The sequence below is a fragment of the Ictidomys tridecemlineatus genome, chromosome 1 (genome assembly GCF_052094955.1).
Source record: "Ictidomys tridecemlineatus isolate mIctTri1 chromosome 1, mIctTri1.hap1, whole genome shotgun sequence".
Classification (NCBI taxonomy): Eukaryota; Metazoa; Chordata; class Mammalia; order Rodentia; family Sciuridae; genus Ictidomys; species Ictidomys tridecemlineatus.
The window spans coordinates 44,137,134-44,199,818 of record NC_135477.1 but is presented as its reverse complement, the minus strand read 5'-3'; the positions used below and the strand labels follow the sequence as shown (position 1 = coordinate 44,199,818).

The 62,685-nt window shown below is 51.6% G+C and overlaps 2 long non-coding RNA genes across 3 annotated transcripts; both read right to left on the bottom strand.

Moving 5' to 3' along the window:
* Positions 1 to 24,422: 24,422 nt before the first annotated feature.
* On the bottom strand, positions 24,423 to 28,222 carry LOC144366248 (uncharacterized). 2 transcript variants are annotated; one of them, XR_013425243.1, is made up of 3 exons: positions 28,071 to 28,222; positions 27,124 to 27,547; positions 24,423 to 26,212 (listed from the first exon to the last, which is right to left on the bottom strand). It is a non-coding gene; the product is annotated as an uncharacterized LOC144366248 (long non-coding RNA). The 2 variants fall into 2 exon arrangements; XR_013425242.1 differs by having other exon boundaries at positions 24,423 to 27,547.
* Positions 28,223 to 37,499: 9,277 nt separating this feature from the next.
* LOC144375248 (uncharacterized) lies at positions 37,500 to 52,710 on the bottom strand. Its single transcript, XR_013434836.1, has 2 exons — positions 52,516 to 52,710; positions 37,500 to 43,036 (listed from the first exon to the last, which is right to left on the bottom strand). It is a non-coding gene; the product is annotated as an uncharacterized LOC144375248 (long non-coding RNA).
* Between the last annotated feature and the right edge of the window lie 9,975 nt (positions 52,711 to 62,685).

The following is a 62,685-nucleotide window of genomic DNA, read 5'->3' as shown; positions in this document are numbered from 1 at the left end:
GAGTGGTAAACGGGAAAGAGTTGGGATGGAGCTGGGCTTTACAGCTGGCCAGCTGGGTGATGGTTAGCTAGTTACTCTCCCTCCCTGGATCTCACTCTATGCTCAGATTTTTGCTTTAGGATACTCTAGGAGTCCTCTCTGGAGAAAGGCAACCTGCAAATCTTTCACATGTAATCGTAGGACCTGCCTGTGACACACTCAGAATCATATCTGGCCTGTGTTGTCAAAAAAGTAATAATTCCTGATGTTATTTATTAATTCAGTCAACAAATACTGAGCTTCGACTGTGTTCCGGGCACTGTGTGTTCAATGCTGGTGACACAAGACAGACTCAGTCCTTTGCCTTCATAGGAAAAGATCAATGTTAAACAGACAAATGCAACTCCTTGTACTTGTTTGTTTCACTGCAGTATGGCCTGAGGAACAGGGAAAATGTTTCTATAATCATGCAAAGAGTCAGGGAGGGCTTCTCAGAGGAGGTGACCATTCTCCTGGAAACTGGAGTTGTGGCAGGACCTGCCAGGTTAAAAGAAAGACCAAGAGCACTTCCTAGTCTGGGTTCTACATGCCAGGGCTTGCTCGTCTCCCTGTGATAGATCTTTCTGGAAGTAAGTTAAGATGATTGATTTGACAGCTGCTCTTCACAGAATTCACATGAGCCCCATGGGTTTGCAAAGGGTGGGAAAATGGCTTGTGGCATCCCCGAGGCCTGCCTGTGGTCCCCACAGGGCACTTGGTGCCATTTATGTGTTATGTCATATACCAACAGGAGGTCTGCCTCTGAGTCCCTCATCATTCACATTTCACAGATGAAGGAAGCTAAGGCTCAAATGGGTCAGTAACTTGTCACCTAAGTGGGATACAGAGCCAGTTCATGGTCGACTCAGGACCCAAGCTTGGGCTATGTGAATACTCACGCCATAAGCTAAGGCCCTGCACCCTGACTCTGTCACTGTCCTTAGAGCCTACTCAGAGTCACCTTTTCTCTGCAGACAGGGATGAAAGAGAATGGAATGTCACCTACAAGACAATTGACTCTGATGACACAAAACTACCCCAAATCAGGGCTGGGTTGGAGGGTGTGATCACCAAGCGCTCTTCCTTCCATGTTGTCCCCTTTCTGAGTTATTCTACATCACAGCAGGAGCCAGGCATGGAGGAACCAGAGAGGCCTCTGCCCAGAGGGGTCCAGGACAGGGGAGGAAAGTGCCCAGGCCACTTCCCAGGGTAACCATTGCCATGGGCCTCTTCCCAGACAGGACAAGAGCTCAGGAAGAGACCAAGCTGGCATCTGAACCCTGGATTCGTGGCACACTGTGGCATCTGACCTACACCAGATAATCTGACTTGAAAATCAAGAAAATGGCCATTTTATAAAGTGAAAATATCTAAGTAGAGTCCCACAGGGTTGGAAGACCTGTAGGGACCAAGACACATCATATAGGAAGGCAGAAATCAGGTCGTCAGACCCAACAAGGCAGAAGATCAGGACAGAATCCACAGTTAAGCTAAACTGGAATCCTTAGAGCTATCAAGTAAGAGCTGCTGATGGTCATGGTCAAGAGGTCAAGGATCTGAAAGAGGCAGTTTCACCAGAACATTCTACTTATCTGCAATAGTAACCATACTGCCAGTAAAAATCACTAATGTTTATTGGGCACCACATTAGTCAGGAGAGTCCCAGCTCTGCTGCAGAAATAAGTAGTTCCCAAACCTCAGTGGCTTAACACAATGAAGATTTGTTTCTTGCTCATTCAATATCCATTGCAGATCCTCCCCCGTCTCTAGATGAGTGTTCAACCATACAGTGACTCAGCCTCTCCTCTGTCAGCCAAAGCTGTACCATATGCAAAGCTTCTCCATGGTTGCAGCAGGAAAGAGAGACGGGAGAATGATGCACAGGCTTTTCACTACCTGCGGTAGTCAGAGAAACAGAGCCATTAGGATTTAGCTAGAGAGGCATATAAAAGGAGATTTATTATGGGAATTGACTCATGCAATTATGGAGACTGAGAATATGTGTCCAAGATCTGCTGTCTGCGAGCTGGAGAACTAGAGAAGACAGTGCTATGATTCTGGGAACCAGGAACTCCATGTCTAAGGGCAGAAGACAATGATCCAGCTCAAGAAGACAGAAGAAATGTGCTGTTCTTCAGCTTTTCTGTTCTCTCTGGAACCTCAGTGGGTTTAATGATGCCCACCCTCATTCGTGAAGCCAACCGATTCAAATGCCAATCTCTTCTGGAAACACCCTCAGCGACACATCCAGGAGAGATGTTTTACAGCTATCCAGGCCTCCCTTCGGCCACTCAAATTAGTCATTACTTTTCACCTCAGAAGTGACACTTGTCCCTTCTGCTCAGATTTCACCAGCCTGAACTCAGGGAGGGGATGGGACTGGAAGTGCTGCTTCCCCTGTGGCTGGATGGCGAGAACATTGTCACATCTACCCGAGCACTGACCTTCTGCCAGGTATTGACTATGCACTTCATGTGTTTTATTTCACTGACTCTACAACAATCTGTGTTACAAATAAGGAAACTGAGGCATAGAGAGAACGAGCAGAAAGAAGCTACTCAAAGTCACACAGTCAGTGCTAGAAGAGCAACCGTTTCAACCCTGCAGGTCCGAGAGCTTAGCCTCCCTCCATCTCCTCCCGGACCCACAGAGGTCACTGGTGAAGCTGAACTTCATAGATGGACATCCCATTGCAATTGTGCTTGACCAACCCCAGAAAGGCATTCTCAGCCTCTTGGGTGGGGAGAGGAGCACCGTGCTTCCCAGGGGCCTGGGACCATCCCAGCGCTTTAGAATGAGAACTCAACAGACTGAAGTGTTTCCCCATGAGGAAGGGACATTGGTGCCAGGGGAGGGCAAGACCCATCCTGGGTGCTTTCTCAAGCCACAAGAGGGAAAGCGCTCCTCAGAGATGACGCCTGTCACCCAGGAACACATCCGTCACAAATGCCAAGTGCAGGGGGTGATAAACAGATCGTCACGGTGGTCCAAACCCACACCCTGGGGTCTGAGATTTCCAATTCAGGGCAGGAGAAATAATAAGTAACCATTGACTAGCATATCCAGGTTCATTGACTTGAAAGGTCATATATCGATGAACAAAAAGCCAAGGTCAATATTTGATTCGGAGGAACAATAAATCCTGATATCCATGGAAAGAAGCCATCGATGCAGGGGTTGTTAGGCAGGGCTGGGGGCGACTTCGTGACAAGGGAATGGTGCCTCCTCTGCGACCTATTAAAGGCGTTCTTGTGTGGAAAATGGAGAAGGGGGACCAAATGTGTCTGGCTATTTCTAGAAAGTTCTGGGAGGGTGAGGAAAAATTAAAAAGCCCGGGGGGGGGGGGGAAGAAGAAGAAAATCCTGTCTTCAGAGAAGTGCCAGAATGTGCCATTTCGGCTCTCCTCTTCACATAAATGCAAGGACACTTCCTGCCTTCCACCCTTCCCCTTGACCTGCTCCCCTCAATCTGCTGCTATTTGAGATGTGCCTTCACTCTGCCCGAGCTGGGATGTGGATGGAATTTCCCCTGATCTGCCTTCCAGCTCTCCACTCACCAAGCCTTCACGGTCTTATTCTCTCTCTCTCCTGGAGACGCCTGACACTGAAACCAGAGCTGAGGCAAACTCGCAGTTACCTGCCTTGGAGAGAGGCTGTTTGGTTCTTCTGCCTTTGCAATCCCACCTCATCACCCCCACATGCCCAGCCGCCCCGAGCCCTTGCCATCCCCGTGCACAGCGGAAGCCCAGGGCTCTTCTGCCTGTTCACGCTGCACCCTGCCCACATCCCTGGCCTCCCTTCAGTCTCCAGTGCACCTCCTGAGACACCCAGTCAACGTGTCTCCTTTGTAAAGCCCTCTCCACCCTCCTTCCACTCCACTCAGCCTCCGTCCTGCAGCTTCATTCCTTGGACAGTTTCTGCTGGCATGGCCCCTGGCTTTCATTTTCCTGGGACTGAGTTTGTCAAGGGCAGGAGCTGGCCTTACTTAGCCCTGTGGCCCCATTGCCTGGCCAACACTCACTCTATTTGTTCAATGGATGGCTGGACAGCGGGAAGAATACACACTCCAGGGAAAAGCAAAGAAGGGGTGCACAGGGCCCTACAGGGCCCAGGGAGCAAAGCACCCCCAAGTAGGGAGAGAGACCTGAGCTCAGGAGGTGGAGTGCTCCTGGCTCCCTGTCCTCGCAGCGGCTGCCCTGACGGCATTAATCAAGACCCGAGCATGTGGAAATATCAGTCCACTGTGTTCTATTCAAGTTCCCTGGAACTAAATTATGTTGTCAGGATTGGACAGAGCAGGAATGGAAAAGACCAGGCTGGATGACATGGGGCTGTTAAAAGGAGATGAATGAGCCCAGTGGTTTCCATTCAATTTTTCAAGGTTTCCCAAGGCAAGTCTGACAAATACCACCTTATAATTCCCCGGCACCCTGCACGTTCCCTCCACAATCTCATTTTTTTTTTTTATTTCTGCCCATCAGATTAGAAGGACAAGGGATTCTTCTTTCTGTCTCACCAATGTGGAAATGGAGAAACAGGCGTGGGAGAAACACTCAGACCAAGGTCAAGGTTGGGCCAAGGTCATGCTGCAAATCAGTGACACAGTCACAGGACAAACTCCAGGCTCACAGTACAAGGCTCTCCCATTATCCCACCTGTTCAGCTTTCTCTGCAGATCCGTCTCTCAGGGCTACTGTCAGGGAATAGGGAGACAGCCCACCAGGAAGTGCCTTTAACTGAAGGGTGCCGTTCATTCGTTCCGTGGTTGTTGAGGGCACGCTATGGGCTGAGACAAGTTAGGTCTTCCTATTTAAGGGTTGCTGAAAGGTACAGAAAGGCCAAGAACTGGAAACATCTCCAGCCTTGCTGCTTGATGGCTCTCTGACATTGGGTCAGGTGTGAAGCTTCTCTGAGTTAGTGACAGGCCAGCCCCTGGCACGGTCCCTTAAAGGGAGCACGTTGTACATCAGAACTTCCTGAGTCTGTATGTGTCCTCCCACAAAAGACAAGTGAGGCTCCCCTCTCGGTGGGAGGAGCATCCCTTTGGGTGGGAGGTGGAGCTGGCAGCACTGAGCCCCTGGCTTCCGGCTCTGCAGTGCGCTGCCTGCCGTGGAGCACATCTCCCAATCCAGTGGTGAGCGAGCCTCAGTTGTAAACAAAGGGCTAATTAAATTAGCATAAATGATTTCATGTAAATTAAAGATCCACACGATGGCTGTTTATTGGTAGCAGCATCAAATCTTGCCACAGCACCATGCTTGCTTAAAATTAATGTGCATAAATGCTCCAAATATCGTGTTATTAATAATGATAATAATGTTGATGAGGATGATAATAATAAACATATTCTCATAACAATGGCTCCCGGCCGGCTCTGAAATCTCAGCGGGGAGTGCACTGAGTGTCTCGGATCCTCTGGGAAACAGCACAGCCGCCCAGGCCCTCCTCGCCCGGCCAGCCCTCACCCCGGCTGCCGCGCTGATGTCTCTAGTGGGTCCCGCTAACGGATGGCCTCCTCAAATCCTGCTCATCTTTCCCGGCCTCCCTCAAGGCCATTTCTGCTATAAATCTGTCGGAACGACCTGCACTACAGAGATCTCTTCTTCCCGTTTCTGAAATGACTCTTCCCCATCACTCTTTTCCATCTATTATCTCCTCGGACTGGCCTCCAATCAGTAAGGTGGGTGACAGGTGTATTTATGGCTCCCACTTTATGGGTGGGTTAATGGAGATCAGAGAGTCGAAGCTCCCCAAAGTCACAGAGCTAGAAGATCACAGGGCCGGCTCTAAAGTGCTCTGGTCTTGGGGGCATCAGCGGAGTACCCGGCCAAAGGGTTGGCTTATAACAGGTAATTCCTGAACATGTGTTAAAGACAAAGACAAGAAGAAGGGAACATGTGGAGGAGTGAGTGACAAATTTGCAGAATGAGGCCTTCAAAAACCCTCCATAGGATGAAGACATTGCTTCTTCGTGACCATCCAGCCAAGGGCCCCTTCTTCAGTGGTCCTGGAATTGTTGACTTCTGAAAGAGCTGACCACACAGGGAGGAGAACCCACTGAATCTAAGCCCAGACACACGGCCATCTGGGCGACTCGGGGTTCCCAGAGGTCTCCAGCCCACGTAGCATCTTTGTGACAACTGGAGAAAGCTACTGAATCCTCTCAACATAAGCAGGCTCAGTGCCCTGTACGACTGCTCCTGGTGACCCCGGGCTTTTCAGAGTCCAGAAAGTCAAGCGACTGGGCACCACCCCCTCCTCTGGGTCACTCTTTCTCCTTGTGGTGGAACGAGGCAGGGACTGCTATGTGTGTGCACAGGTGTGCATGTCCCTGTGTGGTGTGCCGAACTGTGAGATTCTAAACAGCGGAGACCAAGGGGTCAGAACAAACACTGCAGACCCACCAGACCCACCTGGGTTCAAATTCCACGTCCACCAATGCCATGGATAGAACTCGAGGTGTTTACGCACTTGGATGGAACTTCATTCTTCAATCACACACCACAGCGGGTTGGCAATACTCAAGATATATGATACCCATAGAATCACAGTCATTTTCCTATCCCATCAACATTTTTGCAGATATCTCAAAATATTGACTACAACAGAGGTCAGCATACTTTTTCTACAAAGGTCCAGATAGTCTGGATTTGAGGCACCGGGTCTCTGGAACTTCTCGGCTCTACCACCAAATCTAGGTCTATGTACACGTGACCCAATAGAACTTCATTTACAAGAACAAGCAGCAATCCAGATCCTAGTTTGCTGATTCTTGACAGAGCCAGTCATTACTTCAGTATTCTAGTGGTTTTTAGAATGTTATTTAATGCCTTAATACAGAAGCACATATATTACTATGTCAGGCTTTTTTTTTTTTTGCATTTCCATATATTAGTTGCCTCTGTGACCCTGTGTATTTCATTCTGTGCATTTAAAGCCACTATTTTCTTAGATGGTGGCCATGGGTTTCACTGGTCTACCATGGGAGTCCTTGACCCACCCAAGGCAGAGTAGCCCTGGTGATCACATCTACCTGAGCATCACTTTCCTCGCTTCAGAAGAAAACAATAGCTAACAACACAGTCATCCATGTCAGAGGGCTCTTGCCAGAATTCAAAGGAGTCATGAACGTGGAGGTGTTTTGTTAACTAGACACAACTACAGAGATGGAAAGTATTAACACTTTCTGTGCCCAGTGGCCCTCACCAGACTGCTCCGTACCTGGTAGGTACTGAATAAATGTCTGTGACCACCAAGCCGGTGAAGCCCAGAGCCTGGCATCCCTCCAGCAAGAAGGATCCTGAGGCAGCAGTAAGTGGGGGAGGGGGAGGAGGAAGGGAGAAGGGGGGAGGAAAGGGTGGAGTGGGGAGGGAGGGAAGAAGAGAAGAAGAGGAGGAGGAAAACAGGAGGGGGGGGGAGATAGAGAACCCCGGTGGCTCTGAGCATTATTTCACCATCATCTCTGCAGAATTCCCAGCCATCGCATCTATTTAGAAATTGCGCTGGGGAATGAAAAGAGGAAGGGGGAGAGGTGGCCATGTTTGGAGCAGAGACTTCCTGCTGATGCGGCAGGTTTTAAGAGCACAACTTGCGCAGTTTGTGAAAGCACATGAACCTTGAAATAGAAATATGGACCTCTTAATTCATCTCTCCGTTATTTGATAAAGTATAAGGTAAGTGAATGCAGAACATTTTCCCTTTAATTACACAAGGAGACGTGGGGGAGCTGCGGGTGCGGGGAACAGAGGGACCAGGGGTGAGAGGCCACACTGAAGCCTGGAGTTCCCAAAGCAAAGGCACAGAGCAGAGGGGGCGCGGGAGGGTGTCCCTGAGGTGCCTGTTCTCCAAGGCTAAATCCATGGGTGTGATGAGAGCAAACCCAGCACCCAGGGGCTTCCAAGTGGGGACAGAGGGACAGGGGACCTCTGCCTTCCTCAGGCTAACAGTCAAGGTGAGGGACAAGTGTGGATGGTTGCAGTGGACATTGGGCATTGACCAGGGTTCCAGCCTCATCTCCACCGCTAAGGAGGGGCCTCTCTGAGTCCCGCTTCACAGTCCCCTCTGGTGTCCATCAAGTATCTCCGATTCTGCCCTCACGGAACTGACACCCTACCATGGAGGAGGACAATGGAAATGAACCCCTCCTACATAAAGTGAGCACGGGGCTCTGGGTGCCCACCCTCCCTGGCCCTCTCTGGACCCTTCTGCCACCATCCCTCTACACCACTGAGCACAGCTGGTGACACCAATCTGCACGGAGGTGTCTCAGAGTCACGGTGTCGCATTCTTCAATTTATTTAAAGCCCTATTAATTCCTTCTGGGCAGTTAAGAACCCCATCTTTTATTCCACGTGATTCTCATTTGTCCAATGAAAAGTTGTTCTGGAAAGAAGAGGATGATGTGTGAGTTCGGAGGCGGAGGTTGGTGGTGGGCTGAACTGTGCACCCCCCACCCCAAATTTATACACAGAAGTTCTAACTCCTGGCCCTAAAAATGTGACCTAATTTGGAGAAAGGGTCATTGTGCATGTGGCTGGTTATAGTGAGCGCCTGCTGGAGTAGGGTGGCGTCTAACGAATGGCTGGTGTCTTTATTGAAAGGAGACATTTGGACACAGAATGCAGAACATTTTCCATTTAACTACACAAGGAGACGTGGGGGAGCTTTGGGGGTGGGGAACAGAGGACCCCCGGAGAGAGGACACCATGAAAGTGAAAGGTGAAAGGGTGCCCGCCGTGTGAAGGTGAGGGCACAGACTACAAGCCAAGAAATGTCCCCAAAGGCCCGCAAGCCATCGGGGCCGGCAGAAAGGCCTGAAATGGATTCTTCTTCACAACCCTTGAATGGCACCACCCCTGCCAACACCTTGATTTGGACTTGTAGCCTCCAGAGCTAAATACCGATGTCACAGCCACAGGTTTGTGGCACTTTGCTGGGGCAGTCTCAGAAGAGCAATTCAGCACAACCCAGTCCCGGGAACCCTCTGCCGCCTCCTATGCGCGTGATCTTGGGGATCTCTGTACTTCCGCTTCCTCCCCATGCAAAGACGACTTGCCTCTAAGTGGCCTTCGGCCCACAGGTTCCTTTAAAAGGACTTGGAGCATTTAGCAGGAGGGGGTCATTTGCAAGGTACTAGGGCCCTCATAACCCGACGAGGAACATAAAGGGCTTCCGTGCAGAGCATACTAAATGAAGGGATGTGACAGCTGGAGCCGGGAGACCTGTGGCTGGTGACCCCCTGGGATCCCTGGGCCCTTCGTAAGATGGGAAGGAGCCAGGAGGAGCTCACCACCACAGTGGGTGCCATGGAGCCGGTGACTACTGCCTCTCCACGGGCCACCTAGGGAGAGACAAGGCCACCATCTCTGCACCTGGAGGCAGAGGAAAGCAAACGGAGGCGACAGGATGATTCAGAACATCTTCCGGCCAACTTCATCTTTGTTATGGAGGGAGAACTCAGAATCAGTATTTAGCTGTCTTCAGTATATTCCGCATCTGTCCTCAACAGAGAGGTGGCTCCGACAGCGAGCCCCGAGAGTCCACAGGCGAACCACCCTCTCCCTCTCCGTGGCCCAGGGAGGAGGTTTTGGGGGAGCCGGCCCCCTCCTGTCCCTCCCTGCAGGCTGAAGCCGTTCATGATTAAACCCGTGCTGGGTTTCTTGCAATATTTACTATTAATGCACAGAAGGACTTGTTAAGACAGATCCTTGGTGCTGTGTGAGGAGCGTCATGTTTCCTATTTTTATTCTGTGGGAATAAAAGAGGAGAAAAAAAGAAAATAAAAATCAATCTTAGTAATAATACGTCCTGCCCAGCAAAAGTGCCTGCTGTCCCTGGCACAGGGCTGCAGGGCCCCTCCTCAGTGGGCTGTCATCTGGGGCCTGGGCCGGGTGGGAGTGGAGGAGCTGGTGGTGAGCAAGACCTGCCCCAGAACAGCACGGACTCCCGTGCTCCTCCCTGAGCCTCACCGAGACCTCACTTCAGCAAAGAGCAGCTGAGAGCCGACGGCTGCCCAGGACCCGGTCAGTGCCCTCACCGTTGAGGGGACCCGGGCCACGCACTTGCCCTCGCCCACCCTGGGCGCGTGGGCACAACCAGTTCCACCGTGTCACATGGCTATTGGGTGCCTGGCCAATATTAAGAGATCACCGTCTTATTTTTTGATGAAGAAATAACACATCAAGCTCCCACCCACTCTCTGCCAGGCACTGTCAAAGGAGTTGGGGACACAACCTACCTCAGGAGACAGAAGGGCCAATTGCTCCTGCCTTCATGGGGCTTACTTTCTAAAAGTGTTGGTTGAACACAATCTGCAGAATCAATTGAATCGTTGTGAGGACTTGGCCACCAGCTTACCATGTGACTTGCAGGTGTCTTTGTCCCTCTTCTGGACTTCAATTGGCTCATGAGCAAACAGGCAAAGAGGCTAAAGCGCTCTCAAGAGGACACTGGTTTATACTCCAACCAGCTTTGTGACTCAGGGCAAGTGTCCTAACTTCTCTGTGCCACAGATCATTCTTAGGGTTGTTGGGGAGACAATTTGAGTTTGGAGAAATCGGTGGTTTTGCCCAGTGTTGTATTCTCTAAAGACAACGCACCAAAGGCACTGAACTCCTCCCTGACTCTCATTCTCCAGAGCCTTTCTTCTCCCCAAGGAGTGGAAGTACCACAGGTCTGTGCCTCTCCAGGGCCCACCTCTCTACCTTGTTTTCCGACCTGACCCAGGTTGCCCCTCCCTCTGCACACTGTTGACACTCTGCAGCAGGAAGGAGCCAGCCTCAGGAGTCACTTCCTGGAAGAGGTGTCCATCAGCTTGCTCTGCGGTCAACCAAGCCAGAGGTGGGTCCAGGGTCTGCTCCTTACTTGCTGTGTGGCCGGGGGTCAGTTATCAGCCACTCTGGGGTGCTGCACAGGGCTGTTGGGAGGACCAAGCAAAGGAATGAAGCTGAGTGCGCAGGATGTGGCTCACAGAAAAGGTGACGATCACAAGCTCCTAAGGAGACCACAGGAGAGGACAGGAGGTGAGTGTCTTTGCACACCATCAAGCCCTCTGTCCGGCTCCAGGAAGGGGACACTGCGTGCCGGGAAGGCCTGGAGCACTCCAATGAGCATCTTCACCAATGACCTGAGTAAGGACAGGCAGGGCGGGCTTCTCAAACCTGAGGCAGATATGAATTTGAAAGGAAAAGATAAATGAATGGAAAGTCTGATCCAAAAATCTTTCAACAAGGCGGGGCGACAAGTGGTAGCCAAGCAGATGACACTGAACAGAAGAATCTAAGTCCTGAGCTCGATCCCTCAACACTGACTGCAGCGAGCTTGATAAGGCACACATGGTTTAACAGCAAGCAAGACTTGGGAAGTTGTTTTTTTTTTTTATTAGATACACATGACAGTACAATGATCTTGACAAATCATACATTTGAATCAAAGGGGGTATAATTTCTCATTTTTCTGATTCTACAGGTTGCAGAATCACATTGGTCATACAGTCACATACAGCCATAATAATGTCTACTTTATTCTGCTGCCCTTCCTACCCACCCTGCTCCTCCCCCCCTCCCATCACTTCTCTCTACCCAATCTAACGTGACACACTTTTTTTTTTCTCCTCACAACATCATACCTGTATTCTGTTTAACGACGAGGGTCTCCTTCCATCTTCCATGCAATTCCCCTTCTCCTTCCTTTTCCCTCCCACCTCTCTTCAAGAGTGAGCTTCGAAAAGTCAGTTGTATAGCATGGGCTCAAAAGAATGACTGCTATCTGGGGTCACATTAATAAATTCATAGGGTCTACAAAAATGAAGGTGAAAAATCAGAGCTCTATTTCTATTTTTGGAAATCATTTGTCAAAAGAGATGTGATATCCTAGAACATGATCAGGAGACAGATGCCAGGGGAAACAGGGGATTCCAAGAGGGCCACGCAGAGATACTCAGTACTCATCTCTTCCTCCACAAAGAAGAAGGCGGGTAACAGGTGGAGAGCTGCATTTGGAGGTCAGTGGACATGAAAGGGTGCTGGAGTTCATCAAGGAAGACACCAGAGACTTGCAAGACTAGGAGGCCTGGGATGGCAGAATGGCCTCCATTCTGGTGTCCCAGCTGGGGGTGGGACACCTCTCCACTCCAGGGAGAGGATGGACCACACGCCAGTGAGTCTGACAACTGGGAGTTCCACGCGCATCACCGGTTTCAGCCCAGTGAGGGAAGAAGCCTGGAGTTGGCACAGTAGCTTGTCCCTGGAGAAGGATCTCATGTCGTCCCTGTTGAGATCCACCCACCCAAACAGCAGGGTGCCACCTTAGGAAGCCAGCTTAACCCAGCAGAGCAATGGGGTGCTCAGCACCCAAGCCTACTTGGTGCCCGGCGATCAAGGACACGGGTATTGTCAGTGCTGAAAATAACAGAGGGTGCCGTGGTCAAGAATGGAGGTCAGGCACTAGTCCTCGGGGACCTAGCCATGTGGCCAGGACAGACTCAGCTAACACAGAGGACACAAGCAGGCAGCACCCACACTGTTCCTGCTGCCACCTCCCCCCCCCCCCGGGGCAATGGCACGGGACTAAGGGAAGGTGCTTCAGGCCCCACTGTGGCGGGGGCTACCGATGCCAGGGGTCCTCACCATCAGCAGAGGGATCCTTAGCAGTCCCCGGGGAAAGACACCCATTGCTGTTTGGGGGAGATCACACAGTAAACACTGCATCCACTGAGGCACGTCCCACAGCTTCCTGGGCTACCAGAATCCCCCCACCCCTGCATGGTCCCCAGGGATGTGGTGGGGCTCTTCAACCCATCATGACACATATTGTGCCCAAAGCATTAGTTTCAGCCAAAGAGACTACAGGATGCGACCCAGGTGGAAACAAGACCCTGTGTAGCAAACTAACACCCCAAGACACATCTCCAGGAGGAAACCATCTACCATGGAAGCCGCCCTGTAAAAGTAGTGGAGATCAATGGATCTATCAGATGCACACATCTCAATGTAGAGGCACAGGAAATATGGAAACCCAAGGTAACACGCCCCCCCCCCTGCCCCCCGCCAAAGAACCCTGTAACTCTCCAGCAACAGAACCCAGGGGAAATGATGTTGACGGAAGGCCTGATACAGAATTTCAAGGAATGATTACAAGGAACCTCCGTGTGATTCAGGAGGAACCGACAGGCCGCTGAATGAAATTAGGAAAACGATGGATAACCAGAATGAGAGAGTCAGCAAGGAGGCAGACATCTTGAAAAGGAACCCCATGGGAGTCTCGGAAAGGAAGAGCTCAAAAGTGGAACCAAAAAGACAGCTACATCAAGCAGAAGAAAACATGTCCGAACTGGAAGACGGGTCCTTTGAAATACCCCAGTCAAATCCAGGGGTGGGGGGTGGACGAATTGAATGAAGACAGTCTCTGAGAACTTTGGGACACCGTTAAATACATAAATACTGAAAGTTGGGGAATACCTGAGGAGAAGAAAGAGGGAGGGGTACAGAAATCCTACTCGACGAAATAGTAGCAGGAAAAAGGTGCCAGGGACCTCGGAACTGTGGGTTGTAGGGTGGCTCCCCAGGAAACAGACTGTGAGGGGGCGAGTTCTGCTCTGGGAGGTCATTAGGGGGCGCTCTCAGGAGCGGCCGGGGGGGGGGGGGGTAGTGAAGGAAGCAGGTAGGGGCACTAGAAGACTCTGCTGCAGCTGCCCCAAAGGCCTCACCCCACTCACAGGGAGGTCTGAAGCTGGCCTGGCCCCTCCGAGTTGTTCCAGGTGAGAGGGACGGACCTCTGGGCCTCGCGTCACCCAGCCACTGCTCCCAGAGAGGAGGAATGGCCTTGGACTAGGCAGCTCCTTCAGCCAAGTACAGTTCCTTGGGGAGGGACTCACCTTGCAGGGAGGAGTGTTCAGTCCTGAGGGAGGATCAGGACAGTGCCTCTCAGCATCTACCACCGTCCATGCCGCCCACGGTCACAGGCTCTTGTTCTAAGTCGGCTCTGGGAGCAGCTTATTCTGTCTTCAGGATCCTGATCATCTCCTTCCCTGGGGAAAAGAGGAATGTTAGGACAAACTACAGCCACCCCTGCTGCAGGTGACACTCCTCTCTCTTCTCTGCTACCTGTTCTCGACCTCTTCAGTGGCACTGAGTGCAGGCTGATGTCCAGGCTCATCTACCATCAGGAGCAGACCCTCAGCCCAGGTGGCTCTGAATCCCTGCTGTTATCCCCTCCTTAAGCTTCTCTCCTCCCAGTGCTTTACTTCGAAGGTGTCTGTGCTGCTCAAATTATCATCAAAATAGAAACAAAAGGGGGCTGGGACAGAGCTCAGTGGGTAGAGCACTTGCCTCCTGTGTGTGCACAAGGCCCTGGGTTCAATCCCCAGCACCAAAGAAATAAACAAACAAACAAAAGAGTCTTTCCAGGGTATGATCTTTGTGCCAAACATACCCCGCCTCCCTGCTCTTTTCTTTGTAGCAACCACCCTACTTTCTCCTGACAACCAAGGCCCCTTAACACGGCCAGGGTAGTCACCTGGATCCCTTGCTTACCGACCTCTCAACACAAGCAGCCTACAGAGATAAAGGGATACCACAGCCTAGAGTTTAATGGGACAGACCCTGTGTCTCCTGGTGGAAGCCCACACCCACCCAGAACACAGGACCTCAACGCCACACAGCTGGTGTTGGGGAGACAGGAAACACCGAGTCCCAAAGTGGGTTCCTGGGAGCCATGCTGCTCAGGGCATTCCTGTACTTCTGCTTGTACCCCACGTTCCCCAGGATCATGCATTCTACCTACTGGGGACCTGGCACCATATTATGGTCATTGATTCCAGGCACAGGCTACATCCTGCTCAACGATGTCTCCTGCTCTCAGGCTGCTCCCAGAGAGGAGGCGTGGCCCTGGACACAGTGTGGTCACTCTCGGGTCGGCAGTGTCTGGTGGCACAGAATCCTAAGATCTGACGCCCACTGCCCTGCCTCCTGTGCTGTGAAATGTCTCCCTTGGTCTGACACAGCGTCCTCTGGATCCAGGATGGCTGTATCAAGTACTCCACTGTCATCCGACAGCAGCACAGGTTTCGGCCCAGCAGGCAGGAGAGGTAAACCATACCTAGAATCTGTGGCCATTACAATCAAAATTAATTAATTCCCCTTTCAGAGAGAAGGGAGTTCAATGTCACCAATTGCCACCAAGTGGTCATCAGGTGTCCTTGAAGGATGGTAATATTGGTGTCTCAGCATTAATCTCTTGTGGGCAGGGTGGCATTCAGCAATGGCTGTAGCTGGGTTAACTTTGATGAGTAGGGGACCCATGCTGTTGGGCCCACGTGTGGACTCTCTCCTTGTCCACATAACTGATGACCAGGTGTACTGCCTGCCATGCACTGGGGTGTGTCCCTCCTCTGCTGGTGTCAGGGCCACTCCTGAAGGGGGCTGTGTATAGCTGAAGCTCATTTCCAACTCATCCCTAGAACCAGGTGAACATACTCATGACCAGAGCATGGCTTTTCACTACTCTGTCGGCTAATCTTAAGGGACTCCACCCGTAGAGGCAAAGATGGGGGTTGGGACACTGTGGCAGATGACAGGGGCTTCAGGCCTCCTTCTTAGATATCTTCCTATTGCCATCTGCTCAGGTGATGGCTGATTTCAAGCGTACTTCTTCTGAGTTACTCCTGGGATCACCCCCCATCTTACGACTTGGTGGTTCTGTATGAATCCAGCTCATGCTGGACAGTTTGAGTGTCACGGTCACTTGATGTCTTGCAGTCAATGGCTCTGCCTCCTCGGGGTCAGGACCATGCTAAGAGCTATGTTTTAATAGTGTGTAAATATCTGCTGCAAATGGTGTGGTTTGTTCTGGAACTCTAGCTCTACGCAGTGATTTTCTTTTAGAGCTTGCTGCAAATGCCACATCGTCTCTTTTCCTACCATAGACATCTACAATCCCATGGAGTCTTCCTGGACATGTGCCCACACAGCAGGACCCTTTGCATATCAACCTGGGCCTGCTGCTGGGCTCCTTCTTGCACAGAGAGCAGGCTCTGTGTCACTCGATAAATGGCTTAGAACAGTCTTCCCAAGTCCTGAGTACCTGCTTCTAGAACCCAAAGGGGTCCTGCAGCAGCTTAAATATATCCCCCAAAAGCCTATGTTGAAAACCTAATCCCTAATGCAATACTGTTGGGAGGTGGAGCCTGCTGAGAGGCCATGAGGCCATGGGGTTCTGCCTCCCAGGATGGATTAATCCAGTTATCACAGAAGTGGATTATTTATAAAGACAGGATTCACCTCTCTCCTCCTCCTCCTCTTTCTCCTCTCCTCTTTCTTCTCCTTCTCCTCTTCCTCTTTTTCCCCTTCACCTCTTTTTCCTCCTCTTCCTCCTCCTCCTCCTTCTTCTTCCCTCTTTCTCTCTTTCTTTCTCTCAGACTTCTACCCTGTGTTGACACAGCAAGAAGGCTTTCCCAAATGCTGGTCCCTCATTCTTGGACTCCCCAGCCTCCTGAGCTGTGAGAAACACATTTGGTTCATTATTAACTGGCCTGTCTGTGCTATCCATCACAACTGCACAAAGCAAACTAACACGAGACCCACGCTGTACCTCCTTCTTGGTGATGGGAGGCCAGAAATGCAATCATTTGTCCCTTCTTTGGAGGGGACATCCGGACATGCCTAACCTGTAAAGACTTCACCAATCTGATGGCCCCACTAAATCTCTGGAGGTTTATCCCAGAGCACACGCATCCCTGCTGGTGACCTCCAACATACTTACCTCTTCTTGCTCGTCCTGTTTTATTGACACAATGTCACCAACTCCACAGACCACTGTCTTGCCAATTGTCTGGACAGTTCTAGATTTTTTAGACTATATAGTCACAGGACTTGAGTGTTACTAGTGCCACTGAGAACCCTGGAAGGTATCCAGTTTTCTTCCCCATGAGGACCTGCCCTGCTCCGAAATGCCTTTCCAACAGAGAACAATCATCAAACACTATGGCTAAAGCTCTGAGGATCTGCACTAGCAAAAGCCCAGCGTTCAGCAGGGCCACCATGCAGTGGCATCGTGGCCACCCCCTCTCACCCTCCTGGGTCCATCACCTTCTGGGAGGCTCCATCTAGTGAATTAAGGGGAAAAGGACAAGGACGCCTACCCCTGCATTCTTCAGGACTTTAAGGGTGGCCCAGAGCTCTGCCATTTCCCACCTGCAATACAGGACTGGTTTTCAGGGTCCTTCTTGGTTGGGGAGGGAACAAGGGGGTTTCAGAGGCTCCCACTTGGTCTTCTCCATTAGGATATCTCATTCGTCACAGTTCAAGGAACCAACATTGGGGAGGACAGGCACGTCCATGACAGTTCACACTCAGGTGTGCAGGAGTGACCCTGGAGTGCTCCACGGATGCCGAAGAGCACGGAAGTCAGAGCGGTGCCAGGATTGTGGCATTACCTGACTCACATGTGCCCGTTCCAGCCCCGGCCTTGGCAGCACTGGTCCCTGTTGACCAATGTCATCTCTGAGTGTTTGCCACTCTTCACTCTGTGAGCCCTGAGAGGACTGGGGGACTCATCGCTGTCCACAGTTGCCGTGGTGACTGAGGGTCCTTCTGTCAGTGGGCTGGCTCTGATCTATAAACTGGGCAAGGGATTGTGGTTTTTCCTCTTCTCCGTCCCCCAAGTCCCTTGATCATCCACCTTTGACATTTTTTTTTAAGAACTCAAACAATTTCCTTACCAGCTGCTCCAAGGATAGTGGGACTGACTCCATCCAGTTTACTCTGAACTTCCTTGGTTTTAGCACTGAGTCCCAAGTCCTGGATAACCTGTCACAGCAGCCACCCTGCTCTAGGGACATCATGCTCTAGGGGCCATAGCCATCCATCTGCAGGCCAGGCCTGCTGCCCGTTGCCCACTGCCCTCTTCTTCTTGCTCATTACAGTCACTGTGTCCACCAACTCTGACAGGCAAGCCCACCCCTGGCTCCTGTTCTTTCCTGGAATCATGACTGCTATCAGGGAGGCCATCTCCATATATTGCCTCCCCCAACCCAGCCTGGTCCACAAAGTCTCCTGCCACCACGCTCTTCCTTGGTTCTGGAACTTGGGCTGCTTTGATGAATGGCATAGTGTTGGGGACCTTGCTGTGGAACATAGTGACTAGGATTTCTGGCTTTCCATAGATCATCCTCTCCAGCATGCCCACTGCTTTGAGATGTTTGGGTTCCTTGTGCCATCTGCCACGGTAATTCTGGCATTCCTACCTACCTCACAGTGTAGGCGATGTACTCTTCAAAGATTCTGAGAACCATCTGAGTAGCGTGTCAGCATCCTCTCCCAGGGTCCTTGTCAAAGTGTGAAACCCTCTATCCATGGAGAAGCTCCCTCAAGCTGGTTGAAATCCATCACCCCGATTTGACACTCTGGGTGTGCCAGGCATCCTCTCCTGGCACATACAGTGATGGTTCCGATGGCTCCCTCATACCCGTTTCTTCTCCTTCCCCCAAAGGCCATGCACTTGCCTGGCTGGCATGAGTCATAATGTCCAGGAAGGGAGCTTGGGGTAGCTCCTGGGGTGCATGCCTGAGGGGTCCTGCACCATCCAGGCCGAGGCACAGTGCTGGCCTTTCACAGCAAAGAACAGCCCGCTTCATCAGGCCCAGGGGGATTTAGAGACCTGGGCTTCAAAGTGCTCAAGGTCACTGACCCAGATATCCCCCTGCCAAGTCTCAAAGGGCCGTGACCTTGGCTTAGGAGACTCCCCCAGGTCAAGGATCCAGAACACGGTGTTCTCTGGAACTCCCTTCTTTTTGCTAAGTCTGGCTTCTGAACCTGGGCTTTCTCCTCTCTCCAGCTGCTGGGGGGAAGAAACTCTATATATGTAGCCTGAGAAGTCTGTGACTTCACACTTTGCCTTAAATTGGCAATTAATCACCTACAGCCTTTTATTGTTTTTCCCCGATCCATCGATTGCATTCAGCAAGAGCCCTACGATTTCATTGTCCTTATAATTACTAATTTACCTGGTCCTCCCTAACTCCTGAAATATGCAGACTGCCCTACTTTCCCTTCCATCCCAATTTCCCCACCAGGACAAAGTCTGAACAATGGCACCCTCCTGTCTCCTCGGGCTCTGGCTCTTAGCCCTCCTCACCACCAGAGACGGTATCTCCAGGACTCACTGGTCAGCAAATGAGTTGGCTCCATACTCTCACTTAGAATCAGCTTCCTTGGGCCACTCCTGGACTCGGTCACTTTGGGTCATGTTCCCTGAGACCACAGTGAGATCTTGCTGCAGAAAGCTTGTTGCAGAGTCGAGAGGAATCAGTACCCATGGGGAGTGAGAGCTGCAGGGCTGGGCAGAGGGCCAGTCTGAACTTGACTTCAGACGTGCATCTGCCTCACTGACTCCGGCTTGTCCACCTATACATGGGGAACAGCAGACCCTGGGCAGGAGAGCCCCAAGCCTTCTGCTCAGGGAAGTGACTAAAGCAGGACTCAGTCTTGAGTGGCAGCATGCAAGACCCTGGGCAGCAGAAGGCGCTCCTGGGTCCTGAAGAGAGTCTGAGTGGTGACCCTCAGCACCCACTGCATAGGCATGGGAGGAGAAGCTGGAGGAAGAAAGCCCTGGAAGGAAGGAAGACTGGCGGGCTGTGATACGGTGCTTGGAGCTCTATCCCTGCGGTCACAACAGACATCACTAAGTAATCATGTCACTCAGGCCCTGGGCTCCAGGAAGGCTGGCCCCAGGGGACCTCATGGGTGAAAACTGAAGACAAATCTCACCTCAGTCCCAAGACACCATCAAGCAGACAGGCTCTTAGGAGGGGCTGAGCACCTGTTGTGATAGACAAGAGCAGAGACTACCCCACCCGCTGCGGAGGCTGTTACCAGGATGAGACTAGCTTCAAGGATCTTCATGAATGTCTCCTTTCAATCTGGACCTTTGGAGATTCTGGGCGATTCCTGCCTGGACAGCTCAAAGGATGGACTTTGAGCAGCTGTGCTCTGAAGCATCTGTGGCCATAGCCTTACTCTGAGTCTTATTTCGTCTTAAGGTTCCAAGCCACGCTGGTGGATGAAGACAGAGACCGCAGGGTGGGTGGATTTAACGCCTGTGCGTCGAGCTGTGGCGTCCATAGTGACGTGGGCTGTCCTCCAGAAGGAGCCCTGTGCGTCCTCCGCCAAGGCTTCCTGCTGTCACCGCATGCCCCTCCAGCTGGAACGCGCATCCGCCGGTGCTGCGCCCAAACGGGTGCGCGTCCCTCTGTGTGTATACAGACACGCACCCGAGCTTTTCCCAACACAAATATATATTTAAGATTTACTGTTCTGGAAAACCTAGTGAATAATGTAGATGATGAAAGCCCGTGTCTGCCAGGAAATATTGTTCGAGCGTCCTCATTGAAATGCAGCTTGTCGTGCACACTTGGTGACACGCACGCCGTATGAATTATGGATTCCAGGCTTTATCTCTCACACTACACATGAATGTTTGATAAAGATTGTTTCCAATATTATATTTTGTCAAAATGCTCATCTAAAATTCAGTCGAAAATGCTTTCCGGTAATTACGCACTGACTTCACCAGGAGCAGAGAAGGGAGGCGTGCCCTCCGTGGGGTCACGGCCGTGTGCAAGCGCATGCGTGTGCGTGCGTGCGCGTGTGTGCGTGCACACAGGCATGCGTGTGCTGTGTTATTTTTCTGACCCTTGTTGTTTTTGCTAAAGGGAAGAGGGAGACCCTCACTGAAATTCTTTCTTTCTCCTGCGCATCCTCATTACAGAAGTGCTTTCAGTAACATCTACCTTCTCCTTGGCGACCCCCTCAGTAGCTCATTCCCGCCTCGGATGTTTTTAAACAGTCCTGGCTCGTGGGCAACATCGCCTGAGTCTTGCCTGCCTCCGATTCACAGAGCTTCCAGTTGATCTTTTAAAACAGGCATCCTTGAGCACCCCCTCATCGGCCCCCATTGATCCTTGTGGGTTGTTCTTCCTCTGTCATAGCAGAGACAGCAAGTCCCCAGTACCAGGACTGCCATGCTCCATCCCTGCGGTCACAACAGACATCACTAAGTAATCATGTCACTTTTTCCCCAACTCCACCTCAGAATCCTTCTTAACACACACCCTGGGCAACCACTACCAGCACAACAAAGATAACTTTGAAAGTGAAACCTATCAGTCACCTCTGTACTATAAGGTAGAGAGCTCTACCTCTGCAGCGGGACACTGTCAGCCCTTAATGACCCAAGTGCAACTTCTTTTCTGTCCTCATTCCCAACTGTCCCCCTTCCACCCTCTCCTGGATCTCCAGCCCCATTCCACGCAGTCCTCTATAGACCTTTCTGCCCTCAGTATGCTCCCCCACCAACACTCCCCCCATACACACACACACACACACACACACACACACACACACACACACATAGTACCAAGCATGATGCCCAGGGTGTTTGCTAATGAGGTCATTGGGAGGGAGGATGCTCCCTAACCCAGGCCTATGCCTACACATCAGGTCCCAGCATGAAGGGAATGAAGGGAATTCAGGTTGTGTGCTCACAGGGGACCCGTGTAGAGGACAGGTCATTCACATCACAGACACTGGAGAGATTCCTCCTTTACTTGCCTTGGTGCCAAGGGACACAGCCATTGGGTTCATTCGCTGTAGATTTTGGAGAAAGCCAGGCAAGCAAGCTTCTGTGGAAATGGCCCCATTTTACTGTGGCATCCTGTGAGTGTCAGGAGCACACCTGAGTCTCCAGCCCATTCCCTGTCACCCTTGCCCCCTCCCTTTCCTCTCCACCCCCAACCCCAGGAGCAGTCCAGGGAGGTGCACTTCCCTGACCCTCTGGAGCCCCTCCGCTTCTTCCCACACACAGCCCCCTTCATCCTCCGCTGCAGGCCACCATCCTGCGACCCTGGGGTCTTGAGCAGCCTCCCTCCTCCCCTAACCTCTCCCATCAGCCTCCTGGGTGACTTATCCAAGCCCAACAGGATTATCTCACTCCCTGCAAAGGATCCAACTTTGTTTCCTCCACTGCTGAGACTGGCCTCAAACATGCGATCCTCCTGCCTCTGTTTCCCAAGTCACTGGGGTTAGTGGTTTGCACGGCCGCACTCCATGCTTTTAGGCTAAGAACCCAATTTCCCTTCTGTGGTTTGGAGGGAAGGAGCAGCATCCACCATATCAAGCTATCAGGGAGGCCTGGGCACCCACTCGGCCTACGGGATGCCAGGGAGACTATCTCAAAGGCCAAGCTATGCGCAGCCCAGCTGGAGCAAGGGTCCCAGGCCGGCTGTGTCCTGCCTGCCAGCCCAGTCTCTCACCACCCCCCTTGCATTGCTCACTGTCTGCTTCCCTACTGTCCCCTCACTGCCCTGCAGAGAGCTGGGCTCAAAACAGGTGTTTTAAAAATATGTGTTAGATTTCATGGACAATCAGGAAACGCAACAGCTCCAGGGGTCCATCAGGGAAGAGCAGCGCAGCCTCCAGCCGGGCTCTGCTTGTCGGGGCCCAGCATGAGAGCTGGATCTGACAGGCGCGCCCCGGCACCAGGGCAGAGGAAGGCAGGGCTGCTGACAGCTCCCGGCCCGCGCTGAGCCTGCCGTTCCAGTGCCACGGGGCACTTCAGTACAACTCCAGTCTAAGTTTCACAGCCCGGGGTTCAGCCATGCCTGGGAGGCTGGAAGCAGGAAGGACGTCCTCAGGGAGAAGCCCCTCTGAGAAGCCCCTGGAGTCTGCCCTAGAGTGTGAGAGCCTGCTCGCCTTTCTTCCACAAACACCACCTGCCCGTCTGCTCTGGACCCTGTGCTGGGAACAGGGGTACAAAGGTGGAGGCTGTGGGCCTCACCTCTCAAAGTTTCTACATTTAGTCAGACTGGCCAGCAGACCTGTGCAGAGCAATCGGGAGAAGTTGGCCAGGCTGGTGTGAGAACTTGGAGTTGGCGAGGGGCACCCAACCAAGACTGGGCTGGTCAGGGAAGTCAGTAGGAAAAGGGGCAGTGCAGATGGGTGTTGAGGGATGAGTAGGAGTTTGCGGAGGCTGAGGAAGGGACTGGGAGGTATATCAGGCAGCAGAAACAGTGTTTCCAATAATCTGTGGGCTGAAAAGAGCATTGGAGTACTGAGAGCTTTGTAGGGGATTAAGTAGGCTCGAGTTGAGGCCAGAAGAAGGGTTCTATGTGCTGAGGTCAGGAGTCTGGACGTTGCCCCAAAAGTTTCATGTGGGTAGTGGGCAGTTGGTCACAAAGGAAGTCAAAGCCAGAAGGAAAACTTGAACCTACACATCTTCTTCATGACTGCCTCTCGTCTAGTCTCTGAGATGGCAGCTGTCACATCTCTGCTCCATTAGTATGCAGGCCACTCCCTGGACAGAGGTGGCCTCCTTCCAGCCATTGAATCTGGGCAGCCTGTGGCTTCAGTGACCAATGGCGCTCAGTGGAAGTGAAGCTATGCCGATCTAGGCTGAGCCTATAAGAGACCTAGAGGCTTTGGCTCATCTTCTTGGGGCACTTGCTCTGGGGACAACCGTCCAGCCCTATAACCAGCTGAGATGGCCCTGCTATGAGGAAGCCCAAGTTGGCCACACAGAGGCTTCCTGCAGACAGAGCCCCAGCAGCCTCAAGCCAAGCACCAAACCTGCAAATAAAAGAGCTACCTTGGATGCCCCAACCCCCGCCAACCTCACAGAGGCCCCGGACACCTGGCTTGAGTCATGTCCTTGCAGCCATCTCAGACCTCGTGGAGGAGAGATAAGGTGTCCCTGCTGTGCCCAGGCAGCACTCCTAACCCAAGGCATCATGAAAATTTAAAAATGGCTGTGGTTTCATGTCACAGTTTATTACACCACCATGAGCAACAGAAACACCAGCCAGTCCAACAGCTGGAATGTATTCAGCTACAAATAATGGAAAACCCAACAATAGTGGATTAAGCAAGCAGAAAGAGATTGATTTTCTTGCACAACAAGAGGAGGATGCTCAAGGCACCATGAAGTCAAGGCCAGCATATTTGCAGTTCCCTTGGCTTTTTCCTAAAGGTGCCAAGATAGCGATTGCAGCCCCAGACGTCATTTTCTAATTCCAAGCAGGGGGAAAGCAGAGGAGAAAAGTATTCACCAATCACGCTAAGCCCCTTATATATGGGAGAGGAAAAGTTTTTCCAGAACCTTACATCAGACTCAACTCAGCTTTGTCTCTTTTAAACCTGGCTTATACAGCTACTCCCAATGAAGCCCAGAGATTCGTAATGAAATTATCATGAGTGGTCTGTCCTAACTAGGATCTACCCCAAACATATCTGGTGTTCACTTTAGCTAAAAAATAGGGGGAAGAAATATTGGAAAAGCCAACTGCATGTCTGTCTTATCAATAACAAACTCTTTTTTATTGAGTTTAATCAGCACACAAAAAAATATATATCATAGTTAAAGTTTACAGTTTGATACACTTTAATATATACGTAACCCATGAGGCCAATCAAGAAAAAAGCAATCCTTCCTGGTGATCCTTTTTAATTCCTCCCTCTTGCCCTTCAACCCCAGCCCTGAGAAATCAATGGATGCTTTCCATCACAGAAGATCGGCTTTCCTTTCCATAGCAGCTCATCCATGGAATCATGTGGCAGGTGCTGTTCTTGTGTGGCTTCTTTCACTTAGTACAATTATGTGGAGACTCATCCGTGTCTGAACACTCATTCTTTTTCGTTGCTGAATACTACTTCATTGTATGGCTGCACCCCAACTTGTGTTCGCATGCACCCATTGATTGACATTTGCATTGGCACTTATTTCAAATAAAGCTGCTGTGACCACTAGTGTCCACATGGACGTGTGCTTTCTTTCCCCTCGGGTGATTTGGAAGTTAACTAGAAGATCCTATGACAGGCATATGTCTAACTTTTTTTTTAAAGTTGCCAGACTGTTTCCCGCTGTGGTTGGACCCCTGGAGGTCCCCACCACCAGTGTGTAGGAGTCCCCACTTCTCCACCCTCTCACCACCACCTGGTGTGGTGGTTACTTCTTGGCTTCTCAATTCCCTCAAGGACTCTGGTCTAGGCCACCTTTGAAGAAATCCTCTGCTCCCCAGTGGAGTAAAAACACTCAGGACAGTGAAAGAAACAGATTCATTGTGAGACGTTAATTTTGTGTGCAAGACATATCGCTGTGCAAAGCCTCATTTATTCCTAGCAACAGTGCTCGATGGTTGTTCTCTTTGCCCCACCTTACAATTGAGGAAATTGGCTCAGGAAGGCCTGGGATCATGGGGCAAGCAAAGCCCTGGCTGGTCTGGGTGACCCCAAGGCCCCTGCCTTTTCTCGTCTCTCTCTGACTTGAGCCCACTCTCTTATCTCCAGAGATGCCATTCTTCTGGAAGGCAACAGGGAGATGACCTTTATTTTATGGGTTTGTGTTCTGTTTTAGTGCTGGGAATCTAACCCAGGGCCTGGTGCAGGCGAAGGACAGCGGTCTCTACCACTGACCCTGAGAGTGTCCTGGGATTGGAACTTCCCTCAAGACAGGCATCAAAACCAGACCCGCCGGGGTTGAGGGTGGGAATGTCTTCCCAAAGTGGGATAGTGTTAAGCTGGGAGGAAGGTTGGGAAAGCAATTCTAAGAGATAGAAACTGAAGGATATAGAAATGACAACCCTCAAACATTGGCCTGGGAAAGAGAGAGTGAGGAAGCCAGCGAAACATTGATAACATTGATCCTTTCCCAATGCATCCTTTCCCAGTGACAAGACAATCCCTGAGAAGGAGATATCCATCGAGCCTAAAATGACAGTCTCTGGGAAGAAGCCAAAACATTGATCCTTCCCCAAATAAATCCTTTCCCAGGGACAGTACAATAGACCCTGGAGGGAAAGAGATAAACCTGAATGCTGAACTCTGCACCCTTCCTTCTTGCCCAGTAAAAACAAATTTCAAATTCTCATAACCTGTTTCCTGAGTGTCCAAACTGATGTGTTCTGAGTCTTCAAGGGTTAAGTCACTTCTCAGTGTGACCTGTATGAGCACAGATTCAGGCCATCTGGGAGAGGATGCTTGGAGAGGCTAGCAAGATCCAGGCATAGAGGTCACGGGGAAAGCCAGGGTGGTCCATCTTGACCCTCAACACCGTTGAAGTTGTTGAGCAGAGAGGTGGAACAGCAGCCTGTGGTCCAGAGTGTTCCCTGGGAGGAGGCACTGGAACAGGCTGCCTCAGAGCAGGGAGACCTGGGAGAGGGGTATTTCAGGTGTCAAGGGAGGGGTAGTAAAGCCCATAACTTAGGTGCCCGAAGGACATGCAATGGAGCTTTGGGAGCCGTCAGCATGTGGAAGGTCACAGAAGCCACATGTGGAGGAGATCACCAAGGACCATGCAAAGTGGGATGTGCATCGGGCGAGCAGAATGGACCCTTCTTCAAAGGACCTGGGAAGAAGCAGCAGCTTGAGATTCGGGTTGGGGAATGGGAGGCGTGAGGGAGATGAGGGCAGAGGGGATCTCAGAAAGGAACGATGAGTGACATGGCAAACGTCCCGGGAAGTCAGGAGAGCTGAGTACAGGGGAGCACCTAGGACTTAGGAAGGCAGATCACAGCACCTCCCAGCGGAGTCTGGAAGGTGAGAGAAGATGACTCCGTGGAGTGGACCCTGGGAAAGCACTCCCAGGACACGCTGGGAAACAAAGCTCCCGGCCTCCTGCAGGGGCTGCCCTGGACAGGAGGTCTGCAAGGCAAAGAAGCTGAGAAATGCAAGTGAAGCTGATGGAAAGAAGCACGGAGAGGACCGGACAAGAGAAGGTGAGGCCTGGAGCAGATTTCTTGGGACAGCCGGGAGGAGAGGAGTAGGGTGGGTGTTCACGGATGAAGGCTTTTAGGAGCAGGGCGAAAATTCAAGAAAAATAAAATAGATGTGCCACTCACTAAACTCATCAAGACAGAAAAAGCACAAACACACATAATTAGCAATGAGAATGGGGAAATATCCACATATAGAGGAAATTGAGAGAATTATAATAGATTACTCAGCTCAATGCTTTGAAATAAATCTGAACACATGGGCAAGATGGGTGATTTTTCAAGGAAAAAACATCAGTGATGCAAACAAACCCCAGAAAAGGTGGGGAATCTAAGCCGTCCAATTACCAGGGAAGAAACGGAGAACGTAGTCGAAGAGCCACACTCCATGAAAGAACACAGGCTCACAGGTGACAATCCGTCCCGTTTTTTTAGGAAGCAGGTGACTTTAGTGTTGTTTAAACTGACCCTGAAGGTGGGAGGGCATGGGTGGAGAGCCCGTGTCTAAGAACACAGCAAAACCGAGAAGAGGAAACTTAAAAGAAAAGACAAGGGTACAGGTATGCTCCTCTTCTTACAATGGGGTTGCGTCAGGATCCGTCCATCACAGGTTGGAGATACTGTCAGTGGAAAGCAGCGGAATACACCTCACCAACTGAGCCTCCTGGTTTATCAGCATAGCACACTGGAGAGGGTCAGTGGACTCCCATATCTTGCCCCTAGTGATCCTAGGGCCAGCCGGGGACTGCAGCCTGCTGACACTGCCCATCATCTGCAGAGAGAAAGGTACAGCATATCACTAGTCCGGGAAAAAGACAAATATCCAGAACACACAGTACTGTTTCTAGTAAATACAGATCACTTTCACAACATCATGAAGTCAAAAAAAAATCACCAACTGAACCACTGGAAGTTAGAGATTGTATTATCTTTTTACTTTATATATGACAGCAGAATGCATTAAAATTCTTATTACATATATAGAGCACAATTTTTCAGATCTCTGGTTGTGTACTCAGTATATTCACACCAATTGGTGTCTTCATACCTGTACTTTGGATAATAATGATCATCACATTCCACCATCATTAATGACCCCATGTCCCTCCCTTTCCCTCCAACCCCTCTGAAGATAATATAAATGCAAACATCCTAAGTCAAATATGAGAAAGTAGAACACAAATATATTTTAAAGGGGTAACATGCTGGCCACAGGGAGTTTATTCCAGAAATGGAGGAGAGTTCTTTATGAAGCAATCAATTAATAAAATTCATCATATTAAAGAAAGCCATACCATTCTCCATGAAGACTAAAAGATTAGTTGATAAAAATCCAACTTTGCTTCCTGATTAAAAACTTTTCATGAAATAGGACCCTGTCCATTGAAATTCGCAGCTCCGAGGCTCAAGTCATAGCTCTGGGAGTCATTTCTAATGGCAAACCCTGAGAATCAGTGCCAAGCTGAGGATGCTCACGCTTGGAATCTGCGTCATCACGCAAGCCGTCGCCCCTCCCCATGTCCTTGCCAATCCTCTTGTGAGGGTGGTTTCTCTCCTCAAGCCAGAGTATCTTTCCAACCCTGCTGGTGTTAAGCTGGGCCCTGTGACTCGTAGCAGGTGGAAAGTGGGCAGAAGTGACAGAATGCCAATCGGAGCCGAGATCTGAGAAGAATCCCTTGTTTCTGGCCACTGCTCTTGAATTTCCACCACTGCATGAGCACGAGAGGCCACTGACCCATCATCCAGGCAGAAGCAGACCTGGAGCCCACCGAGGGCTTGGAGCCAAGGCCAGTCAGAGCCAGCCCGGGTCAGCCAGCCCTCGGCAACCTGCAGACACACACACCAAGACAAAGGATCGCTGTGATCACAACTTTGGGCGATTGTTGTGCAGCCTTCTATGACAATAATACCCAGTGTCAGGAATATTCTTAAACATTGGGTTTGAGCTACTCACCAATGCAACTAAACAAGAGAACACATTGGGAGGTGTGACATTAAAACCAGGATGGGAAATGATCACGTATTCATCATCTGATTGCATACTTGGAGAACACAAGAGAAAACCCCAATCTAAAAACACTAGAAGAGTTTAGTAAAAATTAATTTATATCAAAATCAATAGTTTCCTACATAAAACAATAACCAATTAAAAGAAAAAAATTCCACTTACAGTAATAATAAAAAAGATAAAATACCTAGAAATATATTTAACATAAAATGTGCCAGATCTACAGGGAAAAAAAAAAAATCCAACTCTGCCAGAGGGCATAAAAGAAGACTTCAATAAATAAAAAGAAACACCCTGTTCTTGGATTGGAAGAGTCATGTTGTACAGATTCCAATTCTCTCTACGTTAATCTATATTAGTGTGATCCAAAAATACAAGCAGGATTCTTTGACTAAGCCTGTTGATCCTATATATAAGAGGAACCGAGAGATTTCTGAAAAGAAGCAGCCAGTTATATCTCGATATTCAAACAGTGTCATTTTACTAGTTGGAAAGTCGTGCGTGTGAATAGACAGAGTTTATAATCCATGTTGGTCACGTTTGTGTCCTTTGAACGCTTGCTATATTTAGAGTCTTTTGGTCACCATGAATCTACCTCCTCAAACAGAGGCTAGGACTTGCTTTGTCAGTCACCACTGCAACAGGCAAGTGACCTGGGCTCTGCCAACCAGCCCTCCCACCACCCCTTCCCCCATGAGGTTCAGGAGAGGGTAATAGGGACAGTAGGTGCTGGTCATGATTGGAGCTTAACGGGGGAGGTGGCAGGGACATCAGGCTCTTGGTGATGGAGCTCTGGTGCCCACTCCCCCGGGCACAGCAGGGAGAGCAGCTGTGGAATCCTCTCCAGAGTCGCCAGGAAGGTGACGGCAGCCTCCCCAGCTGCATCTGGTTCTCAGGCATTCCTGACGATTCCCTGGGCCACCCCATTAACTTTGCTAAATTCCTTTTCTGCTCCATTTGGCAGAGTCGCTTTTCTCATTTGCAACCTCAAGTGCTGACTGATACACCTGCTAAGTGAATGGGCTAGAAGGACCACCAATAGATTATGTACATCTGGAAGCAATAATAGTGATGATAGTTAACGTTTATTGAGCTCGTACTATGTGCCAGGCACAGTTCTGCCGACTTACAATGACGTTATTAGCCCTTACAACAGTCCTAAGTTACCCTTCCCATTTTACAGATGTGGAAACCAAGGTACAAAGAGTTTTCTGCAATTCATATATAATTGACATTTGAGAAAGAAGCATCACTCAATAATTTGAGGCTAGGTAGCTCTTTGGGAAAATAATGTGGAGCTCTGCGTCACTCCTTACACTGGAGTCAATTCCACTTAGATAATATTGGAAAGAAAAAAAATTAAATAATGAATCTAAAAGAAAATGCAAGGGAACATGGAGCACTAATGGAATTGAGGAGGCTCTTCAGAGTAAGAAACAATGTTCAGAAGCCACTCCAATGTCCACAGAGTTGATTATGCTGACAGGAAACCTCTCATCCTGGTAAACAAAGGGAGCGAAGGCAAACCAGGAGGACATAACTGCAAACCCAGATGGCAATGGGCCGATGCATGCCAAGGTTTTATAAACTAACAAGAAAACAAAACCCAACATAAAGAAAGAGCAAGGACATCAAATAACATTTCACAGAAACATACGTGACTTGGCATCCCTCACACTTTCAAATATAAAAAATAAGACAAACAGTGTGGTATCACGCTTCAATGTGATAAAGAATGAAAAGTCTGGTGACGGGTTGAAGAGGTCCTAGGGAAGTGGGCGTGTCACTGTGATAAGTGTGTGCGGACGTGAGGGAAAATTTCCAGTAAATATTGTAAAAAATCATATACCTGTTGAAGGAGAACTTCTAGAAATTTATCTTGTAGATAATTGTTCATGGACATGAATACGGATGTCCATTATTGTTTGTAGCATCATTGTCACAGCAAAAGCTGGGGACAGCCAGTGCTCATCAGTGGGGGGGTTGGTTAAAAACCAGGGAGACACAGTCCTGAGGAATCATCTCTAATAGAAAGCAGTTGTTTAAAAGCTCTAGGTACTGAACACTCAACTAGACCCTGACCATGAGATCTGTGATGACTATCTGGGTCTCCACTGCCCGATCTGGTAGCCCCCAGCCATGGGTGGTTGTTGGGTTGAAAGTGTGGCTAGTCTGAGTGAAGAATAAAATGTCTAATTTTGATTTTAGCTAACACCAATTTAAATGTAAACAGCCACCCACGGGGACAGGGTCGGGGAATACAGGAAGGAAAATACGTTGGTGCCTACGTACAAGTGACATTCTGAACAGAACAGAGAAGCTGGTGACAGCCATTGCCCTGCCAAGGGAAGGTGGAACGTGAGCGGTCTCTGGTGAGAAGAGCAGGTGTCCACTCACATCATCAATCTCTGAATCATGCACCGTGTGAGACGATAGACTCAATGTTAGAATAATTAAAGCCCCAAAAGGAAAGTGGGGGATGGTCTGGAGGGACCCTTGGGTTTTTCCCATGGGATCCGAGACCCATAGGTGGAAGAGCCTCCAGGGCTCAGGTAGATCCGCCTCCTGGAGAGAATCTGGTGTTGGGGTCAGAGGTTTTGGGAAAAGGGGAGGAGCTGGAGGACTACCCACGAAGCAGGAAGTCCTGACCCACGTCCTGTTGCAGTCTGCGCCCAGCACAACGAGGGATGGAGGAGACTTGCCCGCAGCCTGAGGATAAGGATAACAGGTTTGTTCCCCAAAGACCAAAATCAAGAGCTGAAGAAGATCCAGATAGGAGAGGTGAAAAGGTGGAATGTGTGGAATCTGGCGGTCCTTGTGCGTGGGGACTGGGTGAGTGACAGGTTTCAGAGGACTCTCAGTCCTCGGCTACGTGACTAGTGGAGGTTGGGGACCCTGAGGAAATAAGATTCCTAAGAGAAGAGTTGCGGGGAGAGGATCCTAAGTTCAGCATTGGCCATCCAGGTCCGGGTAGAAATTTCTAGAAGTTTCTAGACGGCTAGGTCTGGCACTCACCAGGGAGACCTGTCTGGAGAGATCCATCTGGGAGATAGCCAGCGGTGGACGATGCTGGATGCCAAGGTAACTGTCGGGTGCCAGCCATGAGGAGACGTGGCCGGACACAGAGATGAGTTCAGAGAGACAGGGGGGAGGGGGGAGCTGGGGGAGGGCAGCGAGGTCAAATGCCACAGAAAGGCCAGGCAAGCTGGAGCACTGGAAAGCCCCTGGCACTTGGCAATTAGGAGGTCATTCTGTGACCTCAGGGAGAGCAGTTCCAGGGCTGCGGTGAGGACCAGCACATGACTTCACCGGGCTGAGGTTTAGTGGAGGCCAGAGTGGAGACCCGCGGTCGGCTCTGGCTCCTGGCCTGACGCTCAGCTATGAAAGGCAGAGAGGAGGCAGAGTGTCCAGAGGGAGGCTGCTTGATGTCTGTTTGGGGCTTAAAGGAGGGAGATGGGACAGGGCTCTAGACAGTGGCAAAGGGTCTCCAGGAAAACGAGAGACGATTAATGAAGCAAGACCCCCAAGGAAGCAGGCCAAGGTGGGCTCCTGACATGGAGGGGAGTGGGACTGGCCGGGTAGCCTCCTCTGAGGAAGGGGGACCCGCACAGAAAAGGAGGGGGCAGAGAGCAGGAAAGCCAGCCATTGCCCTCCATAAATATGAACGCCCTACACCGAGGGGTCGCTGTGTGTCCCTCTGAGATGGCTGTGTCCCCCCAGAATGTCAAATCTGCTTTCCTAAGTCAACCTGGGTCTCAAAAAAAAAAAAAACCCAACCACACATATGTACATGTATACATACAGCTGAATTTACTCAGAAGAAAGAAACAAGAAGGAAAAGAGAAAGGAAGGAAGCGGGTGTTCCCCTGGTCTGGCAGGGGGAACACGCCCGGGGGACAGGTGCAGGGAGTGTCTGGCTGGGGTGGGCTCTGTCAGAAAGAGCCAGGGGGAGGCCCTCAGTGAGATTTACTTAACCCTTCCGGATACCATCTGCAGAATGGGATCACCACCTTTTAGGTCTGGCCCTCGGGATGTTCTGGCCTAAGGCTGGTGGCACCTCCATCCTGGCATGGGGCCGAGGTCGGGGGGTCTGAGGATCTTCCTGGGCTAGCCATGAGAAGGCAGGGAGCGATGGGCAGGGGTCAGCAAGGTGGGGCCTGAGGCCAAACCCAGCCCGCTGCTGGCTTGGTACGTCAAGTTTCCTTGGGCACACCATGTCCCACCCCCCGTAGCATCCACGGCTGCCCCTGTGTGGGAAGGGCAGCCGGGAGCCACTGCAGCAGAGGGCGTGTGGCTGGCAGTGCCCGACACAGTCACTGTGTGGCCCTTGGAGAAGTGTATGACCCTGGCCCTCCTGTGTGGAAGCTCAAGGGGAAAAAGGAGAGGAGGGGGGTCGTGAAAATCAAAGAAGACCAGGAGAGGAAGGGACCTGGGGGGAGGGGAGGGGTGCTGGGCGGTGAGACTGACCAGATCATACTGTCACCTCCCTTGGCGTACGACCACGTAGCCACAGATCCTGCCACTGTTATGAAATACGTGTACTAGTGAAATGGGTGGGGAAAAAGAAGTTGCTGGCCTCGGCTAGATGGAGCAGAGGGGTTGGTGGTGGCTGGACCTGGAGGGTGGACAGTTGGAATCAAAGCTAGAGGAGTGGAAAGGAGGGGTCTGCAGGTCACCTGTGCTGCAGGCCAAGGCCACAGCAGCAGGGGCAGGAGCTGGGTTCAGAGGAGCTGGGGAGAGGTAAGAGGCCCTGGTCTGTCATGGTCCGTTGATGGAGTTAATGGACAGGATGACCCACATGGATGTGGGTGTAATCAAGAACAGAGACACTCTCTGTCACAAACCACAGCACCCAGGAAGTCCCCAGCACATACCTTCCCCAAACCACTTTCCCCTTCTTTTTTGACAAAACCTCAGCGGTATTTGGCATGACAGGGTGACCCACCCCTAGGACCGAAAGGATTTGCCCAGGCCCATCAAGTATCTTATTTGCTTCTGCTGATAGTTATTTTCCCAACTTGCCTTTCCACTAAAAGTGGTCACCTGATGTGTTCTGGCCAATGAGATGTCTCAGAAAGGGAACGCTTTCCTTTTCTCATGAGAGATATTTCCTGGTGCTGCCCCCTCATCTTCTTGCTTGAACACAGAGCCAGATGCATGGGGCTGTGGCAGCCATTTGGTGACCATGAAGGAACAAGTAGGAGGTCATAGGCGGCTCCTGGCTGAGCATGTTGGAGAGAAAGAGGCTGGCTGTCCACACCATCCTCCGAGCCCTGCTCACCTACAGTCTTCTGCAGTGAGGGGAGGAAATGGTTGTACTGCTGAGAACAACTGGGTTTCTATCCAAAAAGGACTTTTAAGTGAAGGAAAGAGACAGAAGTGAAGAGGTGTGGGCATCAGGCCACGGGGGAGGTCATGGACAGAGGCTGCCATGAGCAGAGCCACAGTGAGTCCAGGGAGCTGTGGGGCTGGGAGGCCAGGACAAGCAGGAGCAGGCAGGGGACTTGTGGAGGAGTCTGTGTTTCTTCCGCAGGCAAGAGGACAGGTCGCCCAAGTGGCTTTAAAATGATGCAGGTGATATTTCTAAACTTCATTGGTTCTTCAAATTTCCTCGGGACATCTCGCCTTCTGCACCTTCTTTAAAAGGCAGAAGAGCGGCAATGGATTTTCCTTTTTTCATTCCATGAATTCAAGGAATCAGAGAACTCCTTCAAGCATGCAATTGGCGTAATTGTGACAATTTTGTCTTTTTCTATTTCTAAAAAGAAAAATATCTTTAGATTATTTAGAAAGCACAGATAATAAAATAGAAGAAAACATTCAGGGTATTTGATCTGAGGGCTGAGGTTTTGAAGAAGGAAGCGGAAGTGGGATAGGCTGGTGGGAACGTGGTCAGGGAACGGAAGGGTCCTGGCCAGCGGCCTTCCCTGGGCCTCAGCTTTCCTGTCTGTGAAATGAGCCGGTCAGATTGCACCCGAGGGGGGACCCACCGGCGGGCGGATCAGGGGTGCTCAGGGTGAGGGGCCTCCCTGGACAGATCCCTCCAATCAAGGACGGCCAGGCTCACACAGGAGGGTGGGACCCCTCGCTTTACAGGGTGCGGGACCCCGGCCCTTGGGCTGCTGCGCCCAGCACTCAGGCTCCCCAACAAGAGCCCTCTCTCCCACCTGGTCCTCACTCTTCCGTTGCTCAGCAGCCTCCTCCATCACCGCTGCAGTCAGGGGCGCGCAGGGAGGGCACAGGGTGTGCGGCCGGCGGAGGCCACTTTATTACCACCTAGTTTGTCTGCTTGCGCGTCTGGTGACTGAAATGGCTGGCTTTCCCACCAGGGCACTGCGGGGACGAAAGAACACAGGGAATAGCTTCGAGTTTATGTGTCTGGTGTTAAAAATCAATGGCTCCCCTCATCGGGAGGCGCCCTCGGGGGCCAAATAGAACGAGACTCGATTATTACCTTCCTTCCCCCTGCGCAAGGCGGTGTCGGAGAGTCAGACCTGGGAATAAAGCACCTTCGCCGTCACCCCACCCCAGCGGTGGCCCAGTGCCCTTAACCACCACAGCAATGAATGTCACTCACCCCCAATTTGCAAAGAAGACACCTGGGGTTGTTTCAAGAGGGAAGTGTTCAGAAACCCCAGCATGAGCATTCATGCCCTCCATGGGTGGTCAGTCAGTTAGGGACTGGTGTCTGCCCAAGGGGGTCAGCTGATTACTGCAGGGTGAACAAGCTGCTGGAGACCACCCGCCACACACCCCCTTCCCTGGGCACTGTATGGGGTGACAACCTACAGCCAAGAAGTGTCCCTGGCTCATCTACTCCAGGTCACTGTAATCCTCCATCATAAAACCTTCCATTCTTTACTCATAGAATCAAAACTTGGTAGCACTGATGGAATTTGTATCATAATTATGATATTATAATGCCACTAAGTAGCTGTGCAGCCTTCTGTAGGTGTATTGTCCTCCCTGGGCCCCAGCTTTTCCTTCCATAAAGGAAAGCTACAAGGTGGGATCTTGGTGGACATTATGCAGCACAGGTGCTCCCTGTAAGACTGTGCGTATCACAGTTCATCACCACATGCAGAGGACAGGCCTCAGAGCTCTGAGCTGGACAGACAGACTTGTTCTTTTAATCCCAGAAACCAGACATACTTTCCACGTGAGAGAATCTCGAAAAGTCTGTGGGCTGCAGGTTTAAAATCCCTCCTATTTCCTGGAGGTGGGAATTTCTTTTCCCAGCATCCAGGACAGGAGAATAGGATTTAGAGTTGATTGGCCCTCTCAAGAGTCTGAGTCCAAGGAGGTGGGACAAAAGGGCAAGTGGCTACAGTGAGCTGTCCAGGACCCAGGGACAGTGTGGTGACAAGTGTGCAGCAGTGGCTGGCTGGGCAGCGTTCAACATACACTTCCCATAGTGCACGCTGGCCCGTGCCTCAGGCTGCCAACCTGGTTCTCCTCATTTGCAGTAGACAGTGGGGCCGTGTTGCCCAGTGGTTAGGGGCATCCCTTTGGCGTCAGATAGATGGGGGCCTGAATCCTGTTGGTACCACTAGGAGCAAAGTGACTGGGTGAGTCGCCTGCCCCTGGACATCCTATGCTCTTCTCCATAAAGCACAGAGAAGGGTGACTGCTTGTGAGGGTGCTCGTGGGCTCCCAGGGGTCCAGGAGAGGGCAAGGCCAGTGGTGGAGGAGCAGGAAACTTGCCAGGTGGGGCCTGGACCCAGGGCCCATGAGCCCAGAACCTTCGCGGCTGGCTGCTTACACAGCACAGCCCCTGGAGAGGGACCCATCATGCTGGCCACTGTGAGCCAGGGCCAGGGGCACTGGCTCTCCCTCCCTATTGCTACTCAAGTATGAATCATCTCGAGTTTGATCTCATAGGAAGCTCTGAGGTGGGAGGGCTGGTCCACGGGGAGCAGAGGCCCCCAAGGAGGAGCCAGGCTTTGTCTCTGGTCCTTGGTGACTTAGAGATGGTGCAGGCAGGGAGCAGCCCGGCTGACGCTGATCCCCCAGATGGAGCTCAGGGCGGGCTCTGGTCCAGGGAGTGCCAAGTGGGGAGGGCAGGCCTGCCAAGCCTGCTCCTCCAGGAGGGGCCGGCGCTGGGCCAGATGCTCATCCCAGGCCCCTCTACCAGCAGTGGCATCTGGCGTGCTCCGAGGCTGGCCCGGCTGCGGCCCAGCGGGGGGCTCACCCTCCAACCAGGACCTTTCTTTCTGCCCTACCCCTCCCCGGGTTTCCTTGGGGTCACAGATCGTTGCCTTCCTTGGGTTCCCTTGGCCTTGGTGACAGTGTCCACTTTCCGACTGTGTCCGGGTCTGACCGTGATATAATTGGGAGCTTGAAAAACCCTGATTGTGCCATAATTATAAGGCAAAGAAATTACCAGGGGCATCAAAGGTTGCTCCCAATTGCTATGTTAATTGTCCTTCGTTATCTCTCCATATAAAAGACCACTGGAAAGAGACAAAAGCCAGCCGCTCTGTCCCTCTGCAGCCTGACAAGGCGGTAAGGGGCTGCTGTGGGCGCTGAGCCGGTTCTTGACACCCAGGGACCTTTCACTGTACCTTGCCAGCCTTGCCCCCGGAGGCCACACCCTTAACCACCCCCACCTCAGACAAAGACCCAACCCCAGCCAGCTCAGCCTCCCAAACACCAGTCCCAGGACCCTGCTTGTTCCCAGTGTCAGGGTCTCACAAAGAAAAAAGACCCCAAGTGCTTCGTTGCATGTTGAATGTGCTTTACTTCGAGGGCTGTTGTAGAAATACATGCGTGGAACATTGTGGAATAAATAGCCAACGTTAATTGAAGACTTTCCATGTGTCAGGTGCCACATGGAGTGTTTTACACGCCACTCAGCGATGATAGTTTTGTGGGTTATGTTTGTATCTATTTTGCAGATGGTGATTAGAGAGGTTAGGTAAATCGCCCAGGGTCACTCAGCCCATCAAGTGCTAGAGCTAGGATCAGACCCTGGGCACCTCAATAGGGCTCTTCATCATTGTCCTACTGCTGTCTGATCTTGTGTGGCAAGTGTGTTGAGGGCCTGTGAAGGCTAAAGACAAAATTGAAGCAGTGGATTCAGTAAAAAGTGGACCGAGCAATCAGCATGAATCTGCAATTGTCCAGGTGTATCTGTGCACTTGACTTGTTTGTTTTTGGAGGGCCAAGCCAGGCCTGGACTACACCATTGTGGCCCAGAGGTAAATGCACTTGATTCTGAATGTTCAGCTCCCTTAAGCAGCTGCTGTGCACCAGGCACGGTGCTCTCTGTCCAGGGCTGGGGAGAAGTCAATTGCTTATCTGCCTCACTGGGATCTCAGCCCCGGCCACATAACCTCCCTGCATTGGAAGCCTCAGTTTCCCCTGGGAGGACAGGAACGCTGTGCCTGGAGCTCCCTGGGAGCCATTAACTTTTACAAGTGGCTGGCCAATGTGCTCAAAAGTCACCTGCCTCGCCAAGCCCCAGCTGAATCCACCATCGATGATCCATGGAGCCCACAGGCGCTACATCTCTAGCTCAGAGTTTGGCTGTGGTTCTGCTGCTGCAGCCACACTCCTGAGTCAGAAGAAGGACGTGCGAAGCGCTTCGCGGCTCAGAGGACCCTCACCATCAGCAAAACCAAGGTGGGAGTGAAGCTTCTACCCCAGGGCCCCTCTGACATTATCAGATGATCTGTCCCTACAAGCAGTTTGTGAATTGTTTGCAAGGCATGAGTGACAATAAGAAAATCTAAAGGAAGAAAATTGCAGTCAGTGCCTGTCCCTAGGTGCAGGTTCAGTCCAGCCATCCCGAATCTCCACTGGGCCCTTGTGCCAGGCCTCACCAGGCGGACGAAGCTGTAGGGTGGGGGAGCAGCTGACTGGCAGGTCTTCCAGATCTACAAGTAAAACTGCAGTTTAAAGCTGGGCACCTTGGCATTCCCTGTAATCCCAGTGGCTTGGGAGGCTGAGGCAGGAGGATTGTGAGTTCAAAGCCATCCTCAGCAAAAGTGAGGCACTAAGCAACTCAGTGAGACCCTGTCTCTAAATAAAATGCAAACTAGGGCTGGGGATGTGGCTCAGTGGTCAAGGGTCCCTGAGTTCAATCCCTGGTAACCCCCCCCCACACCAAAAAAAAAAAAAAAGACACTGCAGTTTACAGCAAAGCCGGAGTCACCAACTGCACCAAGCCTGAGTCCTTTCTGTCCCCTCCAGAGTCTGCCAGTCCCCAAGGCTTGCCCGTCTTGGCCAGTGGCCAGGATCTCTCATGAGCCTCAGAATGAGGAGCTAAATAGGGGACAGGGCACCCGAGCCTTCCTGGGCAGCACCTTCCCGAGTCTGGAGCTTGGAAACAGTCGCCCTGCAGGACAGTGGTTCCCAGGGCAGGCCCCCTGCTGCGTGCACCCTGGTTTCCTGGCAGCTGTCAGAGCCGGGCTGCCTCCGTGCCCCCGTTCTTCTCAGCACATGGTTCACATTCAGTTGGTTTGGGTTTGGGTTTGCTTGGGGGGTTTCTTGTTTTGTTCTGTTTTTATTTGGTCTGAGCTTTTGGCCACACTAAGCATTGAGCCCAGGGCCCTGCATCTGCCAAGCAAGTGCTGCCCTGGGCCACACCCCACCCGCACCATCTAGTTCACTGCTTCTGTTCTCTCTTGCTGTGACTCCAGCCCAGGTGCTGGTGTCTCTGTTGACCTGATGAGAAGTCAGGTGACTTGTCCAGCTTGTATCTGACCCCAGTCTCTCCTGTCACAATGCCCTCCCTCGCCACCCCCTATACTGTCCCTGCCTCATGGCAACTGGTGTGACCTTCTAAAAGCAGAGGCCACACCATGTCCCCCCACTTCCTGAGCCCTACGTTGGATTCCTTCCCACACAGGATAAATCCCAACCTGAGGGCTTGGCACAGGAGGCCCTCCTCCGACCTCTGCTTCCCCAGCATCTCCTGCCTCGCTTCCTCCCTCCCTCACCTCACTCCAGCCCACCAGACCCTTTCCTGGTCATTGACCTCCAGCTGCCTCCTCAGCCCCAGCCTCCACGTTGCTGCTCGCTGCTGCTGGAATGCTCTCCCTCCGCAGCTCTCCTTGGCTGGTTCTTCCTCCTCGACCAAGCCTCAGCTTAAATGCCACATCCGCAGAAAAGCTTTACTGGACCACCCACCTACACTGGCCCCTGGGGGCTTCCTGTCTTGTCACCCTGTTCTGTCTTCATGCTAGCTCTGGTCTCTCCTGGGTGGTTCCCTGTGGTTCATATACCATGGTGTCCCTTCCACCCGAGCGGAGAGTGGGGAGCTGGGCCCGCTGGTCTCCGCATGCCCAGCACTTCCTGGGGGCTCCTGAAGTCTCGCTGGGTGCACGAACCAACGGATGCAGAATTCACGGGGACCCAGAGAACTGCGCTGTGGACGTCTCCACCTGCAGGGCAACGTGACTTGGATTCAAGGAGCACGTGCCACCCGATGGCACAAGGACTGTCAGAGGTTTCTCTCTCGGGGTCCGAGGCTGGGTCTAAACCACTCTGCTCTGATCCTCGCGTGCATGATGAGACGACTGGCTGTCGGCCAGGACTCCAAGGACAGCTCCCAGCAGCAGTGAGGGCAGGTCAGTGAGGGCAGCGCTTGGACTGGTCTGACCCCGTGTAGCGGATGCTGGTGTCCCTGGGACTCCCCAGTGTCACCTTGGGGAGCAGCCCTGGTGGACAACAAAGACAGCTGTCCTGAGGACACATGAGGGAGCCACCCTCTTTCCAAGTCCCCAAGGGCAGGGGAGTGTGCCAGGCTCTGGAGGCAGCGGCATCAGCAGGGCAGGTGCAGGAGCTGACCTGCGGGGAGAGTCGGCAGCTGGACAGGAGCCCAGGGAGGTCGGCTCACTGTAGGGACGCCGGTCGGCCTTGGGACAATGGTTCCTGGACATATAAGGGATGGAGTTGCCATGAGCTGGCAAGGCCACTAGGCTGTCCACAGTGAGCCAAACCCAGCTGTCCAAGGCCACAGAGGTGGAGAGGGAAGCTGGGCTTGGCCGGAGCCTGACGCCAGGTCCCAGACAGAGGGCACGGCCAGGCAGGGTGAGAGCCAGCCCAGGAATCGGGGTCACAGGCCAATCGGAATGCAGTCAGCAAAGGAGGCCGAGGATGCAGGGGTGGGCAGAGGCAGTGCCTGATGGAGAGGGTCAGAGCTCCCACCGCAGTCCCAGCCCCCAGGCCGGTCCCTGACCAGGCCTCTGCGGCGGGCAGCTCCCAGGCCGGTTGGGACAGCAGGCGTGGGAGTCCGCCTGTTGGAACTTCCTCAGCCTGTATCTGAGGGGGAATTAAACCGTTCTGTTCTACCAGGGCGTCTCATTGACTTCTGGCAAAACACGGTGTCCTGCTTCAAAGGGACGGCTTAGGAGGCTCGTGACATCAAAGGGCTGTTAGAGAACAGCATCCTGATGAGCTAATTGCAAATGCAGCCCGCGCAGACGGAGCGCGTTTGCCCGGGAACACAGGGGCCCATACAGCCCGGGAGACGGTGCTGGGGACAAGATGTGTGCTGGGCTTGGGTGGACCCAGCATGTTTGCAAAATAATTCAAGATGTTGCCTCGGTCAGGCCCACTCTGGGCTCCACAGCCGTCCCCTCCCCTCCTGCATTCCATCGAGAGTGGGGTGGATAGTAGCGTCTTGAGGCCTCTGAGCACCAAAACACCCCCTCATGGAGGATCAGTGAGGAGCACTGAGCCCAAACAGGACAGAATGTTCCCCCCAGAGCCGCAGGGACATGTGGGTGAACAGAGTCTTCTATTTTTTTTTATTCCCAGAGGCTCCTCCAGCCTGCGTCCTCTGCACTGCGAGCAGGAGAGGCAGCTGCCAGTGGGTACCAGGACAGACTGTTCCCTTCCCTGGGTCTCCAGGCGCCCCCATCCAGCTGGGGTGTGTGGTCCCATCATTCCCAGCCCTGAAACAGTCACAGTAATGTCTCCCAGCACCAGTGTTGCAGTTTGTCCTGGGACCTTGAGATCATCCGTCCAGTTCATCCACTCCTGGGCTCCCGGGGGGCAGACCCATGGAGCAGGTGCATCCCGACCCCTTGCCCACCACAATGAGCTGAGCCACGCTGATTTTATCTAGTATATCAGAATCACATATAAGATTTCCCTTGGAAAAAAGAGACTCCATACTGTTAATGAAAAGACTTCTCTGGAATGATTCTATCTTACAAGTGAGGAAACTGAGGCCCGGATGAGATAGTTGACTTCTTGCCTGCTGCCACATGGCAAGTTAAGGATGGAATGTCCACGTGAGAGGTCACTGGGCTGCCCACATTTGTCAGTTTCAGCATTTTGACCCTTGATCCTGGGCAAGGGTCCCAGGATCCAGCTTCCCTAAGCTGCTGTGCTAATCAGCTTTCTGTTACTGAGACAAAATACCTAAGATAATCAACTTAAAGGAAGGAAAGGTTTATGTTGGCTCACAGGTTCAGAGGTTTCCGTTCATGGTTGTCTTGAGTTTTAGGCCTTTGTGGTAGCACAGTACAAAGTGGTAGAGCACATGACAAAGGAGGCCTGTCCACCTCATGGGGCCAAGAAACAAAGGGAGGGAGGAAGGGGTGGGGTCCCAATCCCTTTAAGTGCACATGCCCAGTGACCTAACTTCCTCCCACTGAACCAAACCTCCAAAAAGTTCCTCCACCTCCTGATAGTGCCACAGGGTGGGGGCCAAGCCCTGAACCCGTGGGTCTTTGGGAGACATTCAAGATCCAAATTAGAGCACCCAAATCCTCAGGCTCCCCTCAGCCCTCAGGGGGGTCTTCCTCAGGGACAGCGCCTCAGCGTTGGCCTTCCACCCCCTCCAGCCTCCACTGGTGAAGGGCAAAGGCGGCTAGGAGGCCAGAGGGGGCTTGAGGTGTCAGGAAGACGAGCTGCACAGGGTCTTGGAGGGGCCCTGGCCTGCCTGTTCACGGTATGGAGGGGAAACCCGATCCTAAGAAGGCAGCAGGCTGTGCTCGCAGTGGGCAGCAGAGCAGTGGCTGGTCGGGCCTGACAGAAGCCGTGCCATGGCCCCGGGGGCACCTGGGATGAATCCACGCTTGCTCGCACATCAGGGTCCCCAAGTCTCCTCCAGTCTCCTCAGAGTCGCTGTCCTCCTCTGGGCCAGCACACCGGCCTCTTTTGTCACTGCTGTGCTCACAGTAGGGGGCTGGCAGGATCCCTTCATTGATTCTGGCCTCCCTGCCCCAGAGGGTAGCACACAGGTGCAGGAGTAGATGTGCCTTGCTCACTGCAGAGGCTCAGCGTCCGATACGTAGTCTGTAAATGAATGAAGAATGAATGAATGAATGAATGAATGAATGAGTGGGTGGACAAATATGTCATGGCCTCTTCTGTCTTCAGAGCCTACGACAGCTTCCCTTCATCCACCCACCATGATCTTATCGGCAAGCCCCTCACTCAGAATCTAAGCCACCATGATGGGATCCAAGCCTCTTTCTAGACTCCTTTCCCATCAATATTCACTCCACTCTTGCCACCATGCCACGTACTACACGAGCTCTGGACAAAGCCCACCCCCTCTCCAGAAGACCCTGCCCTCATGCCTCAACAGCTGGAGGCCTAAATACCTCCTACTCCCCTTCATCTAGACGATGACATCTGGCAGTGATTTTGTACCCAGCTCAACATCCCCCCTCCTCCCTCCCTGGGGAGACTTCTCCCTGTCCAGGCTGCAGGCAAACCAGGGCCCCCCTCCTTGGTGGGCGTCTCTGGAACACAGTGTGGTACCTGGGACACTGCAGAGGTATCAAGACAGGGGTGTTTTTTCCAGGCCTGCTTCTCTCACACTCGTGTAGGACAGGAAGTGTGGCTGACCCACTGCCACCAAACCTTGGTTTCAACCCGTGGGAGGGCTCTGGGCCCTTGATTCCTCGTTCCATGCTCTTCCTACCATACGAGGATCAGCGTCACATCATTCCACTCCATTGATGTTCCCTCCATCTCTCTCTCTTTCTCTGTCTCAAAACACAGGACATCTAGCGTTTTCTCCTCGCCTCCCTCCTACTCACCCTCTCTGGTCACCCCCATTCCTCCTCACAGAGGATACTAAAGGGAAGCCCAGGAGGTGCCCCGAGTGGCACACTGATGCTTGTGGGTTTGACCACTTCCTCTTAGAGTTTCCTGTGCCCAGGGGCCTGTAGGCTCCCACCTGGAAAAGAGGCCTCAGCCTGGAGCTCCACAGCCTGGACCTGCGTGTGAGAATTATAAAAGCACGATCAGCTCTATTTGACCTATGAAACTATGAAAAAAAAATCCACACCCTTTATGCGCAAATACAGATTTCCAGTTTCTCCTGGAAAAAAAAAACCTTCAAATTAAAACATTAATTAAAATATCATAGCTTCTGGAGGCACCTTTTCACAAGGGATCATTTGGGAGGAATAGTAGCAGCTGCCCCCATGAAACAGGGCCTGTGTCCTCTGGTTTGCCACAGACCCCACTCTACCCTAATGTGTACCACGCTCTCCCAGCCTCACTGATGACAAAGCCTTGCCTGGCCCCTTCGGGTATTTGGGTTTGCAGCCTAGAGAAAGCCTTGAGAGACTTTCTTTGTTCCTCAATCAGATCAGTCCTCTGTCCCTTGGCTGCGCCCCTCATTTACCCCTCCCCCACCACACACGCACTGGAAGAGTCTGGGGAAGGAGGGGGATGACCACATAAACAGGGGTGTGGAGACGGGAAGGAGCGTGCAACCCAGGAACACACCCAGGCTGCAGGAGCCAAGAGGCAGCGGGGGACGAGGTGGGGTGGGCAGATCCCATGCTCCCGCTGAACTTGAGCAGCAGGCCAGGCCACACGGCCTCCTCCCGCTGCTCCGTGAAGACGAGGACTGAGCTCTTCCGTCCTGTGCCACCCCGAGCACAGGCAGAGCGACGGCTCCACCCAGGGAACTGTCAACTGCAGCCCTCCTTCCTGCCTCCCTCGAGGACTTTCCGTCCACCGGGCCCAGGGTGGGGTGGGGTTTGCAGATGTTGTGTTCAACACTCATGCCACACAGGTGTGCCTTGTTCAACAAGAAAGCCCCACGTCACAAGGGCAGAGCAGCCTGCCCAAGGCTGGCACCACCTGGGTCCAGCCTCCGGGACACTCCCCAAGAGTGGGCACACACCCATGGAGCTGAGTGGACAGGGGCTCAGCGTCGCTAGGAAACAAATCCCTCCGAGGGTCACCTTCACGCACCAACCTCCTGGGGGAGGTCCACGGGAAGATGAACCCACCCCTGGCTGTCCACTGTCCGGGCCTCGGAGTGCAGCGGGTAGTGAGAAGGGAGTTTGACGTTCTCATACAGACCCCTCCGCCTATGGCACCATGAAGCCCGTGGCTCTAGATCCAGGGCGGCTGCTGTCAGCCAAAGGCCCTGGGCCATGGCGAGTGACTTCTCTGCCCCGCTCTCAAGTGGGGAAGTCAACAAGAGCAGCAGCCACCCTGACGGTCTGTCCCTTCGTGTGGTGAGGGACCAGGGGAAGGGGTCCAAATGGTGGCTTTCGGCAGGGAGGACAGGGAGAGCTTCTTCATGCACCGCAAGGTCCCCCCCCCCAGCCTCCCCACCTCACCCCCGTTCCCTTCACCCCAACTGGATTCTCACTTTCCTGGGAAACGTGGTGGGAGAGAGGCTACCCTCCCTTCCCTGCACCGTGAGGGCTCAGCTCCCTGAAGCCCCTCCTGTGTCTCTGCTCCAAGAAGCCCCAGCTGGCCACCGCCGTGGCCTCGCATCTGTGTCCCATCTTGTGATGAGGCCTGCCTGGGGAGCAGGGCCAGCCTGGCCTTGTGGCCAGGGAGAAACTGGTCAGCTCCCCAGCTGGCTCTGCTCTGTGTGTGTGTCCTGGTGGCACCCTCAAGATGGCCTGCAGTCACCCAGCTGGCTCTGCAGGCAGCATGCCGTCCCCCCATCCAGGCCCATCGCACCCCTGGGTACCCTCCAGAGCCCTCGGGGGCTGTCAGTTAAGAAGGGGTAGAGGAGGTGGTGAGTACCCGAGGCAGAAGGCCAGGGCCACAGTCTCTGAGTGACCGGCACGTCCAAGCATCTCCCCACACCCATAGGGAAACTGAAGCTCAGAGAAAGGAAGTGTCCAGGGCCATCCAGCAGGGTCCCAGCAGCCAGGAGAGTGTGTCCAGGAAGGAAAACGACTCCCATAGATCTTAGGGAAAGATGCGGACAAGGGCCGGGCAGGTGACTGCAGTAGGTGAACCGCCAGGGGGAGACTTCCATGACCCCCAGGAGCACTTGTCCCCCCTAAAGAAAGACGCCCTGCTTCATTCAGTCCACTTATTAGTACTATTTTTTGGCAGTAGTTTTATTGACATATAATTCACATACCGTAGAACTCACCCATCTAAAGCATCCAATTGAATTTTTTATTTTTTTTTAGCAAATTAACAGATGTGTGTAGTAATCACCACAATCTAATTTTAGAGCATGTTTGTCGCCCCAAAAAGAAACCTTATGCTCGTTAGCAGTCACTCTGCATTCCCTCCAACCACGGTCGCCAACCGAAGGCAACCCCAAACCATCTTCTGTCTCTGCACATTTGCCTGTTCTGCTCACTTCACTTCGGTAAGATCATTGAATAAATGGTGGCTGGCTCCTTGGACTTCCCATAATGTTTTCGAGTTTCATCCACGTGGAAGCGGGAGTCAGAACATCATTCACATTTATCATCAGATGACATTCGATGGGGTGGACATCCTACATCGTATTCTTGCACTTATTAGTTGGTGGATGCTTTGCCTTGTTTTCTCTTCCTGCCTCTTGTGAATAGGCTGCCCTGGTCACTTGTGCGTCAGGTGTTGTGGGGACCTGGCTTCGTTTCTCTTGCTGACATACCCAGGCGTAGCTCTGCATGGAACTCTTTTCTGTTTTCCAAAGGGATGAGGTGAGAGTTCTAGTTTCTCCGCTTCTGTCAACACCTGTCATTTTTATTTTAGCCATCCCAGAGGGCAAGAAGTGGCATCTCATTGTGGTTCCGATTTGCATTTTCTTAATGACCAAAGATGTGGAGAGATCTTTACCGTGTCTATTGGCCATTGGTGTGTCTTCTTTGGTGAAATATCCACTTGGATCTTTTGCTTGTTTTTCCACTAGGTTATTCTTTTATTATTGAACTAAAAGACTTCTTTATATATTCTAAAGATGAGCCCCTTATCAAACATGAGATCGACGAATATTCTTTACCATTCTCTTGTTGTTGCTTTCCTTTCTTAATGGTATCATTTCCAACACACACACAAAAATAAATGTTTCATTTTAATTAAGTCCAGTTTTCCTTTTGATACTTTGGTGTTCTGTCATATCTAAGAAATTTCGCCAGGTCTAAGCTTACAAGGAAAACATGTATTTTTTTCTAAGAGTGTTAAGGTTTTAGCTCTTACACTTAGGTCTTTGATGGACTTTGCGTTAACATGGTATATGGTATAAGTTAGGGACCAAAATTCCTCCTTTCCTGTCTGGATTTGGAGTTGCCCGTCTCTATTTGTTGAAAACACTCTTTTCTTACCCCCATTTTGTTTTGCCGGCTTCCTGATGAAAATGGTGCCCTTGACCGTGTAAGTGAAGGTTATTTGTGGACCCTCAGTTCTAGGCCGTTGACTGATGTCCCTCCTTGACAGTGCCACCCTGTTCTAATGGCTGTACCTTTGTAGCAGCTTTTGAAATCAGGAAGTGTGCATCCTCTGACACCGTTTCCCTTCAGGACCGCCTTGTCTATTCGGAGTCTCCTGATCCAGGTGAATTTTAGGATCAGCGGACTGATTTCCAGTGATCAATTTCCAATGGCAAATGGACCTATTTTTCATGTCTCCTCATTTTTTCAAGAAAAAAGACAATTTTTTCTTTTCTTTTTTTCTCTTTCACTATGAAATGTCCTGGTTAGAAAGCACCATTTGGGCCAAATAAAACATCTTGGATAAGCCAGACCTCAGGGGCTACTAGTTCACAACCTCAGTTCTAAACCCAAATTCAGATTTTTTTTTACAATTGGGAAACTGAGGCCCCAAGCAGGAAGGTTGCTTTCCCACAGACGGTTGCAGCACAAGTAAGTTGTGGTGTTAGGGATGGGACTTCGAAGTCTGGTTCAAGACCCGCATTTCTCAGCTTCCCCTTTTCCACAATTCCTCTCCAAGCCGAGCCCAACAGCATACACTGCCCCCGGCCCAGGGATGCTGGGCTCCTGAGATGCTGGAGTTCCTTCGTCCCAAACCTGAGGTCCAAACCCAGCTCTGCCAACAATGTGTGCTCAGACCCCAGTGTGGTTTTTACACCAGCTCCTGGCCCAGAAAGACAGGGCCTCCTCTCCCAGCCTCCCCTGCCACCTGGGGAGAGGACTGACGAAGAGAACCCATTGTCCTGCTCCCCTCCTGCCACCTCCTTTGTGGACTTGCACAACCCCATCTTAGGAAGGAAGGGAAAGAAAAAGCCAGTCAGTAGTCCCCAGGAAGCCGGCAGCCTCCACAAAGTAATTTGGAACAGGTCGAGCGAGAGAAAGGAATTTGTCAGGTTGAGAGCTAGGCGCGTCAAGTCGCCAGCACACAGAGACCCGGGGACCCGCTGGCTGCAGCCCTGCTCTTGCAATTAAGATGATAGCATCGAGACCACAGTAATCCTCGGGGTCGTAAACTGTGTCACAAGGCGCCTCCTCGGCAGGGCGAATCCAGCAGGCAGCTGGCCATCATTTTTCCAGGACTGCCTTTTTTTTTTTTCTTTCTTTCTTTTTTCTTTCTTTCTTTTAAAGACCGTGCGATGCCAGCTCTAATTTTACTGCAAGGTGGCAGATTTTCATTTCATACTCTCTGGAAAGATTGATTCACTGGAGTGTAAAAAAAGAAAAAAAAAAAAAAAAGAAGAACACACACCCACCACCTTGAGGCATCCCGTTCTCTCCCTCCCTGATCAGTTCTGAGAAATCAAAGCTTGCAGCACAGTGATTTTCAGGGATTTTTCTTTAAATAGTTTTTTTTTTTTTTTTTCAAGTCATGGGTATTAGAATTCATAGAACCATAAAGAAGAACAGTAGGAAGAGTCCTTGGAGCTTACAACACCCGATCCCCCTCCCTCCTACCCACGAATTGAGAGTGAAGGACCTTCCGGTCCAGAGAACAGGGGACTTTGCCAAGGTCCCACTGCTTGTGACTGAGCTGGGCTGAGGCTCAGAGACGTAAAACCTGCACACCCCTTTAGGAGTCAGCCCCTCCAGAGCATTTCGTTTTATATCATAGGACTGAGGCCCAGAGAGTAGAAGGGACATTGCTCCTCCAGGTCCACGGGGAGCCATGTGGCTGCTCTCTGGGAAATGCAGGTTGGTAGATGGCTAATCCACAGATTGCCCTGTTGGATGGGGAGAACCTGCAGCCTCGGGAGAGGAGCCCGGGGTGGGGGGACAGGAAGAAGGGGAGGCCAGCATGGGGTGGGCAGCAGGAGCAGCGTGAGAGGCAGCCGGGCCAGAACAACTAGCGGCCTTCCCTCCACCCACTGCACCTCTGGGAACAGGTGAGGGTCTGCCTCACACCTGGACGCACCCTGTCCCCCACAGAGGTGAGCAGCACTTAAGATTTGCTCCAGGAAAGCCCTTCACAGGGGCACTTAGAAGGCAGCAGGTGGCTCCCAGAGAGAAAAAAAGAAAAAAATCCACAGGACCCAACGATTTCCTGCGAACTGTTGTCACACTTCCCCCACACTTGATTCTGGAAATGGCAGAAATATATGGGCTCTGTGGAGACAGAGTTGGGCAAAATTGATTATCCAATAATGTTCGAAGCTCCCAAACTCTGCAGAACCTTGACTCGCGGGAACTTGGGGGGAGTGTCACAGGGCACTCTTTTCTATCGTTGGCCACTGACATCTTTTATGAGGTTCGCCCAGGGTTCATAGGTCTATGCTGATCCAATTTGATGGAGAGAGAGAGAAGCAAGAGGAAGAAATGTCTGCTTCAGCCTTCCCAACAGAGCTTAAGAGGCATTCGTTAAGTTCCTACTAGGAGCAAGACTCTCCCGTCCACTGGGATCGTGGAGACTCTTTTGCTCAAGGAGGAGAACGTGCCCCCGGGGCCACTGAGGCCAGCCCCCACCAGGAAATACAGCTGGAGACCAAAGAATTCTAGAGCCAGACAGCTTGATGGGACACAGGGCTCCACACAGCCGTGCCTGGGACCCAGTGCAGGGGCAAGAGAAGCAAGATGGGATGCGAAGCTCGCGCACTGAGCTGGTGCATTCGTTTCCTGTGAGCCCTGTTAACCCAACATGGTGGAGTGACTCCAGGTGCCAGCTGCTGAGAGCTGATCCAGGAACTGAGCCGGCTGAGCTGCCAGCCTGGGAAACAAGAGGGGAGGGGGGCTACCACCACCTCCAGTCACCGCCCCTCACCTTAAAGACAACCCAAAAGTATGCCGGCCCAGTGACCCCAGACAAGGACACCAGATGCACACCCAGGACCACCAGGTCTTCAGCGTGGTATGAAGGACTCCCTGCAACACCCCAAAAGCCTCCCTAACCTGTAGGTGCCAAGACACACTCTGCAGCTTACAGATGGACCCCCAGAGTGCCACCCACCCCAGCCCACACCTCAGCCTCCACCAGCAAGCTGCATGGACCCCAGCCCCCTGCTCGCTCTGGTCCTGGGCAGCCTGACTCCTTGGCACGGGTCTTTCCCATGCTTAGCCACCATGCCGAGAGGCCCCACGCCAGCTCGGAGGGCCTGGCCCACCTCTGGGCAGTATCATCCTGCCCTTTCTCTCAGCCCCTCGGTCAGATCTCCCTCCACACTCTGCTCTCTCTGCCCAGACTAGATGCTCTATTGTTTATTTATTCCATGAGCAGCTGCAGGCAGGCTCTGGCTAGCACTGGGGACGCCTCAGTGAACAAGACACCGGCCTGACCTTGGAAAGTTCCGTCTAGTGAGGGACAGAGAGCAGTAAATGAACAGCAACCATCCAAGGGCCACTCCCGGGGAAGGCAAGCCCTGGGCCTGTGCCACATCCCCACGGCCAGACACGGCGAGAAGGCTTCCTGGAGGAGAGACGTGTTCTCTGAAGCCTAAAGGACTATGGGAATTAGCCAGGTGAAGAGACAGGGAGAGTGCGTTTTGCAAATACACAATGCCTACTGTCGAATGCCTACTTTGCTCCAGGTACCAGAGGTCAGCAGCCAGCAAGACAAATGTAGTTCTTATCTCAACGGAGCTTAGAGCAGGGCATGGAGGCTGATGTGATATGAATAATTACAGCAGCTTTGAATTCAAACTCTAGGAAGGGAAGGTCCAGGACGCTGAGAACACAGACTAGGCATCTTGGGTGGGGCTGTGGATGGAGAGAGGAATCCCGGGAGGGTGAATTCAGGCTGATGTTTGAGGAAAGAGAAGAGCTCCACTATGCAAAGGAAGTACAAAGAGAAGAGATCAAATTTCAGAGTACACAACCTCTTCAACTGTCCTGGGGCATCCAGAAGTTTAGTCCTTTCAGTTCTGAAAATATTGAGTAAGACGAAGAGCCCTGGGCATAGAAGCCATGCTTCAGTTACTCCTCATGGCTGGTATTAACTGCATGAGCAGTTTAGAGACCCTTAGGTTAGCCCATTTCTTCCCCACCCCAGTCACCACAGGGAAGGAAGGGTGGAACATTCTATCCATTTTATGAATGAAAAAATTGAGGCTCAAAGACACGAAGCCACATGCATAGGTCATGCCACTGGGAAGTAGGTGTCTGGATTCAAATCCAGACCCACAGAGTCCCAAGGAAGTCTCTTGCTCTCCTCTGTCTGGCCCTGACCTGCCCATGGTCACTGCCTCGGTTGCTGTAGGTGTGGGGTTATATGGCTACCTACCAAAGCCCAGGCCCGCACTCCCAGCTGCCTGTCCGTCTGTCCGAGGAGGTGTCCTGGCCTCGCCTCTCCAGCTGCACCCTGAGCATGCTCACATCACCTTGGATTTAAATGCTAATTGCCCATCGAGCTTTTCATCTCAACAGTTCCCAGCTGTGACCTGGAGGGAAGGGAACTGAGGAGAGGAGGTTGTTCAAAGGAGGAATTTGGAAATGGCCATCTCCTTCAAAAACAAAAGTGTGTTTTCACTACAGGCATCTCAAGAGCCTCTCGTCTCCTCGGTCACCCGCCAGAGTGCGTGTGTCTTGTCAAGTGACTCCGTCTTAATCGACAATTCAATTGGCCCAAATTACATTATGTATGTAAATTTCCATCTGCAAATCAGCACGCCTCGGACATCACTCTCTCCCGCCGGCGCCGCTGCCCGGGTCCCCAGCTCCCGGGTTGAGCCTCTGCATGCTGAGGAGAGAGAACCAGACCAGGGGCTCCGAGTCACACCACAGGCACACATGAGGTGCAGGGCCCCGCCCAGCTCTAGGCCCCCCACTGACTTCCAAAGAGAACACATGGAAGAAACAGCCACGTCAGAGCCATCAGCTCAGACTTCAAGCCCAGACACAATCTGGAGGATGTCATAATGTCACTGTCTGGGATGCAGGGAGGGTGGGCACCTTCCTTTGCCAGCAAGGAGGCAGGTGAGACCTGTGTCCTGCCACTGCGTGTAGAAGATAGGAAAGCACATGGACACTGGAGCCAGACTACCCCGGTTCATATCCCAGCTCTGTCACTTGCCTGCTCTGTTGCCCAGCTTCTCTCAGCCTCACGTTTCATTTCTGTGAAATGGAGATGAAGTGACATCTTCCACCTAGGGTCCGCATGAGGACAGCGTGATGTTAACAGAACAGTACCCAGTGCCACCAAGTACTCACCAAGCCATCGTCGTCATTACTGCCGCAACGTCGCCACCCAGCAGATCAGACTTTGCCCCTGCTAAGTGAAGCGTTGAATGTGCTCAACTGGACAGGGTACACACTGGAGAGGACCAGCAATCTCCCTCCCACCAGGACAGGGACCGGGGTGGGGCAAGGACGTCCCTTGCCTTGCGAGCAAAAGTTAAGAAACTACTCAAAAATCTCATGAATCAAAACGAGTCATATTTTAATGTCATGCCAAAAGTCCATGATGCACAATGTCCAAATTTCAACCTGCTGGTGGGTGTGGGTCTTTCCCTGAGCTGAAGGAAACCTCCACGCTTCCCGGACCTTTCTCCTGGGTACCGTTGTGTAATAAAAAGTCATCTGTTTACTTGAGTAACTGAAAATAATCTCATTTCACCCAGTCAAATGCCCAGTCCGGTTGACACACACTCCCGTCCTCTTCCAGCCTCTCCCTCCACCGCATTGGGCTAGGATGCCGCTGGCCTCCAGGGAGAGGAGGCCCCCCTCTCCTGACTTCTGACCTCCTCCTTCCATACCCTGGATTCTGAAGGCCAGGAGGGGGAGCCTCCTCCGGCAGGGCAGCAGGACCTGTCTCTGTCCTCTCTGCCGCTGGTGGACCAGGTCGGCTCTTTCTCAGGTCCTACAGTGTCTCTGTGTCCCTCATCTCAGCTCCAGCTGCTGGCCTCCAGACACGTCACAGTTTCTGAACATCCCGGGGCCCAACTGTCTCTACGCCGCCTCTGGGGACTGCTCCCTCTGGGGAGTCCCTTAGCCGGCCTGCAGGACACAGGCCTCACCGGCCCCCTTGCTGGTAAGGGAAGGTGCCCACCCTCCCTGCATCCCTAATTGGGCCCTCTGCTGCCTCAGACTATTCTAGCCACAGCTATTGCAACCCCGACTTCCTGGGCACAGAGCAGACACCTGTTACTGTCTCCCAAAATGTAGGGCACTCTTGTCAAGCCCTCTTGGATGAGGCAGGAAGCAAGAGGAGAGGGTGGACACCCCAGTGCCCCCCACTGCTCTCAAAGACCCCTTCCCTTGCCTTCTGCCTTTTCCCTTCATGGAGGTGAGTATGGAGCCAATGCCACAAAATCAGCTGTCACCACCTCCCGTAAGCCCAGCCAGGCTGTCCAGCACCCCGTCAGGAGGTCTCAACACCCATTGTCCTCACTGTCCTCCTGCAGAGCACGTCTTGTTTCCACTCACAGATGTGGCATCCGAGGACCCAGAGGCCCGTCCCCACCACCGGCCAGACCCACCCCCCATCCCACTCCAAGCTAACCGAGGCCCTGCCTGGGCGCCCGGGGTCCTTCCTAGGTCCTGGGGAGGTGCAGAGAGCTTCCCAGACTGTTCCACTCCCGGTGGCCCCTCGGGTCCCTCCTCAAGGACTGGGTCACAGTGGACCCCACGTGCTCTTCTCATTGTGCCCAGCACATGTCCTACCTGGGCCTCCCTTCCTCTAAGCCAGGGCCTGGGCTGCTTCTTTTCTTTTTAGGTTTAAAAGTTTTTTATTTAAAAAAAAATAGATTCATAAAAGTGCAAGTCCAGATTCTTTCTTTGCAGTCCCCTCTATCCAGGTTCATCTCTGCAGCTGGAGAGTGTGGGTGGGCCAGGCTCCAGGGGGCGCCGCACCCTGGCTGCTGTGCCGCATCCCAAGGATTAGCGTGTCCTGTAGTCGCCAGTCCCTCCGGTCCTGGCAGTGCCTCCAGAGCCGGCTCACCTGCCGGGCAATGCCCAGAACCCGGTGGCCTCCTCCGAGGTAGTCAGACTGCCAGAAGCTGCCCTGTACCACGCCCCTCACTCCAGGGGAGCCCCGAACCTCTGCCCCCTCAGGACCTCTGCTTCCACCTCTGTAGAGCACCGAGCACACTGGGAGGCACACCAGCAGGTGGGCAGGGCGGGTGGAAGGCAGATGACAAACAGAGGCTGCAGAGGGAGGAGCTCGGGCCACACTCTTGGCAAGCTGGTGAAGCCGTGGCAGAGCCGGGGGTTGCTCCTGTTCCCCTGGAAACCCGAGGCAGGGCTTTTCCCCCAGTGCCACACAGCCCGTGGCATAGGACTGGGCAGGGGGAACAGGAGGTCACGCACTCTCGTGACCTGGGGCCCAGGGATCTGGTTTGGCTCAGAGCACCATTTCAAAGTCACATTCCAGTGGTGTTGGTGGCTCTGATAGTCTACAGTTCTCCATGGGTCCCCCCAATTCCTGTGGCCTCACTCCTGTCTCCTTCCCTAAGTTCCATGGCCTGTGTGCTCCCTGGAGGTGTCAGATTTTGTGACCCCACTGTGACGGCCGGGAGCTGGTCTTTATTCGCCCCTGGTACCCCCCACGTTTCCTCCCCCCACTCTCCAGGCACCACGGAGGCCTCCCCAGGCCCTGCCTTCCTCCACCTGTCCAGGCTGCCCCCACCTAACCTGCCTTGTCCACGGTCCTTGTCTGGAAAACCCTCATTTGTTCATTTCTTCTTCCAACGTCCAGGTACCAGACACGTTTCCCCACAGGTTGGGCACTGCCCAAGGCAAGATACCCAGGGGTGGCTAGGATGACAGGGTCCCCTTTTTTAAAGAAAACACACACACACACACACACACACACTGTATAAACTCGGGACCACTCTGAAGTGCAGTGCTGGAGATCAGAGACGTCCGGGCCTTGCTGGAAGATCACCTCTCCCAGGTGCTTCCCCAGCACTAGAGGGCCCCTCCTGTGTGCTCCGTGAGCCCTAAATGGCTCTCACGGAACTCTTATCGCACTGGATTATGGGTACTTTTAAACTGGGATCAGAAACAAAGATATATTCATTCCAATATCTCTAAGAATGGGCACAGGACAGGTAGCGGTACCTGTCAGTATGGGATGAATGAACGAATTGACTCCATCGCCAGCGTGTTCCTCTGTGGGGGTTGGTATTTGTGCCCGCTGGTGTGCCTATGTGTTTTTGTCAAGTTTGTCATCCTGCAGGCACTCATCACCTGCCCACCGTCCTACCTGGACCAGGGAATAGCCCAGGGCAGCCGAGAAGATGGCCCACAAACATCCAGCAGCTTGTGACCCCATTGTGACAGCCGGAAGCTGGTCTTTGACCCCGACCACGTGGCTGGGAGCATGTTCATTTGAGCCGTGGCGTTTCGCTCCTGTCCCCCTGAACCATAACTGGAAAGGCCCCAGGACCGTCCTCTCATAGTCGGTTGGATATTTGGACAATTAGAACTTGACCAGAATAGAAATAAAGGGTGAAAAGAGGACTGCTGTGTGCAGAGCTGGACACTCGAGCCTGGCCCCGGGATGCAGGGTAGTGACTGGGCAGAGAACAAGAAACTGCCTGACATCTGTTGGAGTCAGGGAGTTTTGGGGACACGGAAGAGGCATGGAGGGTGTTTGTGAAACTGGATTGGAAGGAAAGATTAGATGTGGCTACATCAGCATGTTGACAGGTCTGAGGCCACACCCAGCCGTGTCCTGCAGACCCCGTGCCCACACCCGCCCTTTCTTCTCTCCGCCTGCCTTCTCCATCTGACACCTCCCAGAGGTGTAGAGACTAAAGGTCTTGCTCTCCCAGCAGGCAGCACGTGGACGGGAAGTGGCATTTGGTGGCACCCTGATCAGGGGCGCGAACACCACCGCTTCCCCAAATTGGTTTTCCGACAGTAAATTATAATTGCTCTCAGTGTTCTAGAACTCAGGGACTGAGATTAATTACGACTCCGTATCCTATGGCGCTCTGAACTTTAAGCACAGCGTGGTGTGCAGGTTGTTAATAAGCAGGAGGGTCTGGGAGGACTTTTCAGATGAGCAAATGCAAAAAGGAAAACTATTCGAATTGGAATCTGCACCTGCCAAGGGGCCCCTGGGGCTTGGAAGATGCTTCCCATCAGTGGTCCCCGGGGGTTGCAGGTGTGCAGAATGGGTCCAGTCACCATGCAGGTGACCCATCACAGGACCAACAAGACCATCGGCAACAAACTCAGATATCAGTGGGGTCAAAAAGGTGAAGGAAAAACACGGGACTTTCAGGAGGGATCATGGCAGGGCACGGTGGGGACGAGAGACCTGGGGAGCTCAGGCTCCACTAAGCTCCAGCCTGTCCCTGTGGGAATGTGGCCCACACTTCTCCATCATCAAGAGCAGGATTCCAGGTTTTGCCTAAAATCCCTCTATTTTTATAGTTGGATGCTTATAATTTTTAACATACTATATAGGCCAAATAACATGCATTTGTGCAGGAATTTTTGAAACCCTTAATTAGAAAACGAAGTGTTTCTTCCCTCGGATGGTGGGCTTGGACTTCTCTCCTCCAAGGAGAGCTTCCCACTTTCTGCTGCCTCGGGCTCTTCACTCCCACACTCGACCCCTCTGCATCTCTGGCCACAGGTATTCTCCGTATCTTTCCATCTCTTCCCTTAGTGAACTTAGTCCCTCGACAGGCCGGGATTGCATGCCCTTGTGTCTGAAGCAACTGAGAAAATGTCTACTAAGAAAGAGAATCGTATATACTGGCTGTTGAAGGGACAAAATCTGTACACATTTAAACCTCTCTGCCGTCACTCATTCTTCCTTCTGCTTTGCCTATCCTTAAATCATGGATCCTCTGGGCACAGGGATGCATGCCATTGAACTCAGCAGCTGTGATGCCCTTAGCACCCAGCGAGACCCTGTCTCTAAATAAAATATGAAAAAGGGCTGGGGATGTGACTCTGGTTGAGCACCCCTGGTTTCAATCCCCCAGGACCAACCAACCAACAAACAAGCAAATCCTGCATCCAGTCCTGGAGATATAGCTTAGTGGTCAGTTCTCACCTAACTTTTGCGAGTCTTTGGGTTCAATCTCCAGTGCCTCAAAAAAAAAAAAAAAAAAAAAAAAAAAAAAAAAAAAAACCAGGGAGATTCGACCCGCAAAATCTGAACAGAAAGGCGTCCAGACCAAGCCAGTGTCCTCTCTGTTCCTTTTACCATATTTCCAGGTGTTAAAACTGTCAGAACCATGGAGGGCTGGAAGCAAGGAGAGAGAGTCTGTGCTAGCCATTGTTCCAACCAGGAACCCAGAGACTAGAAGGAAAAATCAATTTCACAGGCTCAAACCATGAGCCTGCACCAGGCGGAAGCCCTCACTCCTCCACGGGACCACGCTTGCCCCACGTCCTTCCCACGAGCCCTCTCAGAGAACTGGCCCACTCTCTGGGGGCCCAGTCTCTCACCAGCCCCATCCCAGGAAGAAGGCTCCAGCCACATGCGCTCTCCACGTCCTGTTTCCCCAGAAGGAGGCCTGAGAGCCACCATCACCCCAACTAGCACACGGTTCAAGATGTCCTAAGAAAGCCATTAGTTTAACAGAAAACAGAAATGACGATTTAGAATGTGAAATGAATTTGTTTTATTAAAACACGATCTGGCAGCAGGCCCTGTTGCTGCTCGGTCTCAGTTACTGAGTCCTGATGGTGGGGCCCATCCTGGGTACACTGACCCTTGCAGCCCAGTCCCTGACCAAGGCCAGGGCCATGGCCCATGCCTTCCCATTTGGCCCTTTATCTGGCCCTTTATCTGAAGGGAATGGGACATTTGTACTGAGTGTTGATGCCTTCCTTTCCTCCTTCCAGGTCCAAGCTGGAAATAGGGAAGGGGCCTCCAGGTGGGAAATGGAGGCAGGGGAGGGTAGAGGTCAAGAGCACAGGCTTTGGAACAAGACAGATTCGAGTTCAAGTTCCCATGTTTCTAATGAGTGACCTTCTACTGGCCCAGCCGTCCCTGATTCCATTTCCATTCTTCCAAGAGATGTGCAAAGAATATGAACTGCTCTATTTCCAGGTAGAAAGAGTGCTCAGCACCTTCATTTGGATTGCTTAATCCTCCTAACAACCCTGTGAGATACGTACGATTATTAGAGGCTCCATTTTACAGATAGGAAACAGGCACAGATGGGTGAATTGGCTTCTACAAAGTAAAACAGCCGGAAAACACTGCAGCCGAGGTTCAGAAGAGCTACATAGAACTCCAGAGTGCATGTTCATCTTCAGAATTTTTCAAGAAAATTAAGAAACCATAAACATGATTCAAAACCCGGAAAGAACAGGGAGCCAAGAGTCCTCCTCAATGTCATCCTGCATCTGCAGCTGTCCTTCTCTCCCAGGGACTATTGTCCCACAGCAGCTCTCCTTTCAACTTCCAGGGTTTGTTGAGGCCTGCATAATTAAACATGCTTTATTTCACTACTTCTTATTCAAAAGTTCAGATATTATATATACTGTCCTGCACTACATTTCTTTTTAATTTTAACATAATTTTAGACTCTGAAGTTACAAAAACAGTATAGAGAATTCCCGTGAGCCCCTGGGAATGCGCTAAGGATTGTATCTTTAACAAGCACAGCAGAGTGACCAAAACCAGGAAATTGACAAAGTATGGTGCAATTAACTATGAACCTTACTCAGATTTTACAAGGTTTTAATTGCACTAATTTGAGGAGGTTTGGTAAATCGTTCTAGGAAGTTATTGACATGTATAGACTTGTGTCATCACCATCTCCATCAAGATACACAGCTATCTTATTGCCACAGAGGAAATCTGACATACCACCCCTTTAGTCATACCCTTTTCCCAACCCTAAGCCACCAATAGTCTATTCTACATCATCGAAATTTTTGTCACTTCAAGAATATTATAAAATACATGGTGGCTTTTGCCTATAATCCCAGCTACTAGGAGGCTGAGGCAGGAGGATTGAAAGTTTGAGGTCAGCCTCAGCAACTTAGCAAGCCCTGGTCTCAAAATAAAAAGTAAAAAGGGCTGGGGATGTAGCTCAGTGATAAAGCACCCCTGGGTTCAATCCCTAGGGCCACAAAAAAAATTTAAATGTTATATAAGAGGAATCATATGCAATTTTGAGAAAAACTTTTCTCAATCAGCACCATGCTCTTGATATCCACCCAATATGTTGCGAGTATCCATAGTTCTTTCCAGAGCTGGAGTTGTAGCTCAGTGGTAGAGTGCTTCCCTAGCATGTATGAGGCGCTGGGTTTGATTCTCAGCACTGCATATAAATAAATGAATAAAGTAAATTTGTCCATCAACAATTAAAAAAAATAGAAATAAATAGATCTTTTATTGCTGAGTCCTATCCTTTGTAGGAGTGCAGAACAGCTTGTCCATTCCTCTGTTGGAAGATCTCTGAGTTGTTTTCATGTTTTGACTTTTAAAAATAAGCTATTATATATTTGTGTACAGAATATTTGTGTACAGGATTTTATATGAGCATCACTTTTCATTTACCTTGGAGTGCCCTGGAGTACAATGCATAGGTCACATGGTACATGCATGTTTAACTTTTACAAGAAACTGTCAGGTTATGTTCCAGAATGTTCTATGTTTCATTCCACCAGAAAAGCATGACAGTTCCTGTTGCTCTATGTCTTCACTAGCAAGTGGCTTAGTCAGAAACATTTTAACCCAAGCTAGTAGTTGCAGTCACATAGCTCAACGAGCACCTTATCTTTTCAACTCAACAAAACAGCTTGGAGCGTTATCAGAATAGAAAGCTACTCTTTTTTTTTTTTTTTTTTTGGCAGTTGAATCGTATTTCCTTGTATGGATACATACCAATATTTATTTAACTGATCTCCTTTGGATCAACGTTTGAGTATTTCAAATCTTTGTTGTTTCAGATATTTGAAGTCCAACTCTCAACCACCACATTGAACTGCCTTTGCAAATACCAAAGGAATTATGCATATGTACCTTGTGTCTCTTTAGCAAAAATTCTGTTAACAATTCTTTTGACTGCAAGTGTAGGACACCTGACTTGAATCTGCTTAAGTTAAAGGGCGGGGGGGGGGGCGCTCAGTGACTGGATCAGGAAGACCACAGAAAGTGGGAGTAGGAGGCAACAGCACTAGGGTCCCAGATCATACTAGGTGTCTCTGTGCATGGGTCATGCTACCACAGTGAAGACCAGCCCTCTCCACAGGGCAGCAAGTGTGGCCACTGGCCTCTCCTGAGTGTTCGATCTTGCAGCCCTGTTCCCTGCAAAGGAATGGCTTCTCTCTGTTAGCTCCTAAACCAAGGTGTCAGAGAAGCACTCCATTCAGTTTAGGGGTTAAGGGATGATCTAATGCAATCCTGGCCATCCTAGGTTCATAAGCCAGTTCCTGTGATAACCGGATGTGAAGTGGGTGGGGGGGGATTGGAGAATGAACACAGAGATGCAAAGAGTCCTACTCCCTTAGGCATAGACCACATCTGATTCATTTTCCAAGCACAAATAGCCATGATCAGCACACATTAGATGCTACAGGCATACAGCTGGTCATGAACAAGATATGTGTCAATCAATCAAGCATTCTAGTAAATTGCCTCTTATTACTTTGCATGCTGGGGGAACCCTGCCATTTCAAATAACCCCGTTAAATTCCTCTGTGAAGTAGTCTTTCTTTACCTAAATGCTCACAGCAGGATTTGCTTAAAGTGGGGCATGCCTGTAGTCTCAGTTCCTGGGGGAAACCTTTGATTTTCCTGACAACCCACTGAGATAGGCAAGGATGCTACGAGGGCAAATGGTTAATGGCTGTGAAAGCTTTCTGTGACCTGTAAGTGGTACAGAAATGTGGGACCTCACCATGACTATTATGATTATCCTTATTTCATCTCTTCTTTGAAGAGCTTTACACTGTAATTTTGGAAGTGGAATTGGAGACACCTCTCCAACAGTTCAACCTCATACTACTCTAAGGCTCAGTCCTGGATCTCAGAACAGCATTTCCCACGGGCATGTTGCTTCTATTAAATGCAACATAAAGAGCTTTCTGCAGCCAGAGGCCTTCTTGGATGGGAATAAAGGGAGGTCTAAGGCAGGGGCTTCCTGAGGAGCATTTAACCATTTCTAAATGACCCTCTTCTGTAATGGCCTTTTCTAGCCCAAACCTAGTGATTTGAAATAATAGTCTTCCTGGAGTACCTAGCTCAATGCACAGTCCTGTGCTGGGTACTGGATTCCCAGGATGCTCACCGTCTGGGGGAGTTGGTGCCTCCAGCCAGTGGTGGTCCCTGGAAGTAGAGAGAGACACTGAAATCCCCAGGACAGGCAATCGGGAAGGAACTATGCAAAAGACTCCAAGTCTGATGGAGGAGGATGAGCATTTGAATGGCATAGGCAACCCTGGTAACCTCAAGTCTTCCCCAGCCGCCCCTCAATTCCAAGGACCCTTGCAAATACATTCTCATAGATTTCCCCCCAAATTTTTCTTCTTTTCTATGTCTTCCCTCTCCTCCAGGTTTCTTCTCCACATTTCCCCAACCCTTTCCCACTCTTCAAGGCCCACCTCCATCCCTGCTCTGTCCCCTATAGAGAATCCCCACCTGCTCCTTCCCTCCCGGCTCTGCTGGGCCACAGTAAAATGTACTTAGCTCTGAGAGCCTCTGTCATAAATCAGTCTCTCTGGAGGCTCAATCATTTTTATTGCTCTCTGTGAACATCCTGTCATTCTCCCCGGGTTTCAGATATTGGCAGGCTTGGAACTCACAGCACTTTTCCCGGATACGTCTCATTAGAGACCTGCCTATTGCTTTCTGCCTTCACACTGAGGCCTCCCCAGCCAATTATCTTGACCCCATCATGACTTTTGGCAGGCACCCCAAGAAAGCAGTCAGGATCGGATCCATGTGATTAACTGGGAGTCTCCTAGGACACTGCCACTCCAGCCCTTCCTTCTTCATCGTCTTTCCCATTGCCAGTAGATCTCCAGGAGCCTCAGAGCCATGACTGAAAAATGGCACCGATGGCCACTCTCTGCCCTCACCCCCGCAAGAGGCTAAGGGACTTCAATATGTTGGAGCAAACACTGCCCTGGAGTCCCGAGGCTTCATAATATTTATGGTTCAAAGAAAAGTGGGTTCATGGGCAAAGTGATCAAAAGGAAATGAAATATGTTGGGGTGTGGGTAAAACATGACAATAGTTCATAAACTCAGGCTGCTCAAAGAAGTCCATTAACCTTAAGAAAAATAGACCAGGTTCCTAGGACCATGAGGAGGGAATCGCTCTGCGCAGTATACATTCTTGTCATCTTAAGACTTAAATGAGTTGAGAACCCTTTGGAAGCAGGAATTCCAATAGACACTGGTCTGTACATGCACCCCCTGATTTCCCCATTTATAATAATCTATCGGATGAGAACA